This window comes from Cyprinodon tularosa, unplaced genomic scaffold, assembly GCF_016077235.1.
Source record: "Cyprinodon tularosa strain WSP-4 unplaced genomic scaffold, ASM1607723v1 ctg934, whole genome shotgun sequence".
Taxonomy (NCBI): Eukaryota; Metazoa; Chordata; class Actinopteri; order Cyprinodontiformes; family Cyprinodontidae; genus Cyprinodon; species Cyprinodon tularosa.
Genome location: NW_024039712.1, coordinates 137,462 through 209,270, shown reverse-complemented (window position 1 = coordinate 209,270; position 71,809 = coordinate 137,462). Strand labels below are relative to the sequence as shown.

Below are 71,809 nucleotides of genomic sequence, written 5' to 3'. Positions count from 1 at the left end.
TTCCCATAAACACACTCCTAAACCTTGTGGACAGCCTTCCCAGAAGAGTTGAAGCTGTTCTAGCTGCAAAGGGTGGACCGACGTCATATTGAACCCTATGGATTAGGAACGGGATGTCACTTAAGCTCATATGTGAGTCAAGGCAGGTGAGCAAATACTTTTGGCAATATAGTGTATTTTACAATCTTGGTATAGTTTCTGCTCTAAGTGGGTCGCTCTGTCAGCTAAACGCATGTTTTACTAAATTACTTGATTATTTCAACAATCATATTAATCTGATTGTTTCATCCCTCCTGATTGATGCTGTCTGAACCCTAAATGATCCATCTCCTCTACTATGGTAGTTAATGTGGTGATTTATTGGCAGCAATGAGCTAAAGCTGATCTTTTACAAAAATGTTTTTCTTCTAATAATCTAACTGTAAAGTAAAGATCTTAGCAGTGAACTGAGCTACCGGCTGCCGGTAGTGAAAAGGTAAGATCCTCACACTCTGATCTTAGCAGCAGGAAATGAATGTTTTCTGTTCTTCCTCTTTAACCTCCAGAATCGGTAAACCCTGGTGGAGTGGCGTAATAATGCTGTGTCTCATCCTGACCCTTCGCTGTCTCTTGTCATTCTGTCCCTCATCCAGTCCAGCCGTTGGTTGAGGCCTTATTCTAGCGCCTTCCTCCTCCAGCCACTATGTCGGGCTTCAATCTGCTGCATCTAATAACCAAGAGTCCGCCCGTATCTCTGCGGTCCTGCAGTCTCCCCTCAGGTCCACTGACGGCGTGCTGTGTGCTTGTCTGGCTCTGCCTGCATTAACACATTAACATGTTGCTGTGCTGTGCTTTTCTAATCTGAACTAATCCTTTTCTAGCTCAGACTTAGTGAAAACGACCAGGAAAGGCTCATAGTTAGATTAGTTTCTCAGTCTATTAACAGGCAGTCATTCAACTGATTTAAAATGGAAGTAATTGAATAATCTGAAGGGATTATGGATCATTGGTTGTAAAGGCATTGACACTAGAGAACTTCCTGATTACAGTTTGTCGTTGGGAGAAGATCAATCTTCACTTTTAAGCATCCAGGATTCACTTTGATGATGTAATAATGAGCATCCTCATCAACCTGTGGATCACTTCTGCTTCCTGAACCTTCATCAGGACCAGAGCTGGTCCTGATGAAGCTCACATAGATTCTGTTCAGAAGAAGGCCCCTCAGAGGAGGTTCTGGAAACCATGACCTTCTAGAGGATGCATTGGTGTTATCCCCACACTGCTTCTGTTTGCTCCTCCATCTCTAACCAGGGTTCCATCCACCTTCCCTCCATTCAGGACCTCTAAAGTCCAGGAAAATGGCCGCCAACATCTCTGCAGACCCTAAGCCAGGAGTGCCCAAAGTCGGACCTCGAGGGCCGAATCCTGCAGGGTTTTATCCCTGTGCTGAATCAGGAAACATCTAAACCCTGTAGGACTGACTCTGGACATGCCTGCCTTGAACTAATTTAAAACAAGCTGTCACTGTGCCTCTCTGTATTAAATATATATTTTATCAAGGTGTTTTCTTCCTGTTATGTTGAAATACTAATGGTTTGCATCCAATTATTTAATTAAACGGTCTTAGTTTTGGGGAATATATAAGATTATGCTCTAATTTGTAGTTACTAATCTGTCGTTGCCATTTTTTACTTTGACAAACCGGATCTTCTTGACGTTCCTTGACGTATGTGGACAGTGATGTGCGGAGAAGTAGCAGGATGCAGCTCCAGGGGGGTACGGTCTTTTGGGACCCGGCTACAGGGCAGTACGGTCTTGTAGGATGCGGCTCCAGGGCGGTACGGTGTCTCGGGACGCAGCTCAAGGGCGGTACCATCTCTTGGGACATGGCTCCAGGGCGGTACAGTCTCTCGAGATGCGGCCCCATGACGGTGCCGTCTCTCGGGACACGGCTCCAGGGCGGTACGGTCTCTCGGGAAACTACTTCCGGGGCTGTACTGTCTCTCAGGACGAGGCTCTTGAAACAACTGCGGATAGAAACACTGCTTTGGGATTATTCTCTATGCAGAGCCAACTTTTGTAGTAGAAGGACGAGTCCTTGTTCAGCTGCAGCATGAACGCCGTCTAGTAAACTGGAGCTGGAAAGCAGCGGTCTCTGATCTCTGAACCTAATCCTGCATCATAACAGAACCGCATTGGGAATAAAAACAGCTATTAGCTGGAGGTTTTCCTTATGCTTTGGATGCGGAGTACAGTTAGCTTTGCTCACATTGATGGTCCTCGTGAACCTCCCAGTTCTTCTTTTTATCTTTGTTCTAAAGGTTTAGGACGGGTTTACTTCCTGGCTTTGCTGCAGCTTGCATGCTATCAGCGACTGCCTCCAACTCTGGGATTTTCTTCAGTGTTTTAAATGTCTAGAATAATCTGCCTTTTAGACAAGTTTCATATCAAGCAGGAAGTATTATTTATAAAGTTCCTGGACTTTAACGCACAAAGGAGACTAAAAACAGCCAGATCCTTTAAGAACGGCAGTCTTGGTGTTAATCTGACCTAAAATCCAACTGGAATACATCAGAGTCTGAAAACATTTAGTGTGGATCATTGGCAGAGTTCAGATGGATCAAAGCAGAGGTTGGGCTGGTCAGAGGACAGGACACAGTTTCAATGCACTACAGACTTACTGACTGTTTCTGTGCCAGAGACGACATCCAATCACATTTTTTTCTCTGCCTTCGTTTGTAGGAGCTTGCAGGACTAAGAAGACATGGCCAGTGAGTTACTCCAAGGAGGAACTGACGAAACGCCTCACCCCAAAGCAGTACCATGTCACCCAGGAGAGAGGCACCGAGAGGTCAGTTTGTCTATCAGCTGAAGAACAGATAAAGCAGATGTTCTTCCAGAACCTTCCTCCATGTCCATAACTGACGGTGTTTCCCTCACAGCGCCTTCACTGGGGAGTTCACCGACCATAAAGCCGAGGGGACGTATCACTGCGTGGTCTGTGGGGCCCCTCTCTTCAGGTGGGTGGAATATGGGTCCGTCTGCTCGCCTACAGGTGGTCCAGGCGTTACCCAGACCCAGAGTTTCAATAAGTTCATGTTTTATTCAAAGAGATGACGTTGCCATGGTAACGACAGCAGCGCCCAGAGAAAAGAAAAACCCTGACGGCAGCTTTCTCTGTTCTTTCACAGCTCGCAGTCTAAATTTGACTCAGGATCAGGTGAGCAGAACTTCTCCCAGCGTTCTGAGCCGTACCTCCATCTATTCTGCTAATGCTAATACTAGCGGCTTTGGTATTCAGGAGTTTTTTTGGACTCAACGCAGTATGCTGGCTCGTTAGCTCGTTACACTTAGCAATGGCTCTGTTGATGTTCAGGTTGGCCATCCTTCTTCGATCTCCTGAAGGACGAGTCCATCGCTCTGTCTGATGACTTCTCCTACGGCCTGCACAGAGTAGAGACCACCTGCAGTCAGGTAAGCTACTAACTTCTTCCTTTGGTAAAGTCGTCTTAAACTTCCAGTTGATGGAAGCATCTTAGGTCATATTTAATTCCTTACAGATTGTAATTATCTTTACAGAAAGCTGCATTTCTGAGGGGAAGTTAATTAAATGTTAAAGCGTTAATATCACAGAGGTGACACTCTGTCTAGTTTAAGGTGGTTCGGTGTGTCGCAGTCAGGTGGTGATGGACAGGAAGTGACAAGAAAAAGAATTTATGTAGTCTGACAGAATCTGTGTAAAATAAGTTATTAAACATCATTTAATGTTGTAAAAAAAGTGCTAGCATGGATCCCTGTGGTACTCCATGGTAACTATGGTAACCAGGAAGCATCCGTCCGGGCTCATGTCAGCCAGAAAGCAGCTCTGACTGGTTCTGACCCGTCGCTCAGTACCAGTGAATCCTTCTGTTTCAGTGCGGCGCCCATCTGGGTCACCTGTTCGACGACGGCCCCAAACCTACGGGAAAGCGCTACTGCATTAACTCCGCCTCTTTGGCGTTCCAGCCCAAAGAGACGTCAGAGGGAGCCTCAGGAGGCGCTGAGCCGGCCGCGAAGCAAGAACTTTAGAAGAACCCAGGAGCTGTGGCTGCGGGAAGCGAAGAAAGAAAGATGCTGCTTTTATTTTTGTTGTGCAGAGAGAGCGTGGCTAGCAGCGGTAAAGTTAGCACACCCAGCTAAAGGGCCATGGTTCCATTCCCAGGATCCTTTAGTGATTTTTAAACAGGAAGCATTGGATGCCGTCAGCAATCATCTTTAGGACAGGTTAAGGCGCTGAAGGTTTTTGTTGCCATGGCAACCACCTGCCACAGCTATATGTAGCTTTTTTCTTATTTAGCCTAGGAGGAGGATTTGCATGTTTGATTTCTATTCTATAAGCAGACTGAATTCAGTCTTTGTTTTCCTCTGGTTTCACTGAAAGGATGATGATGATGATGATGATGATGATGATGATGATGATGATGATGATGATGATGATGATGGTCACTGAGAAGTGAGGACATCTATGCAACTGTTTGTTTTCTGACTGTTTCCTCCATCTTTCAGGTCAAACATATCCAGTTGTTTGGTTTTGATTTGCTTCTACTTTATATCTGCAGTGTGTCTGAAAACCATGTTGAATAAAAAGTATTTAAAAGGAGGCTGATGTTTTTATTTCTAAGCGAAGCTTTGATTATTTATTTTTCCTGGTCATGACCAACAGGTTTGTTCTGATCTATCATTTTCAGGGGGACTTAAAACTTTTAAAATAAAGATAAATTCATAATTTTGTCACAGACTGGCTGGTTCATAGCATCAGTGATTACCATACTAACTTTATTTATAAAGCACTTTATACACAGACAGGACAGGACCAAAGTGCTGTACACAATCATAAAATACATGCAATTATAAAATAGAAAGGATCGAGTATAAAATACATAGTATGCAAACAGAATAAAACAAACCTCTCAAATTGTGCCAAAAGCCAAAGAAAAAATATGAGTCTTAACAAGGAACTTTAAAATAGCAAGAGAGGAGGCCTGTCTTCTGCTCAGAGGCAGATCGTTCCACAGCTTAGGAGCTGCCACAGAAAAAGCACGGTCCCCTCTGAGTTTCAGAAGAACAAATCAGCTGACCTGAGGGAACGGGAGGGTGTGTGAGAATGTAACGGCTCAGACAGATTAACTTTAACTTAGAATAAAAAAAAACAGGCCCATCTCATTGCATAGTCATTATGAAGTCAATAAATCATGTAATATAACATATACAAATCCATCACAATAAAAAGAATGTGTTAATGGCGCAGAATAATACAGATGAGCCAAAGGTGCTAAATTGATGATGTACATGTAATATACATGAATTGATTACATTTTTATGGTATGTAATCTACATATGATTTCAAGATTTTAAGACTGAATTACTAGTACATGTCTGTTAATGCTGTAGCATTTTTCTATTTGCAAATTATGCATAAATGTTGCCATATCATTTATACTCTGCCTTTAAATCTGATAGATTTACATAAAGCTAAATTAATGAACCAATTTAATAACTCTACAGTTATTAAATAGGTAAAATTCAGGCAACATCAACTTCATATTTTGCTTTTTGCTCATAGTTACAGCAAGAATCTGATCATTTTGAAAAAACAAGTATATATGCACACACAGACACACACAGTCCAGTGATTGAATAACTTTATTAAAATAACTTCTACGTGTGTAAATTCACATTCAAATAAACATATATTTGCATTTAAAAAAAGGAACACACAGTGAATTACTTTCTATTTCCTCTATTTTCTAACGTCAGACCCAATGTCAATGTTTAACTCAGTCAATGTCTTCCAGTCTGAGATAGCCAGACTAATGTTAGTCTCCAGACTATACTATAGGATGTATCGGCTATAGATGGATTTATTGCTTAGTTCATCCACTGACTGGGAAATGACCTGTTGAACATCTTCCTGCAGCCAGAAAACTGCTGGTTTATGCAGCAAAATGCTGCACAGGGAGGCACGTCTCTGTGGGAGTGGGGAGTACCAAGATGGCGGCTGGTGGCTTTACTGTTTCCTGGTAATCAGCAATCCAGTGAATAAATACAGATCAGTAGTTTCACAGAGCAGCTCAGTCCTTTATTAACAGAGGAACATGAGTAGAAGATGGCTTCCATCATTTCATGGGAATAATAATAAACCCAAATATGCTCAGAGGAGATAAATAACAACAGAAGAATTAAAAGTCAAATGCAAAACAAAGAAAGGTCAGTTAAGCATTTAGCTTTAGACTGATTATCAGTTTTCCATCTTCCCTCTGTGCAGATGAGGGTAGAGAACCTGCAGGTTTGACTCCAGCAGCAGTTCAAATTAAAGTAGTGCTGAATATTTAATGGCTCCTAAAACCTGTTAATGTTTAAAATAATAACATCAAACAGGAAGTTCTGGTATTTCATCCCATAAACTAAAATAAATACAAATAAATGTGATTCATATAGGGAAGCTGGTCAGGATGACCATTCTGTAATGAGTGCAAACAGCAGCGGGGGTTTTGGCGCCCTCCTGTGGACAGCTCAGCTCCCCACGTGATCGATCACGTGGAGGAAGCAGCAGGCATCGTGTCGATAGCTGTCAGCCCGGTGAAGTCCTCCATCAGAGCGGATTGTTGTGCTGTGGGAGATCCGGGATGTCCAGCATGAGTGGCAGGAACCCTGGAGCGGTCCTCGGTGAGCCTCAGCACATCACAGCAGACTGAGGCACGAGCGGTTAATGACCTGCAGGCGCGTGAGGAGGGAGGAGCTTAGCACTGCTATTAATTCTCATTACTTTAAAAACACTTTCTGACGCAAGTTTGGTTTTATTTGGGTTTTATTCCAGCTCGGTATAATGACGTCATTATGAGAAAGAGGATAATAGAAGCAGGCAGAGCATGGCGGAGTGTCAGAGCCGCTCAAAGACAAGATTAAACATTTAATTTAGATTAAAGTAGATTATTAACCAGAATAAACGCGCATGTCTACGAGTAAAAACCACTGATCTGTGTTTATTCCCTGGATCTATGACTGTCCTTCGGTAGAACGGGGTGGAATGAAGCCACCGGCCGCCATATTAGTACTCCCATTCTGACTCCCGGCCAGCTACAGCAGCAACCATGATGTTCACAATTTTAGAGAGATTTAATACTTTTAAATTCTATTTAGTTTATTTCTATAGCTCCAATTCACATCTTGACATCTCAAGGCACTTTACAGTTCACCTCATTGACTCTTCAGCAATCCCTCACATTAAGCATGCTTGCAGCGACAGTGGAGAGGAAAAACTCCCTTTTAACAGGAAGAAACCTCCAGCAGAACCAGGCTCAGTGTGAGCGGCCATCTGCTGAGGCCGACTGGGGTTCAAGGAGACAGAAGCAGAGACACAAAAAGCAGCTGTAAAAGGCGGCCCCGTCCAGGAAACACACAGCCAGGCAGACGAGCTCCGAGCCAGCTCCCATGTCAGAGGATGAGGAGAGCACATCCAGTTAATCACAGTCAGAGAAACAGGACCACACTGGAAAACAGGCCAAGCTCCAGCATCTAGAAACAAAGGTGTTGTTAAAATAAAGATATTTCTTCACCTCGACACACACTAAAAAAAGAAACACACAATGAATGGCTTTCTATTTCCTCTACTTTCTATTTTCTAATGGTAGACCCAATGTCTAACTCAGTCAATGTTTTCCAGTCGGTCTGAGATAGCCAGACTAATGTTAGTCTACAGACTATACTATAGGATCCATCGGCTATAGATGGATTTAATGGTTAGTTCATCCACTGACTGGGAAATGACCTGTGGATCATCTTCCTGCAGACAGAAAACTGCTGGTTTATGCAGCCAAATGCTGCACAGGGAGGCATTTTGCTGCACGTCTCTGTGGGAGTGGGGAGTACCAAGATGGCGGCTGGTGGCTTCCAGTGATTAAATAGAGATCAGTGGTAAAAACACACAAAATAATCCATACAAATATGAGTAGAAAAGTAGCTAATTTGCAAGATTTTAATATTTGCATTTACAGAACAATGTGAGATTATAATGCATGTTATACTGCGTAAAGCACATGCATCATTAATTGGGAGCTTTAGAGATGGAATGAGGCGGTACAATTGCCTTATGGACGTTTTTAAAATAAAAATGAATGATACAATAAATTTGTATGTTTATAATCTCACAAATTTGGCTGTTTTTCATCGCAAATCTGTTTGTTTATTCTGGTCAATATGCAAATTTAAACCAAAAAATTCAATTTTTTTGGTTTTGTCTCTGAATGGTTCTGATACGTGTCATACAGATAATGTAGTTTGGGAGATCAGAGTCATTTATCGGATTAAAAACCGTCTATGTCTGTGTTGGAATCAGACCTGGAATCCTTATCCAAGGTGAGAGTTAATACCCAGGCTGTCCTGAAGAGGGCGCAGCACATCCAGGGCCTGAAGCTTCCTAAGAAGCAGTGGCAGGTGAGCTCCTCCATAATCAATGTGCTCCATGCATGTTGCTGATGTTCACAGCGGTTTCCCTGTTTCCCTGCAGGCGGCTTGGCTGCTGAAGGCCGTTTCATGCATCGATTTGACCACGCTGGCTGGAGACGATACGCCATCAAATGTTCACCGACTCTGCATGAAAGCCATCCAGCCGGTCCGATACGACCTTCTGAAGAAACTGGATATGCACGACAAAGGCGAGGCCTGCTGGAGGCATTCAGTCTCTTAAATTAGAGTTTTATTTCATTAAAGGTTTAGTTCTATTTCTGGGTGGATCATCTAAATCAGTGGTCCTCCTAACTGTCAATCATTCTGGTGATATGTTTACTTTAAGGCCATCCTACGTCCCCATGTTCACTAACCAATGGTGAGTCTGACATAGTGGAAAAACTGCTAATCTTCTTTGGGAAAGTTAACCTGTATGAGCGATGCAACCAGCAACTTTTAAACAGAGCGTGCACGAGGAGAAATACGTGTTCCCTCCCTGGAACGGGTTCAGGGTTGTGCATGTGCGTTTGTTTTTTTAAGTAGGGCGGGTCAAAAATTCATGAAAATCTTCCACTATACCTTTAATCCAAATTGTTTGCAGAAAGGCAGTGAAAAGTCAGCCCGAAACGGTTAAGAGGGAAAGCAAACAATGACGAGTACTGAAGATATAAAGCAAAGTTTGCTCATCAGTTTGGAAACGACTCACTTTGGTTATTTTACCTGGAAACAGTATTTATCTGTTAGCATAGCAACAGTAATAACATTCCACACATGCTTGTTTGTCTTCATTAGAGGAATTTTGAAATGAGACAGAACTCTAGAAGCTTAAGCAACATTAGCAGCTTTACTAGCTTTAGCAATTTTAGCAACCCTAGCAGCTTTAGCAATGTCAGTAGCTTTAGCGGCTTTAACGTAAGCACCTTTAGCAACGCTAGCAGCATTAGCAACGTTAGTAGCTTTAGCAGCTTCAACATTAGCAACTTCGGCAATGCTAGCAGCTTTAGCAATGTTAGTAGCTTTAGCATCTTTAACGTTAGCACCGTTAGCCATGTTAGCAGCTTTAGCAACGTTAGTAGCTTTAGCATCTTTAACATTAGCACATTTAGCATGCTAGCACCTTTAGCAATGTTAGCAGCTTTAGCAACTTTAGTTGCTTTAACAGCTTTAACATTAGCACCTTTAGCAATGCTAGCAGCTTCAGCAACGTTAGTAGCTTTAGCATCTTTAGCATTAGCACCTTTAGCATGCTAGCGCCTTTTGCAATGTTAGCAGCTTTAGCAACATTAGTTGCTTTAACAGCTTTAACGTTAGCACCTTTACCATGCTAGCACCTTTAGCAATGTTAGCAGCTTTAGCAACTTAAGTTGCTTTAACAGCTTTAACGTTAGCATCATTAGCAACTTTAGCAGCTTTAGCCACCTCAGGAGCTTTAGTAAGTTTAGCATGTTTAGAAACTAGCAGCTTTAGGAGCTTTGGCAACTTTAGCAATGTTAGCAGGTTTAGCAACCCAAAGGAGCTTTAGTAACTTTAGCAGCTTTAGCATCTTTAGCAACTTTAGGAGCTTAAGCAGCTTTAGCATTTTTAGCAGCTTTAGCAATGTTAGCAGCTTTAGCAGCTTAAGCAGCTTTGGCAGCTTTAGCAACATTAGCAACTTTTGCAGCTTATCAACTCTAGGAGCTTTAGCAACTTTAGCAGCTTTAGGAGCTTAACCAGCTTTAGCAATTTAGCATATTTAGCAACATTAGCAACTTTAGCAGCTTTAGCAACATTACCAGCTTTAACCATCCTAGGAGCCTTAGCAACTTTAGCAGCTTTAGGAGCTTAAGCAGCTTTAGCAATTTTAGCATATTTAGCAGCTTTAGCCACCTCAAGAGCTTTAGTAACTTTAGCAGCTTTAGCAACTTTAGGAGCTTAAGCAGCTTTAGAAATTTTAGCAGCTTTAGGAATGTTAGCAGCTTTAACATTAGCACCTTTAGCATGCTAGCACCTTTAGCAATGTTAGCAGCTTTAGCAACGTTAGTCGCTTTAATAGCTTTAACGTTAGCACCTTTAGCAATGCTAGCAGCTTCAGCAACGTTAGTAGCTTTAGTATCTTTAGCATTAGCACCTTTAGCATGCTTGCAGCTTTAGCAATGTTAGCAGCTTTAGGTACATTAGCAGCTTTAGGAACGTTAGCAGCTTTAGGAACGTTAGCAGATTTAGCAGCTTTAAGGTTAGCAGCTTTAGCAACCCTAGGAGCTTTAGCAACTTTAGCAACATGTGCAACTTTTGCAACTTTAGCAGCTGTAGCAGCTTTAGCAATATTAGCAACCTTTGCAGCTTTAGCAACCCTAGGAGCTTTAGCAACTTTAGCAGCTGTAGCAGCTCATCTGGTCGCTGTGTAGCCCAGCAGTATTTTTGTAAGCCATGATGGAGCAGAATAATGGAACTAAGGTCATTTTTAATCAGTTTAATCAAAGAATGCAAAGATGCAGATTCTTAAGAGCGAATTGTCGACACGTTGAAAAGATCAGCAGTAAACCAGGCGGTAAGTGGCAGCCATAGCTTTAATCGTTGGGAGGAACGCTGAGATTCCAGCTGTAAACAGCTTCCCTCATCAGACCTGTAGACTGATTCATCTGTTCATGCCTGAGTTCTGCCTGTAGAGGGTGCCATAAACCAGTTCACCAGCATGACTCTGCCTCTCCATGCCCTGCAGGACTAACAACAGCAGCGGTGTGTGTGTATCCGTCCCGTGTGGCTGACGCCTCTAAATCTCTGAAGGCAGCCAACTCCGGCCTCCCTGTTGCCTCTGGTGAGTCAGCCGGAAGCTTCTCTGCTCGTTCAGGTCAGAGCTTCCTGAAGAACTGTGATTTTCCCATTCTTCCCAGTTGCCACTGGATTCCCAGCTGGCCAGACGCCCCTGGAGACCCGCCTCCAAGAAGTCCGTACCGCTGTGAGAGACGGCGCTACGGAGATCGATATCGTCATCAAAAGGACCCTCGCTCTGACAGGACAGTGGGAAGGTAAACTATTCATTTTTTACATGAATTTATGGTTCTACAGAATAAAGACGTTAAATGGACTGAACAGTTTATCTTTGACTGCATAGAAGACCCCTAAATGACTGCAGAGGCTAAATCTGCCCCATAAAACATAAAAACAGCATCAGTTTGATATTATAGTTAAATGTTCTACATGAAATGCATCCCTGCTGCCACCTGCTGGTCTAGAGGAGAACTGCAGGTTCCAGAGGGGCAGCCCTGCCTTCAGGTTAAGCTAATCTTTTAATAAATAAAGCCTTTAGCAGAACCCACTGGTTTCTCCACCTGAGTTCAGTTCCAAGATCCAAACACCATTAAAAATGTAATCATTATTATTGTCAGGATGGCACTAAAACCAGTTTAGTGTGAGCTGTTGGTTCTGGGTCTTTATGCTGGAAGATCATTGCTGTTGTTTCTTTCCTGTTATCCCTTTCCCAGTGGCTGAAAAACCGGTTTAAACCCGATAACAATCAGCTTTTAGTGTAAAGTAGGGATTAAATCCACCATGATGACTCTGATACTAACAGCAGAATTCAAGGTATGGCTCGCCAAGATGGCGCTGTGCATGGAGCAGACCGTTACGTCAGCTCCCTTATCTCCTTTCCTGCTTTCTGAGCCGACCGCTGCTTCAAACCTTCTCTGACTCTGTGGTGGCATCAGTCCTCCTCTACGCTGTCGTCTGCTGGGCTCCTGGCAGCGCAGAGCGGGACAGAAAGAGGCTGAACAAACTGGTGAGAAAGGCCGTTTCTGTCCTAGGCTGCACTCTGGACTCTGAGAGGAGGCTGCTGTCCAAGCGTCCATCCATCATGGACGCCACCTTCCACCCTCTGCAGCAGACTGGAGAGGAGCTGAGCTGCTCCTTTAGTCAAAGACTTTTACAGCCTGTTTGGAAAAAGGAGCGCTGCTGCAGGTCATTCATCCCTGCTGCAACCAGACTCTACAATGAGACGCTACAACCGCAATAACTGCTGCAATGGAGAATAATTACTATTTAATACCCTGTGAAATAACCTGTTTCTCTATATCTGACACCCTGAGCAATTAATATATATATAAATATCCATCTATATAAACACCCTGGGCAATAACCCTGGATAATAGAAAAATAAACCTGTCCTATGTGGACACACTGTTTATACTGTATATATCCCCTGCACCTTTATCTTCCTTTGGCTCCTCCTCCTTCTTCTGTGACAATTTGAGCTGATGGAACGAGTAAATTTCTACATTGTGAGATCAATAAAGTCAATCAATCTATCAATAAATGGAAAAACAATCAGCCTTAATTAAACTGTGCTTCTTCTCCCTCTGCAGCCATGTACAGCGAGGTTCGCCAGTTCCGACAGGCCTGTGGCGACGCCCACATGAAGACCATTCTGGCTACTGGAGACCTGGGAACCTTCACCAACATCTACAAAGCCAGCATGGTGGCCATGATGGCTGGTCAGTCCAACAACAAACACCTTTTAATGTCACCGAAGGCCGTAACTGCTTCGGTTTTAGAACACAGAAACAAACCAACTGACTTTGATCGTCTGTCATGATGTTCACCAGCTGTAGGCGTGAAAATCTATCCATGCCTTCATCTCCCAATTCTGATCAGAAACATGGAAGCTCGTTTATCCCAGCGGTCAGTTAGAAGGAATTCCTTTAAAGGAAAAGTTCACTCAGCGAGGAATAATCAATGGATCATTATTTATACCTAAAACTAAAACATTTGCAGTTATTCAATAAATTTAGCTTTAATCAGTAAAAAAAACAACTATAATTTTCGCAGTGACGTCACGGTGCGGTAAGCCTAGCGCCATTCTCCCCGCTTTCCAAGCTAAATCAATGGGAACTACTAGACACATCTGCAATCAACAACAATTATTGAAGATTTCCAGAGGACTTCACCATTGAAATTCACCAGAGCTATAGTGAAACTGACAATGCCCACGTGCATGGCAGCTGGATGCTGGAATACATCGGGGGAAAAATAAGTTATTCCACCTTTCTGATTCCTGATCCTCCACGGACGGGTTGGTCGTTGGATCACCAACTTGAAGAGGGAGGATTTGCCATCGAACTTCTGGCCAGAGAAAAAGCCCGTAATATGTAGCCAACATTTGGAAGAAGAATGTTTTCAAGATGACTTGGATAATAGCGCGTTGTGACAAACACCAGATACAGCACTGGGACTTGATCAACAGCCGATACCGCACCGTGACAATGTCACTAACCAGTAGGTGGCAGTAGTGTTCTTTGACAAACATGGATGCCTCCAGTAAAACACATTCACATGGAAATTACTCTGAATTAAAAACACTGATCATTTATTGAACAGGATGGAAGAATTTCAGATTTAAAGAACTTTCAGAAGTTTGAATTCTGAATATGAGCGACTTTTACTTTAAGATAGAAGGAAAAATGATGGAGATAAATCCCAGCAGAGAGATGAAGGTTATTGAAGACATGGCAGGAAAAATGAACTATTTTAAAATATTTGACCCAGAGAGAAAAACAGCACAATAAACCAGTAGCTGATAGAGCTAGCAGCGCTAAAGATTCCCCCACTTATCTAAAGGCAACATTCGTTCATCAGAAGGAAATCCTAAATCAGTTAAAATAAGGATATGGATGCAAACTAAACATCTATGATAGGTGGTTTTATTCACAGAAGCTTTATGATAAAATCTTTAAACTAAATCACCTTCACAGTCACTCCTCTGTTGCTGTATCATAAAAAATCCTCTAAAATACTTACAGGTTTGTTGTTGTTAAAATAAAGGTTTCTAAAAGTTTAGTCAACATAAATTCAGAAGGTGAAGGTGTTAATATTCACACATGAATGTACTGGTGGCGTCACACAGTAATCCGATTACAGAAGCAGACTGTCTGTTAGATCGAGCTCATTATTTTAATGCATTGGTTTTAATCTGCCACTGTTCCTATAAATTCCTCAAATGAAATAATAATTTAAGCTATTAATCTGGGATGTGTGCTATTTTACCGTCTATTCTCTGCTGGCGTCGCTCTAAATGAATAGACCTTTTAGCACCCACATTAGCCATTATCTGGTAATTAACTTTCCCCATAATGAATCTTTAAGAATGTGCCAGTTTGAGAAAAGGATAAAAAAAAAAGATCCAAAGAGAAATTTGTAGAACAACGTCTGTAATGAGCGAGGAAATGTTGAACTTGTTCCAGTTGTCAGCGAGCAGATGAACGGTCACCATCCATTACAACCACAGGAGGACTTTCAGGGTGCGGCCTGCAAAATAGGAGGAGTATTTTTAGCAAGAAAGCCGATAAAACAGAAAGTGAAAGGAGGAGACAGAATGATTGGAATGGAGGATATTTTTATTCATCTTTGATCAGGATGACGGCTTCATGTCTGGCAGAGCTTCTGGTCTGCAGCAGAGTTTCTCTCTGGCTTCCCAAAGAGGCAGCAGGTCCTGCACACCAACCAACTAATCTAATACACGCTGCAAAACATCTAAATCTAAATCGTTTCTTTCTGGAGTTGGGGAGGTAAGTGAGACACTTTGCCAATGGAACAAGACAATTTACATTTAAAGTAAGAAAAAACAACTGAATTGTCTTATTTCAGGTGCAGATTATCTAATTATCTTATTCTAAGAGAATAAATCCTCCTTCCATCGGCACATTATCTTATTTACCTGCTCTATTTTAGAGGAAATACACTAAATGTAAGACCTTTGACTTATTTTTAGATAATGTTTGCAGTGTAAAGCCATGTTTAAAGTATCCAGAGCATCAGATAGAGGCGAGTTTCTAACTCCATTGGTTCTACGTTTTGGAAAAGTGAACCAGCAGCTTGATTTCATCCGTGGAGGATGTGGCGTCTGTGGATCTTCCCAGAATCTCCGCCCTGAAATTCCACCAACAGCAATTTCTGCCTAACATAGAATAGAGAAACGCTTTATTGACCCACAATGGGGAAATCGTGGTGTTATAGCAAAAAAAGTGGAATAAGTGACAGAATTAGAATAATAAACAAATAAAATCCTTTACTGTAGCGTGTTTTAACAATATCAAACTAGAGAATAAATAACCAATATGCAGCTATGGACGTTTTTACAGTAATGAATATTTGAAAATAGCAGCAACATCAGAGATGTGCAGAATGACAGCAGCAGGTTATTTAACTGACTAAGGTAGAAACTGAGCAGAATCAGCATGAATGGAACAACTGATTGAGGTTGTTGGGAACAGTGGTGGTTCTAGAGTCTTCCAGCTGCTGGGAGGAAAGATCTGTGATAACGCTCCCTGGTGCATTTAAGGAGCAGCAGTCTGTCACTGAAGGAGCTCTCCAGTTCAGCACCTGCTGAACCAGCATGGGGGGGGTGAGACATCATCCAACAGAGATATTCATTTAGTTAGGATCCATCTGTTTCCCGCCTCCTGCACTGAGTCCAGAGGGCATCCAATCACAGAGCAGATCTGCGTTGCAGCTGCTTCCTTCCAACCAACGGACCAAAGAAAAGCTTCAAACAGTCAATAAAACAAGAATAAAACATTATGAGAACCATTAAAACTTCTCAGTAAACACCTGCTGCTCAGATGTTCCTACTAGTGAAAGTCCGACCAGCTGTGGAGATGAGGAAGGAGAAGACTTCTTAAAGTTGTCACGTTCCTCCTTTATAGTCCGTATGAGCCAGTGTGAATCAGCTGGAATGCTGTTAAAAGCAGAAACATCAGAATCTGCATCACATGCTCTCTCCATCCCAACAGGTTCAGACTTCATCAAGACTTCTACAGGAAAGGAGGCCGTCAATGCTACTTATCCTGTTGCCATAGTGATGGCCAGAGCTATCCGTGACTACTACTTGCGTACTGGCCACAAGGTAAAGTGTTTGTTTATCTATACAGGTCATTAAGAATCAAAAATCTATGTGTTGATGATTATTCAATTCAGTTCAGTTTATTTCTATAGCCCCAATTCACATCATGTCATCTCAGGTCACTTTCCAGTTCACCAGATCATCCAGTCAAATCAAACAATCAGTTTTCTATCTAAGGAAAACCAGCTGATTGCATCGACTCATTGACTCTTCAGCAATCTCTCACACTAAGCATGCTTGTAGCGACAGTGGAGAGGAAAAACTCCTTTTGAACAGGAAGAAACCTCCAGCAGAACCAGGCTCAGTGTGAGCGGCCATCTGCTGAGGCCGACTGGGGTTCAAGGAGACAGAAGCAGACATAGAAAAAGAAGCATAGATACAAAAGGCAACTGTCAACCAGCTCCACAGGCGGCCCCGTCCAGGAAGCACACAGCCAGGCAGACGAGCTCCGAGCCAGCTCCCATGTCAGAGGATGAAGAGAGCACATCTAGTTAGTCACAGTCAGAGAAACAGGACTACACTGGAAAACAGGCTGATCTCCAGCATCTATAAACAAAGGTGTTGATGGCAGCAGCACAGCTGATATTTCTCTCCAGGATGGAGTCACAGCCAAACAGGAACAGACCAGATGAAGCTACTATGAGAAAAAGCAGAGAGAGCAGAACGTTAGAGATTGAACTAATAGATTCTGCTGAGTGGGAGAATAGAGATAGAATGAAGCAGAATGATGAAAAAGGGGTCCCTATGTCCTCCAGCAGTCTAAGCCTATAGCAGCAGAACTATAGAGATAGCTGAGGATAACCTCCATTCAATACCTATTAATTTATTAACAAAAAATGGTTGATTATGCTGAAAATTAGCTGAAGATATTTGCTTTTGGTGACATCATAGTTACCAAGGAAACAGCAGAAAGAGTCACGTAGAAAGCTTTGGTTCTGTTTAAGGCAGAGTTCCCCTCAAACTCCAGATGTCATTTAGAAGTTGGATTTTAGCCTAAATCTGGTCGTTCCATCAAAGTCAGGATCTAGTCTAGAAATAGTCGTTGAAAATTGGACGGTCTAATTTTAATTATTTTTCCTTAGTTTCTGTTTAAGTTAAAGTTCCTTCCTTTTCCTGGTTTGGCTCCTCAGAGGGGCGCGGCAGGAAGGGCTCCAATGCAACTGGAGCAAACTAAGATGATCAGGGGGGTCGTTTTGGATGAGTTGTGTTGGATTTGATGGGTTTTTGTGATTGACTTAAAATTTGTTGAATTGTATTGATTGTATGTATGTAAATATTATTTTGGTTTTATAGTTGAATGTTTTGGTCTAGGTTTGTATGTGTAATAATTGAGCTTCTTTTTCTTAATAATCTCTTTTCATGGTTCCTTCCTTCATCTCACCTGAACTGAGTTTGGTATAACCTGCTGTTTGTTCTTTTTAGTGTAACAAGATGTTGCTGTTCACAAGCTAGAGTTCAATACAGCCACCAAAAAAATAATTTTTTTCCTGCCTCTCAATATGATATTGGGTCTCCGCCGGTCAAGCTGACAGTCATAAAGGGAATTCATCAAAGGTCATGAGCCAAGATTTAACCAACACTTTTCTCCACTATGAAAGCGTCCAATGATGGAGGAAGCTGGTAGAAACAGGCTGCAAAGTGTCTGGGAATAGATCAGTAGTTCAGCTTCCAGCAGGCAGCAGCCACAGAAGGCTTTGATAGATGTTGGATTGTGATCAACGTCAGACTAAAAACACAGAGATGTTTTACTGCAGGTGGGCTTTAAGCCGGCGGGAGGCATTCGGACGGCGCAGGAATCCTTAGTGTGGCTAAATCTGATCAAAGAAGAACTTGGAGACGATTGGCTTTGCCCTCATCTCTTCCGCCTGGGAGCCAGCAGCCTATTGGCTGACATAGAGAGACAGGTGAGAATGCAGTCATGCAGCTAGCATCGTTATTACCACAGCTAATGTTTGGATACTGATGTCTCTGTCCTGTGCGTGCAGATATACCACTACGTGACGGGGCAGTATGCTGCCTACCATGAGCTGCCCATGGCCTGACGACAGGAAGTCGTGTTTTAGTCGTTGAACAGAACGCCTGAAACGCCACGAAAAGCGGTCGCTGAAACAAAGAGACCAGCATGTTTGTTGGGTTAACCATTGATTTCAGTGTCCGCACCATTCAAATGACTAATGATGAAATAAATCATTTATTTCGACTCTGCTCTGATGATTCTCTCCAGAAATAAAGAAGCTGAATGTTGAATGATGACCAAGTTTTACACACGAAAACAACCAGATCGCATCACCTTTAATAAATAAAGAATCTCCCCCACCTTTAGAGACATTATGAACGTTTTTACAGATAAATATATTTACAATAGTCTTTTTATTTGACCCTTTGAGTCGCTAGTTCAGTATCTATAAACTGGAGCCTATTTCCTAAATTAACTTCAGATGATGACCAACTTTTAAGCATGAAAACAACCAGATCACATCACCTTTCGTAAATCGTGAATCCCCACTTTGTCATTTTCTACACACACAGTGAATACGAAATGAAATTTTGTTTAGGGCAGCTTTCATGGCATTTCCATTTCTAAAGACTGCAGTGATAAAATGCAGTGATAAAACAGCACTTTAAAAAAATTATTTTATTCCAACAGTTCATTAGTGTGATGGCGGTGGGGAAGAAGCTGCTGCAGAACCTGCTGGTCCTGCATTGAATGCTGTGAAGCCTCTTCCAAGAGGGCAGCAGGGAGAACAGTCCATGGTGGGGGGGTGAGGGGTCATTGATGATGTCACGGGCTCGGGACACGCAGCGCTGGAATAAAATGTCTTTAATGGAGGGAAGAGGAGCCCCCATGATCCTCTCTGCTGTTCTCACCTTCTTCCAGTCTGAGGCGCTGCAGCCTCCACACTACACAGTGAGACAGCTGGTCAGAACGCTCTCTATGGTGCTTCTGGAGAAGATGGGGGGGGGGGCTCTCCTCATCCTCCACAGGAAGTCCAAGCGCTTCTGGGCCCTTTTGACCAGTGAGGTGGTGTTTCCAGTCCAGGTGAGGGTGCCTGGGATGAATCTGGTGCTGCTGACCACCTCTATAGCTTTTAGAGACATTATGAAAGTTTTTACTGAAAAATATCTTTACAATAGCCTTTTATTTAACCCTTTATGACTAAAACATTGTTTGATGCAGACTAACGCCTCAGTAGTTCAGTATCTATAAAGTGTTTCCTATTTTCCTAAATTTACTTTGGGTCAGACGTTCCCGCACTTTTTGGAGACCTAGCAAACAAAGAGTAGCCCAACTTAAGGACTGGATTCTGGCATCCCTGATCTGAGCAACCTATCAGGACCCCCTGCAGTGTGCTTATCGCCATGGAGATGGAGTTGATGATATCATCCACCTGCTTCAGCCAACCCACTGTCAGTTAGACAAGGCAGACAGCAGAGGATCATGGTCTTTGATTCCTCCAGAACATTTAACACCATTCAGCCTCAGATGGAGATGAGGACTCAGGTGGAGGCATCAACATTTACCTGGATCAAAGACTACCTGACAGACAGACTGAAGGCTCAGCTGTCTGATCCAGCAGCTCAGGAGCACCACAGGGGACGGTACTCTCTCCATTCCTTTTTCCTCTGTTCACCTCTGACCTCCAGGACCAGACAGAGTCCTGTCATCTGCACAAATACTGGATGACTGCAGTCATTGGGAGCATCAAAGATGGTCTGATTATAGGCAGATATCTGATCCACTTCAGGAGTGAAAAGACTGTTTTAAAGCAGTTTGGAGATCTGGGACACGTCAGCTCTCTGACAAACACAGCAAAGGTTATTTCTGTTGTAGATGAGGGAGTGAATTCATAGATGTTATCCCTTACTGGTAGAACGGAGAATATTTGCTTTGAGGTGAAGGAGCAGGATCCTAGGAGGAGGAACAGGTTCCTGGAAGCTGGTAGGAGAATGTCCTTTCTCCAGGAGTAATTCAGGCGAAGGTGGAGGAGGATGAGGAGGTTCGGCCTGAGCAGGAGTGGATTTAAGAAAAGACAACACATAAAACAGCCCCATTCTACAGATAGAGAAATGTTAATAGAATAGACATCCATTATCTGTTCTAGGTTGTGTCCCTCTCTTCTTGTCCCTTTTCTTCTTGTTTTCCTCTCTATGTTTTGTACTCAGCTGACTTTTCATGCTGTCTCTAAAGGAATGAAAGATTTTTTCCAAGCACTAAGCTCACTTAGCTGATTGCTCCTTCCTGTGTTTCCAAAAAGGCCAAAGTAAATAACCCAGTCCTTCTTTTCACTGTAGACAAGCCATGATCTGCTTCTCTGTTCTCCATTTTTCATTTGGATGAAATAATAGCTGCATGAATCATGACAGCAGACAAGATAGAGGAGAGCAGGAGGCGGGGTTACCAATCTTCTGGCTCTGGAGAGCAGAGTTCGCTGCTTTTAGATGTTGTCTCCAAAGTCTCCAGTAGCAGAAAAAGTCTCTAGATTTGGCGCTAGGAGCTTTTTAGAAATCAAAGTTCTAGAGGGGTCTGAAAAGTGGCTAAATATAGCGACTAAAGCGCTAAGTTAGCAACACTGCTCTTTGCATGGTTTGTTTTCAAATGGTTTGCTGCTGTCTGTTTGGACCTTTCTGAACATGTGCAGCAAATGGACTGATCCAATATGGTGGACACTGAAGGGGGGGCTGAGACACACTTAATATTATCAGCGTTCTGATGGCATTTTAGTGAAAGGATTTTTTATCAAAAACATAATTAATGTGCAGAAATACGGAATAGTTGTATTAACCATACATGGAAACAGAGTTTCATGAGGCCCCCAGGAACTTGGGTCCTTAGGCAGCTGCCTGGTATTATCTAATGGTAAACACTGGTAGGAAAAGATGAGGCGGCCCCCAGAGGGAGCCAGACTCCAGGATCCAGACATGGTCCAGAAGCTGAGAACTGCTTCATGGTGTGGAAACAATCATCTGATCTGAATGATGAACTAAGCAGAGTTCTTGCAGATTTCAGAAGAATTATTCATAAAATAAGGAACATTATGGACAAAGTCAGCATCGTCTTCAGAGGATTGCTAAACAACAGCAGGGAAGCGCTGATGTGTTTCTGCTACAGCTAGAAACACATCAATAACTCTTTAAAAAATAGTGAGGAGTTATTTGAAACATTTGACTTTCCGTTGGGATTATTAGAATATTTTTTAATTCTCCAATTTAAGCCTATTTTGTGTTTGCCGTTGAAAATCTGACAAAATGGCTTTAAATTTGACAGGTAATGTAAAAAATAACCCCTCTTTCTTTTGCATCAAACAATCCAAAATATCAAACATCTACCAGAAAACAATATAGTCTGTTAGCTTTTCCACATCTGCCTTAAAGTCGAGTTCTTCTTCTCCTGCAGGAAGAAAAGATTGATTGGAATCAACAGAGAATCTCAGCTGAAGCTGTAAACTAAAGCTTCTCTGCAGGACGTTGGCTTCAGAAGGTGATGCTGCTGTTCTGGGAATAATCCGACAGAAACCTGATTTTTCTATGTTGTATCAGGCTGAACTATTGCGATGGGTGAGAGATTCAAAGCTTGCCCATGTGCAAACATTCATGAAAGGTCATTTGCAGCAATTTTCTCTGCATGCTTGGATTTGTTAACTGATCCTGACGGCCAAAATGGCCATCTGTTAGATGTTACTTTGCTACATCAAAAGGAGGACTTCTTACACCCAGAAAACAAAAACTAACTCTCTGTGGAATCCACAGCATTCTGTTGTTAGTTTAATGCCGTACATATTAGAAAACGAAAACAACCTCAATGCATTTTTTTAAATACTCATGTACACTCACCGGCCACTTTATTAGGTACACCTGTCCAACTGCTCGTAAACACTTAATTTCTAAGCAGCCAATCACATGGCGGCAACTCAGTGCATTTAGGCATGTAGACATGGTCAAGACAATCTCCTGCAGTTCAAACCGAGCATCAGTATGGGGAAGAAAGGTGATTTGAGTGACTTTGAACGTGGCATGATTGTTGGTGCCAGAAGGGCTGGTCTGAGTATTTCAGAAACTGCTGATCTACTGGGATTTTCACGCACAACCATCTCTAGGGTTTACAGAGAATGGTCCGAAAAAGAAAAAACATCCAGTGAGCGGCAGTTCTGTGGGCGGAAATGCCTTGTTGATGCCAGAAGTCAGAGGAGAATGGCCAGACTGGTTCGAGCTGATAGAAGGGCAACAGTGACTCAAATAACCACCCGTTACAACCAAGGTGGGCAGAAGAGCATCTCTGAACGCACAGTACGTGGAACTTTGAGGCAGATGGGCTACAGCAGCAGAAGACCACACCGGGTGCCACTCCTTTCAGCTAAGAACAGGAAACTGAGGCTACAATTTGCACAAGCTCATCGAAATTGGACAATAGAAGATTGGAAAAACGTTGCCTGGTCTGATGAGTCTCGATTTCTGCTGCGACATTCGGATGGTAGGGTCAGAATTTGGCGTCTACAACATGAAAGCATGGATCCATCCTGCCTTGTATCAACGGTTCAGGCTGGTGGTGGTGGTGTCATGGTGTGGGGAATATTTTCTTGGCACTCTTTGGGCCCCTTGGTACCAATTGAGCATCGTTGCAACGCCACAGCCTACCTGAGTATTGTTGCTGACCATGTCCATCCCTTTATGACCACAATGTACCCAACTTCTGATGGCTACTTTCAGCAGGATAATGCGCCATGTCATAAAGCTGGAATCATCTCAGACTGGTTTCTTGAACATGACAATGAGTTCACTGTACTCAAATGGCCTCCACAGTCACCAGATCTCAATCCAATAGAGCATCTTTGGGATGTGGTGGAACGGGAGATTCGCATCATGGATGTGCAGCCGACAAATCTGCGGCAACTGTGTGATGCCATCATGTCAATATGGACCAAACTCCCTGAGGAATGCTTCCAGCACCTTGTTGAATCTATGCCACCAAGAATTGAGGCAGTTCTGAAGGCAAAAGGGGGTCCAACCCGTTACTAGCATGGGGTACTTAATAAAGTGGCCGGTGAGTGTATAATTTATCAGCAAAAAGGTTCAAGTCTGCATGGCCAAGCAGAGATAGTGGAAAATGTGTCTTTAAGAGGAGAAAGAAGAGGCCCCTAAAGGAGATCTATAATAGAACTAGGTTAACCATCTGAAGCCCTAAGGTCCATTTTCCAAACAATGCAGACCCGCCCTTTATAAGACATCTCTCCGTTTAATCACTTCCTAAAGTGCTAATCTTAGGATCAACTGAAGGATCCTGGAGGATGATGTGGAAATGAGAGATTGGATTATTCTGGGCCAGAGTAATTAAGGTTTCATTAAATTAAATGTTTTTGGGTTTTTTTTAACCAGTTGTAGGTGCTGATATCTGTAAGCAGGATCTTCTGTATCTGTCTGTCTTGCACCAGATCTGGATCAGCCTCTGACTGAAGACACTTGATGTCCAACAGTCTGATGAAGAGGATGCTCACTGCTGTCCATCTTCTTCATCTCCAGAGGTTCTAGAACAGAGCCGACCTTCTTTATCAGCGGGTTAAAGAAGTGCTCGGAAAAAATCTTTCATTCCTTTAGAGACAGCATGAAAAGTCAGCTGAGTACAAAACATAGAGAGGAATACAAGAAGAAAAGGGACAAGAAGAGAGGGACACAACCTAGAACAGATAATGGATGTCTATTCTATTAACATTTCTCTATCTGGAGAATGGGTCTGTTCTATGTGTTGTCTTCTCGGTTCAGAGGGCCCCTGCCTGTCTTTGCCTAGGGCCCCAAATATCCTAAATCCGCCCCTGATCAGCGTTGCCTTGATCACCTGTGATGTGCTACGCTCAACGTTCTAGCTGATCAAGATCTGGAGCCCCCCCCCCCCCCCCCCCCCCCCCCCCCCCTCTAAGTTCTTCTTCCCCTGCATATCAGATGAACTTTAATCCTCCTCCCTTCTCCTTCCTTACTCTCAGGCTATTCTCAGTCTCATTCATCCTCTGCTTTATTCCACCATCACAGTCTGGCCCCCGAGGAAAAACTATTCTAATCCTTTCCCTGAACTATTTATCAGAGCTCAACACAGAAAACAGTTTCTGTATTATGAGACTGTTGATGTTTGGATCTGTTGAATTAAGAGAATCAGTCACACAGCGAGCAGAAGGCAGAGCTCAGCCTATGGCACAGTTTTAGTCTTTAATTAGACCTCCGACTGAACATTTACAAAGGCTATTCAGTAGCATTAACGGGATAAAACAGCTTCTTTGTCCCTAATATAAAGAAATTCAATTAGGCTAATTAGCTAGAGCATTTTGCTCTGTAACACAATTAAAATTTTCTTTTAAGAAGTTAACCTCTGAAATTAGAGCAATACTTTTTTTTTTTTTTCCAAATAGCTTTCTTCTTTTTCTGTTTGAAACAAAAGGTCAAACTACAGCCAGTGAGAAAAGCAGATAAGCACCAATAAGGAAAGATTTAGGTTGGATTTAACCTTTTCAGTGAATTTCTGGATTAACTGTTTCTTTTTGGTATTTCTAGAGCGGGTACCAGAGGTCAAAAGTTGTGGTAAAAGCCATCTTAAAAAAAACCCCATCTTGTGATGTTACTGCTGGTTCAATAAAAAGTTGATTGTTTTGTATAGAGGGAACCTCCACAGTATACCAGGGCTGAAAATAGTATTATACTTGTACCAGCTCACAGCTGGACCAGAGGAAACATCTGCTTTCATCTGAGCCGAGAGGGATCATGAGGTAAAGGCCAATAGAACGCTCTGAGCGTGATGTTTTATACTCCAGTATCGCTTTAATATGTTAAAATCACTTCAAGAAGAAGAAAATCTTGGAGTGGTGTAAAGATTGTTTAAGCATCGCAACCCCCAACCTCTCACAGGGGAACAGAAGACCTCACCTATTCAGCCAGGCCAACAATTCCCTCTAACAACCCCCTTTCAGAGACATAGACAGGTATGGGGCATTGCAGGCTAACAAAGAAGCTAAATGACCCCCATTCCTAAGAGGTGGACCCGTTCATCTGTTTCAATTTCCTTGTTTTCTAAACAGAAACCAGGCTTTGTTGGGCTACTGGATAAAACCTGGAACTCAACGCTATTTCTGACATTTTGAATTGAAAAAATCTTCCTGGATGGAAGAGAAACGTCTTCAAACTCGGAAACAAAGTCCAGGGGATTGTTTTTTAAACTATTTTTGGAATGATTATGACCTGGATGACTGAGAATATTTACCAGCACTGATGGTTTAATGTTTCCTTAAACTCCCTTTGTTGATGGGAGAGATTTTAATCTATTTTCTATTCCCACTTAAACCTGCAAGGGCCAGCGGGTCTCCTAGAGTCATCAGACGAGAGGCTGGGTACACCATGGATGGGTCGCCAGGCTGTCAGACAAAGAGACACACAGAACTAACAACCACCAACACCATGATGCTGAGTTTGAATCCAGCGTCTGCATCCTCCAGAGATTCCTCAGCTGATTGCATCATAGCGCGGCTCCAAGGTCAGTTCGGATTGGACGACTCCTTGTTATGCAGCTGGCAAATGCAGCCTTCTTTTTGCATGTTTGAAGGACAGGTCCGCTGTATCCTCTGTATCCCTGGGTATCACAGGATTCATGTTAGGATTCCAGTTTGTGGGGCTTGTTTATGTTCTTTGGCAGTTTCCCCGTGCACCCACTAGGTGGAGCCATTGTCCTCTGCTGGTCTGGAGGGTGTTCCTGTTCTTCTCACCTCACACCTGCAGCCTATTGGGTCATCAGTCCCTGAGGAGTATTTAAGGAGCAGACTGTCTTCACTTCCTGGCCAGAGTGTTTGCCAGTATTGGTACTCTAGCCGCTCTGAGTTTGCTGAGTGACTTTGAGTCTAAGTGTCTTCAGAGCTCTCCAGTCCTAACCTTATTTTGTTTTTGATTTTCTGGCAGGATTTTCCAGATCCTCTGGATAAGCTGGCCCTTCAAGTCTGGAAGGGAAACACTCGTCACACTGAGAAAAGGAGACGTATCTCCTCATCTGAATGCTGAGCCCTTCAGGAACCAAGACTCAGTCTGCTAAGTTGCTCCTCAGGATTCCCACAGTCTGCCTGTCCGTCCTCCAATGAACCAAACCTTCTACAGACCAAGCCTCCACAAACAGGATCTCAGAAAACCTCCCCAACTACCACAGAGAGTCCAAGAAAACTTATATTCAGACTTTCGGACAGTTTTCCCACAGTCCTTTAACTCACCTCTCTGATCTCCTCCTGGAGCTTCCGTGTCCGGTTCACCAGACCGCTGGAACCTCCCCAAGCTATACAGTTCCTGACAATAAACTGTTAACTCTTTTTCGTTGTCTGTGGAGTGCTTCTGCATGTGGGTCAAACATATTAGACCCATCATGACGGGATGAGCACGGATGCTCCGTGATCAGAGGAAAAAGGGAAATGGCGCTGAACGGTGGTCAATATTGGAAGTGCAGGTTCATATAATCCACGTCTGTGAATATTTCTGTCTGAAATGAATGAAAATAGTTGTTTTAATGGTTATTGAGTCAGATATGTGGCGGTAATGTTTTGTTTATCTAAAGGTTTTATCTGTCCCTGTGTAAATGGGTTTGGCTGTAATTTAAGCTCAGATTCCAATATCTCTGCTATAAATCTGATATCTGAGACCAGCTCCTTGAAAATGTTATTAGCATCCAGATCAGCAGTGCAAAGTTGGGTGTCCATTCTTCGCCTGCATTGTAAGTCAACTATCACGGTTGCTAAGCGACAAAGTGTACGGGCGGTGAAAGCTGTGGAGGGCTGGACCTGTTTGAATCCACAGCCAAACCCTTCTGGTCTCCTTATTCTCACGGACCTGGAAGGATCCAGTCCAGGTAGACCAGGTCCTTGGAGGACGCAGCCTTTAAAATCAAACACCCTGTGTGTCACACTTTCCATTACCCTATCCAGTGACCCATTAATTTCTATGGCCTAACCCTAATCATTACCAGCACACGCCTAAGCCTGGGCTTAACTTAAACTCAGTTCAGGAAATTACTGATCATGTGATCCTCAGCCAGGTTCAGGCTAAGCTTTGATAGCTAAACCCACATCCTCCTCCTCATTCTGAGACATGCTGTGGTAGAGTGACCAGCTGATCCCAAACATGTTCTCACATGCAGCATCTAAGTAACTTCTTTTAAACATGTGCAACTTAATCCTAAAACAAACTTAACTAAGAGATGCATCATTTACAGGGAGCCTTTTCTACCTGTGTCAAACCCCCCTTTATTGTATTCTATGTTTATTTTAAGGGGGCAACACTAGCTATAAGGATAAGGTTAAATACAGTGAGATTGTTATTCACACTGGCGGTAATGACACCTGGTTACTCTGATCAGAGGTCATGAACATCAGTTTATGATTCAGATTGTAAGTTTGCCAAAAATGTCGGCCTCTGTAATTTTCTATAGCCCCCTCCCTGATCTGATGTTTAGCCGCATGTCGTCATTGAAAAGCTGTCTGTGTCTTAAAAAGTATGTTGGCTATTTTTATGATTGGCATAATGAGTTTTTGGAGAAAACCTGATCTGATTGGGAGAGACGGCATCCATCCCACTTTGGATGGTGCAGCTCTTTTTCTAGAAATCTGACTGAATTTATCAGTTCTCCAAATCCCTGACAGATCAGGGTTCAGACCAGGAAGCAGAGTCGTAGTTTAACACACATCTCTGCAGCTTCACTACTGTTACCCATTCATTGTCCAACCATGACAGTGTTGTGTCCATGGCCAACACTAAAACCAATTAAATGAATAAACAATCCTACAGAAGTAAATAATGAGATTCTAGTAATAATTAACATTATCCTAATTGAACAAAACTTTAAAAACAATTAAATGGAATTTAATGAACAAAATATCTCAAAGATTTTATTTGTTAATGATTTGATTTGTGACTTAATATGTGTGTTGGTATGACCGTGGCCTCAGATGCAGGAGTTTGCCCTGCCAATGGGTTGTGTGTTCAAGCTACAATGTAGCTTACCACCATCAGTGTGTGTGTGTGTGCGTAAACAGGTGAATTACTGAATGACTTGGAAAAGCGCTATTTAAGTTCAGACCATTTACCACAACCAGACTGATTCATTTTGTCTCAGGAACCTCGGGTCCGTTTCACGAAGCAGGTTTATTGACAACTCCAAGTTTTCTAAACCTGAAATCAGGGAAACTCTGAGTTTTCAGTTTCACAAAGACAGTTTCCTCATCCTCTGTTTCTGTTGCCATGGTAACATCCTCCCAGAGCTAACCTGGTCAGCAGCGGGTTTTTTTCAGTAAACTCAGAGCGTCCTCTGTCTCTGCTCCCCTTAGAGCCAATCCTGCTGTCTTATTTCCTGATCTAGTACAATTTTTGTTTTAGTTTTGTGCATAAAAACATTTTTAAATAATCATTTACTAGGTCCATCAGACACATTAGGATTTGCATGATCATCTGATGAGGATCCTATTAAAGATTGATCTGCACTTTTTCACAGAGACTTTAATATTTATAGGGAGAGGATTCTCATCTCAGTGACATGAGATTTATGTTTCTTTGGTTTGTTTAATATCAGCGAAATGTGGATCATTTATATTTATTCATTTTTACAGTTCATGAAGAACTAAATAAATCATCATCAATAAATCATTTCAGATTACACTTAAACAGATTAATAAATTCTGTGTGTGTGTGAGGGGGGGGGGGGTCACTTTAGGCTTAGGGTTAATTCAGTGTTAACCACCTACCGATTCTACTACCGCAATCTGAAGCCATTCTATGGGAGTGATAATAAAAACCATTTATTGGTATGATAACAGCCTCTTATTCACTGATGAAGGACAGAATCTAACTGAAGAAGAACCTCATGAGACGACGAGGTTCCATCTATTACAACATTTTTATTCTTCATTCTCACCTGCTGCCAGATTATTTCACCTAAATACATATATTAATCCACTACCATTTAGGAAATAATCCCGTAATGTTATTGTGGTCACTAAAGATTATGGCAGGCCATATTGATATGTATTAGTTTTACTGAACATATATTCCTGATATCTGAAAAAAAAAACTATTTCATTTGTCTAAATGACCATTTCAATATCCAAATTTCCACATCTAGAATAAACATTCTGGATGTCTAGAAATTAATATCAGATCTCTGTATTCCTAATATACAGTTCATTGTTTCAATTATTTTGACTATGTAGAAATGTATTTCAGATATCATAAATACATTTTCAGTCAAGCTGAAAAATGTCAGAATGGCCATCTATAATATGTAAACATTATAGTACGTAAAACTTAATTCTTACCAGTATAATTTATTAAATTTTTTTTGCTTTCTAAAATTCAGTTTTCTGCAAAAATTTAATTTAGAAAATATATTATTATAGTTTAGTCTAGGAGTGTGATTTTGATCAGGAAGATCTTATTTCAGTGATCTAGAAATGGAACAACAGAGAGGAGAGAGCTTTAAATAGATGTAAAAACAGCCTGCCATATTATAGAAACGTACGCATTTATTTGAGGAACAATCTTCTACTTAACCATCTTCCTCTTCTTTGCAGCTGTAGTGCCGTTTCTCTTTCTTTTAAACACATTCTCAATTTTATTTGTTATTTCTGGATTAAAATCTCTAGATCCAGTGGGGTGAAATAGGCGCTTCATGTTGCCTGTTGTCATGGTTGAATCGGGGCGCCAACGATAATGGCTTTTCATACTTGTTATGTACATGTTCAACTCTGAGTGGACCTAGTTAGACTGGATTAAACTAATTCTTAGCAGCCGTTGTGAAACCAAAAACTCAGATTTCCTGACCTTAGGCTAGATCAATTTAGAGTTGAGGATTTGAATCAGAGTTTGTTAAACCTGCTTGGTGAAATGGGCCTCTGGCTGCAGTAAGTGGATTATGTTAGCAAGTATAAGGCAACTCTAGCTATTTAATATTTTACATGCCCAAATATCCTGGGCGAACAGGAGTAAAAACAATCTTTCAGTCTGATTATTAATTCTAAAGGCAGTTAAAAGCTACAATTATTCTGAACATTTAACCCTTAGTTTCCCCCATCTAAAATTACAATTAAAGAGACAAAACAACCTATGATTGTATATTTGTATTGTTCACCAAATCCTTACTCAGAATTTTTAGATCTCTTTCCAGACTTCCAATTTGATTTAATGTTAAATACTAACAATGTCTGTATAATGGGGGTTTTTAACATTCATCCTTTAGGTGAAACTCAAATGCAGCCTTTAATGCTATCTTAGACTCGATTGGCTTTGTTCAAAATGTGAATAGTCCCACACATTCTCATCTTCATACCTTGGACCTTTTACTGTCATATGGCAATGATCTGACCACTTTTTACTAACCTTCAAATTAAATGTAACATTTTCTTTCCCTAAAAGAAGGTTTCGCTTTAACAGATAACTATCAGTATTAATAAAGCAATAGGTTGCATTTGATCCAGTTGACCATAATATTCTTTTAGAAAGACTTGAATATTTTGTTGGAATTAAAGGAACAGCACTAGACTGGTTTAAATCTTATCTATCTGATCGAATTCAGTTTGTTCAAGTTAATGATAGATCTTCAACACGCTCAAAGGTTACCTGTGGAGTACCACAGGGATCAGTGCTAGGACCAATTCTCTTTACTTTATATATGCTCCTAATCGGTAGAATTATTAGACAGCATGGGATTAATTTCCACTGTTATGCTGATGATACCCAGCTGTATATTCTTAACTTTCTCCTTCTGAATGCAGACAAAACAGAAGTTTAGACCAGAGTTTGAAAAAAGAAGCTGATTAGTCAGCTATTTCATTTTGATGGGATTAAATTTATCATAGTTAATGTAAAAAAACAAAACTTTGTGAACTGGTGCTATATAAATAAATAAAATGTAATTAAAGTATGCCAATATAAGTGAAAGTGAAAGCCCTTTGGGAAACTCCTCCAACTCCCATTGTCATTGTGACACAGCACACACAAGTGAACACTGCACACCATGAAATTGCATTTATGCCTCACCCGTGCAAGGGGGCAGCCCTCAATGGCGCCCCAAGGGAGCAGTGTGGCGGGACGGTACCATGCTCAGGGTACCTCAGTCATGGAGGAGGATGGGGGAGAGCGCTGGTTAATTACTCCCCCCACCAACCTGGCGGGTCAGGAGTCGAACCGGTAACCTTTGGGATCCAATTCTGACACCCTAACCGCTCACCCACGACTGCACAACAGAAAACATTTGACCCCTTTGTTGAGTTCTGGACCAAAACACGTTCACCTAGAAGCCATGAACACTTTTTAAGTTAAAAACCTTCCCTTTTCTTAGCAGTCAGGCGCTAAATTGGGTCCATGAAAAGGAAGCAGGTGGAAAAAAATCCCATCTTATTATTATGAATAATAAACTCATCTTTCCTTATAATATCCTTAATAGTTCAGTGTCATTTTTGATCTAATTAGCGTTTTGACAGAATTCTTCCAAAACCGTATTTTATAGCGTTCAAACTTTGAGCTTCTGATGAAAGGAGAAGCGTTTGATGACGGCAGCAGCAGGAGATGGATGAACGATGATATTAGCGCCGGTTCATGTGGTCTGTTCCGTCTTTAAGGTCTGAATGAAGCAGAAAGAGTTAAAGGAGGAAATGAAGGGAGATACTTCAGCTCACAGACAGACGTCCTTTTCTTCTAACTAGAGCAGCTGTGATTCAGAGTTACATGATTTGACCTTTTAGAACCAAGCTTGAGTTTTCAAAGCGTCAGACGGAGGATGCAGGACCGCAGCCACCTCTGGACCAGAACCAGAGCTTTGTTTGGGATCACTCTCAGGACAAATTCTGTTTATTGTTTTCCAGGTACAGAGAGCCGCCATCTTTTAGAGATAAATCATGAAATATACAAACATGTTAATATACACCATTTGTTGCCACATTGTCTCTATGGCCATTCTGTACAGCAGAACGAGTCCGGGTTATGTACACGTCGCATAGCGGACCTGGACAGGAGGCAATAGTGCATTTGGTTCTGTGATTGCATGCTCTCCTGTCTCTGTCACTCGGGCTCTTCCTTCTCGTCGTGATTGGACGCTCAGCGGACCTGTGTGGCGTAGCCCTCCTTCATCAGACCCTCCTCATAGTCGGTCTGGCAGAGAATCATGTTGTTCTTCAGGAAAAATTTGTCTCCAACACAAAACCTGCAAAACAGAAACAGATAATGATCTGCAGAGAATGAAACCATCATGAACGTTCTTCAGGTAGCAGCAGCAGCAATAAGAGAATTCCTCTGGTCTGCAAACAGATCAACTCAACATGCAGGAGGAAACAGTTTGAATCATTTTCCCTCATTTTATGACTAATTATTACTAATGAATGTTTTTTCTCAATCAATCAAAGGACATGATGGAGTCTCCATCCTGATCTGTTATCCAGGTGAACAGCGATTGCTCTGCAGAGTCCATTTCATTAATACATCCCACTAAACCAGGCCAATAACTTTATCAGTTCATGGATTGGCTGGGAGCCTAAAACATGTATTCCATCCACAAATTCCAGGAACAGGATGCAAGATTTCCATAAAAAGGGGGAAAAATTCAGTGATATTTCTAGTTGAACTGTAAAGTGCCTTAAGATGACTTATATAAATAAACTGAACTGAATTGATTCTGCTCATTGGGACAATTAATCGCATTTGCAGTTTAGAAAAATGCAATAATCAAATCGCAGAGGCGCTCAGTGTTTAATCACAATACATTTAACTAGAATAAGACACTAAATTTCTCCCTCCAGCTCTTTAAGTGGCAGTAATACTATTAGAGTGGGTCTACTGTCACACAGAAGGGAACAGAGAGTTGCATCTAGCACCTAGATCTATGTATTATTGTAGAAGTAAGAACTTTTTCATGCAGATGTTACAGTAAAGTTCTTCAGCTCTGGATTCTGGAAAAGCAGGATGGAAAATGGAACCCTGGAGTAAAACTTTGACATGGTTTCACTCATTGCAAAGGAAAATCACACTATGGGTAAAAAATAATCACAATTTAGATTTTTGGCCAAACGGTTTAGCCCTACTGCTCATTTCAATGGATACGCATGAGGAAGAACTTTAAACCTTCCACTCTCCCTTTGTTCTTAGAACGCAGGAAAATCAGGTAAAAACATGGGATTTTTTTAAAGATCCAACCTTCAAAAATAATCTTTTAGAATCCAATCCTCAGAGCTAAACCCTTAAAGTCTGCAGAACAACTAATACGATGATATTAGGATAGAAATGACCTTTATTCTGTATCTGAGGACATTATAATGATCCTATTTAATACATATTAAAACAAACTATTACATAAATGCTAATATTGATCCACATCTAGTCCTGCTGGTGCGCTTTAAACAGTCAAAACCAACAGTAACAAGGACCAGCGTCTGACATTAGCTGTAGGAATTTTTCTATTCAGTTTATTTCTATAGCGCCAATTCACATCATGTCATCTCAGGTCACTTTCCAGTTCACCAGATCATCCAGTCAGATTGATTCAAAGTTTTCTATCTAAGGAAAACCAGCTGATTGCATCGACTCATTGACTCTTCAGCAATCCCTCACACTAAGCATGCTTGTAGCGACAGTGGAGAGGAAAAACTCCCTTTGAACAGGAAGAAACCTCCAGCAGAACCAGGCTCAGTGTGAGCGGCCATCTGCTGAGGCCCACTGGGGTTCAAGGAGAAAACTGCTCTGAGGTGGAGAAAATCTGGGATTTGTTCCAGATTTAATCCAGCTGAGTCGGCGTTTGGATAAACACAGAACTGAACGATGAAGAGGAACTTTTATTTGGACTCTTCCATGAACACTCAGCAGTGTTGTCTTTGCTTTTGCAGCAAACTCAGCAGTGACTTTATGAAGGTTCAGCTGTTTTTGCAGCTGCTCTTTGCTATATTTATACTTCTGGATTTCCTTCATCTTTCAGAGGTGCTGGTTACATGATCATTTCAAGGAGCTGCTGTGCCATGATTACGACATTTTAAATGATACATCAATCTCCCTGTACTGCTAGACTACCAGATATTTAATGCAGAGGATCATCAGCCCAAACAAACAGCATCCGTTCGGTTTGCTGAGCTGATTTGGAGTAAAAATCTCCCTCCATCAGCAGCACTGATGTTTCCCTCCTGCTGTCAGAGCCTAGTTTCCTGGGATACCTCCTACACCCACCTCCACCCTGCAGCTCCTCTGTGCCTTCAGGGGGAATGAGGCTGGATGATAAGGTTGGAGGACAGCTTCATCGATTAGCTGTCCCCAGGGCTGATCCGTGGCTAACAGCTTAGAGGATTCCACTTTATTAACCTGGCTACAAAATATGCTAATCCTGGATATTTGAAACCTAAAAACAGAAGATTTAAGAGAGGAATTCCAGACGGATCTATTCCCAGGGCTTAGGAAACAGACGGATCTATCCTTAGTTTACAGTGTGGAGACGGGAAGAGGAAATATTCTAGTTCTGAATGAGAAAATGAAACCTTAAATTTGGAAACGCTTTTCTTCTCTCATTGAGTTCAGATTTGCTCAGCTCCAATAAAGTCTGTCATGGCTGCCGGCGTTCTGTCAGATGAGCATACACCGTCAGACCAGCATGCGTAAAATGGGTAACAAACAAAAACAAAGAATGTTTACTGAATGAATGTTAGGTGTCAGAACTGTAACTATTAGGGATGCGCGATATAATCGGCCCCTATGGATATCGGCCTTAAAACTGAATATCGGACATCGCCCGATATTTAACCCGATATTTGATCAGCTTCTAAGTTTCTAAAGTCTAAAAAAACATACTACTATTTGTTCCTCAAAAACTTCTTTTTTACAGACTTAAAAACTTCTAAAGACGAGGGAAAAAATATTGATACATTAAAATATCCCAATATCTTCATATGCTGATATATTGCCATTTAAAAACACCATATCAATCTCTTTTACTAATGAAATATTGCTATATGTCATCGTTATGCTACGAAATCCCCCGAAAATTCACCAAATGTTGCCATATTTTTATATGTTGATATATTGACGCGGTATCGATCTATTTTACTAACAAAATCTCACAAGAATTTGCAAAATATCACGAGAGTTTGTAACAGAACGATGAAATTTCACGAGATTTTGAAAGTAAAATAGATCGATACCGCGTTTTTAAAAATCTATTTGATATCAGCATATGAAAATATATTTGAGTATATTATTTTTCAAAGTGTCAGAAATGGATAACAAAACTGCTATTTTCAATGACTACTTATTTTTGTCCAGCTTTAACATCGGTATCGATATCGGTTATCGGCTACATGAGTTTTAAAATATCGGCATATCGGATATCGGCCAAAATCCCAATATCGTGCATCCCTAGTAACTATACAGTCATATGTTTACATCCCTGTTTTTCATCACAATGTTTTCATCAGTGCTGCTTACCTTATCATGGCTGCACTTTAAAAAAGGAAATAGTCTAGATGCTGTTCTTAACTACATTTTTTTTTTGGTCTACACTTGTGTGTACAAAATGACAAAATAGAATCTGTCTAAGTCCAAGTCTATGTACATAGTGTCTGCAGGTGGTGCAGTGGTTAATGACCCATGTATGGAGGCCTTAGTCCTCGCCATGGCCGACCCGGGTTCGAATCCGACCTGTGGTCTTTCAGCTGCATGTCTCTCCCTCTCAATCATTCCACCTTCATACAAAACTCAAAGGATAAATGTAAAGTTGAGGTCCTGCACATCCATATTGACAATAGGTGTGCTGATCTGACAGAACACTGGTTAAACTGGCTTTACTGTTTGTTTCCTCTGCAAAGCATAAAAAATTGCTTTATCTAACTATAAAGATTTTATTTCTTCCAGCTCATGAGGCGATGCTAAACCTTCTTTAAGGAATCCCTAAATTAAACCCAAAGCAAATATTTCATTGCATTCTGTTTATTTCTAGATAAAGATCCAGATGAATATTTCTCTCATTGTTCTCGTTTCTGTCTATTTAAATATGATATTTCTGTTTCCTTGTTTTGCCAATAAAACATTTTTCTACATTCTAATTAGCATATTCATTCAGTTTAGGTCTTGGTTGCCATAGCATTATAATTATGGAGGTTCTCTCTGTATTTTTATATCAAAACCTATGAATATAAATCCACTTTGACCCCTGAGCAGAAAAATAGAGAGAAGAATGTTTTTGTTCTTTGTTTTTTTGAGTAATGCAGATTTTATTGATCTGTGTTTAATGCAGAATCAGATCAGGAAGTGTTTGCTTTGGGATGGAAACCTTGGATGTCTAAAACTATTTTTTTATTGGACATTTTGTTAGCTTGTCTGTCTGCTAGATTAACCAATAGGATGAGCTGAACTTTTCTGAGACATTGTTGTATAAAGTAGAGCTTTAATTCATAAAAAAAAAAAAGTTTATTTGAATTCTATAAATCAAAGTTTTTTGTCCAACAGCAATGATGATCTGCACGGCAGCACTCTATACCCAGCTACTGTAGCATCTAGGATAGAGCTGTCAGTCTGGGAAAGAATCTGGTTCTTATTCCAAAAGTTCACTTTTGTTTTGCAACATAAAACTGACTAAAACTTTTTTGAGTTTTAGTCCCTAAAATTGACTAAAACTATTAATATTTTTCATCCTGAAGACTAAGTATAAGAAACAACACTGTTTATGATGATGCTAAGCTAATGAGCTGATTAGTGCGCAGTGTAGTTCATCTGTCGCTGTCAGCCTATCAAACCGCAGAGCATCACAGACGCACTAAATGCTGCGTTCACTGGACGTTCATGTCAGGCTCAGTGGAACTGATGGACAGACTGTATGACTACTCATACCGCTGGAAGAAAGATGATCTATATAACAAATATAACAAATGAAAATTATTTGCTGTTTTTTTAATGGTTTTATTTATGGTCAATCTATCAGATAAAAGTATTTTGCACTTTTTTGAATGAAATACTAAATTACAAATATATTTAATGAAACTGGATTACCTTTCACTGTAACTTTGTTTTTCATTTAACACAATGGGTCTTCAATGTTTTCCTGGCCAAGGGCCCCAAAGTGATAGTCACTCTATTACAGATGGAGTAATGTAACTAAAGTAATCCCTCCCTGGGATTATCAAAGTATTTCTGATTCCTGGTTGATGGGACAGGTGTTGTGAATGAAACGGTGTCCAGCTTGAAAGAGCTCCTGTGTGTCACTGAATGTGTGCATTGATGACTGAAAGACATCTTCTGCCTCCATTGATCTGTTCACTACAGCGTGATGAATTCATGTTAACGTGGATTTAAAGACATTTCAATTAGTGGAAAAATTGCAAAAAAAAATGTCTACTCAGCCTAAAGTTTTGCGACCCCCATGCAGTACCTCTGTAGACCCTCTAGGGGTCGCATACCCCCTGTTGAAGACCTTTAACATAATGCTTTAGAGACATAATATGTTCCTTAAAACATACATGAGAGGAAATAATTTCGTCTTCCAGTCCACTTGGGCGATGGATCAAAAAGTTCATTTTGGAGCCGGCCTGTTGGTCCTCAGAAGGTTGGTAAATATTCCCCTAATGTTCCTAAGCAGGTAACATAAACAAGCACACACACACACGTAGCAAAAAGTCCTCAGTTTGCAACAGGCGGTCCTCAGTGTGACGCTAAAATAGGACAAATGATGGTGAATTAACAGAGATATTTAAACAAACTTAAGGCGACTTTTTAGTGTTTTGCTTTCTTTCAAATTTAGTTTTTTATCTCTTGTTCAAAAACTTGTGTTTAAATAACCAGCCTGCCTTTTTATTGCTTCATGAAACAGAAGTTAAACCACATGGGGATAATACAATAAATGTTCCAGACTAGTATGTTTTTAAAAAGTTCCTTTTTCATATTGTGGCTGATGCTTACTGTTGATTATTGATGGAAAACTACAGTCAGATTCCTTATTTTTGCTGATACGCCGGCTCCCCATTAAACCCGACTGATTTAAACGCTTCTACTCACCACAATCCTCCATAAACACATAAAACTGTAGAGACTTTCATACTTTTAGATCAAACTTACAGAGAACTTTAACTTCCTAAGCTAAAACTCCAGGAACTGGTGCATTCCCAGTAAAAGCACCAGGTCCTGCAGCAAAAGATGATCAATCAGCTGGCTGCGTTCGGCAGCTGCAAAGCCGTTTGATTCGGCAAACCCTCCATAGAATCAAAGCGGTGGAGAAGCATGGCTCCTGCAGCACGGCTCAGCAAAGAGAACAGAGGAGTGTGGGAAGGTAAATTGGTCCCTGGATCTCCAAGCAAAGCGGCAACAGATCAAGGCGTCTTTTCCTTCGTTCTGCTTTAAGCGGCGGCCAAGAACGTGATAAACGCTACGAGCTGCAATCAAAGCCCCAGATGGCAGCAACACATCATCATTTCTAGAGGAGCGTTCAGGCCGCCCATGCTAACATTCCCCTCCATGCATAGAGTGTTGATTATTAGAGTGTTTTTCTGCAAACATGTTTGAAATCTCCCTGTATTATATTGTATTTACATTTTCTACCGTTTATTGACCATTACTCTGTATTTTTTGCAAAATTTAATCATCCTTACTAAAATTAAACTAGTAGTGAGCCTTTAACCAGCTGGTTATCCTCCTGCAGCAGTTTGTGATGCAGATATTTCTGATTTATGCTCAATATTGAAGCGTGGTCTGTGCTGTTATTCCAAGACACAACGCAAAGAGACAATCATGAACTAGCTGTGCGTCTAGATACGGCCGAGGCGGTGAGGAAGTGGGGGCAGTCTGCCGACAACGGAGGGACATGAGGGCCAAAACGAGCGGGGATCCAGGTGGACAAAGGGTCCCAGCGTTCTCACACACCTCGCTCTGCTAGCCGCTCCATCTTCAGCAGTCCTTTTCCACCATGGCGGTCATACAAAGAAAACTAGCCGGTAAGGAACCAAACAGGAAATGCGCATGGTGTAGAGCGGATGGAGAATTGACCAATCAGAGGCCTCCTGTCTGCGGCACTGACTGCGTTCACCGTGACACACACGCAGACGACCTGTTTTCTTCACATTCATTAACATACAGTAATAACCTGAACAGCATGAACCTTCCTGTTTAGAGCGTTGATATCAGAACCTTTCTACTATTCTAGGATGGCGTTCAACTCTCTGTCAGAATAAAAGGCCTTTTCACTTCCTAACATGGAGGCAAAGTGATCCTTCAGTTAGAGAGAGCATTTTATTACAGATATTTCCAATCAAAGCAGTGAGAACCCATCGACATGTCTATTCCCAGTCACTGTCCTCCTCCATAAAACCACACAGACAGCGGTTCAAATCAAAATAGCTTCAGACACGTCTTTCATTTTAAGGATCACTAAATATTACCATACATTTCTTTGTACATTTTGTAAAGACGATAAACATTTGATTTGAAATCAATCAACTAATTAAATATATTAACCAATGGCTCCTCCCCTCTTTAACAGTATTCATCAGAAACACCACAGATCCAGTGGTGGGGGTGGGTTTGGTGGGGTAACGGCTGATGTTGGGGGGGTGGGTGGGTGGATTTAGAAGCAGTAGCATCCCATCATCTTACCTTTGATTGCAGAGCTGGCATGCAAAGCAGTCCAGATGATAGACGTTCTCTTTGGCCCTCATCACCATCTCAAAGGCTGGAATCAGCTTGCTGCAGGCTGCACAGTTTCCCGTTACGCCAAACAGCCTGAGCAACACACAGATTATATCATTTAATCCCTAATATGACATTAAACATTAAAAGGAGCCATTTTTATTTCAAACCAATCAGGGAGCCTCTAAAAATGATCCTGAAGCATCCAGTTCTTTAAATGATGGATAGAAATGCTGCTGAGGGATCGATTGACATTAAAGGAAATGACTTGTTTATTGATCCTGGTCAATGGGAACTACGGAAGCTGATCTGGACCAAAAAACATGGAGCTGAACTCCTGTTTAATGAGGCTAAAGCTGAGCTCTGTTTCCACACAGATCATGTATGTGGTCCCGTTTGCAAAGACAAGCAGTCAAAAACTGGTTATTGAGCCTGTTTTAACAGAACGATAACAAAGTTACCTTTTCCAACTATGTCATTCATTCATTTATTAAAAATAAAAGTTCCAAACTAAATATTTAGTTTGAAGCTTAATATTTATTTAACAAATGTAGTATTTAGCTAACATCTAGCTAGTTAAATGTTTAGCTAGATAGGTGCTAGCCATATTGTCAATTAAATATTTTGTTTATTTATTTAACAAACTAAATTAAATATTTATTTAACAAACTAAGCATTTAGCTAACATCTAGCTAGTTAAATATTTAGCTAGATAGGTGCTAGCCATATTGTCAATAAAATATTTTGTTTATTTATTTAACAAACTAAATTAAATATTTATTTAACAAACTAAGCATTTAGCTAACATCTAGCTAGTTGAATGTTTAGATAGGTGCTAGCCATATTGTCAAATAAATATTTTGTTTATTTAACAAACTAAATTAAATCTTTATTTAACAAACTAAGAATTTAGCTAGCAGCTAGCTAAACATCTATTTAAAAAAGTATTTAGCTAGCAGCTAGCTAGTTAAATATTTAGCTAGATAGGTGCTACCTATATTGTCAATTAAATATTTCGTTTATTTATTTAACAAACTAAGTATTTAGTTTTTAAAGTAAATCTTTAGCTTGCTGACAGTTTTTTTTAACTGTGACAACCTAAATATTTAGTTTTGAATTCTGATTTTTATAAATGAATGATAGTGAAAAAATGACTTGGAAAAAATAACTGCCTTATTTTTCTTTTTTTTTAAAAAGCTAAATAACCATGAATATGGCTCCAAACCACATAATCATGTTTACCTCCATCGAAGAAGACATTTAACAAATAAAGTATAAAGGAGAATAATGTAGCTAATTTAATAAGAGATGTGCTTCTTTAATTAGAAAGATTTTTCATCGTTTGTCTCCTAAAAGCAGCATTTATTTCTTTTTCTCCAAACCATGAGCGAGCTGCAGCATGGATCCAAGAAGAAGATGGAAGACTGAGGAAAAAGACTTCCCTGTTAGTCTGCTGCTGCTCCAGGGACAATACAGCATTTATTAAGTATTCATGTCTGTTACTAAACAGCAACCTAGACCCAGCAGCCAAGGGCAGAAATAAGCCATAACTAAATCTGAGAGCAAAATAAGCCATTAGGCAAAGTTCTGGAGGCACTTCACTTCACAGCCCCCTGCTGAAATGAGAAAAGTGTACGGCCCTCTGAGGCTGCAGAGAACACAATCTGATAGATGATCTCAGGGAGCCAGATATTCAGGGGTGGTTATTAACCTTCAGAGAGGATGTAACCCACAGGCAGAAAACAGGATGGATTTTACCTCATTGTAAAACACCTCAAAGAGAAAACGGCAAACATGGAGGCCGGTGGGGGGGAAAGGCATCTGAATGCATTATGATGCCTTCACTGAAAACATGTATTATTGAATAACTCCAAACCTGGCCAAATATAGTAACACCTTAATCCTGCACTTTCACATGTTCAACTTTATTCAATTATGTTTATTTTATAGCATCATTATCATCTTAGGCCACTTTACAGAGACAATTCAACCAGATCATCCAGTCAGATTGGTTCAAAATTCTATTCAGTTTATTTCTATGGCGCCAATTCACAACACGTCATCTCAAGGCACTTTACAGTTCAACCAGATCATCGAGTCAGATTTAATAAAAGTTTTCTAAGGGAAACCAGCTGATTGCATCGACTTGTTGACTTTTTAGCAATCCCTCACACTAAGCATGCATGTAGCGACAGTGGAGAGGAAAAGCTCCCTTTGAACAGGAAGAAACTAGTGTTGCGGCGATGCCATTTTTTGGTCTCGATACCAATACCTGGCTAAGCAGTATTCGCCAATACAGACACCATACCGATACCATCAGTTTGAAATTGATGTGTATATATGAAGAACTGCATACTACTTGGATGTAAAATAATTGCCATCATTTCTTTTTCAAGCTGCTGCCTACCTTTGTGAAGCAGGAAAAAGACTAATACAAAGTGAATCCAGTAGAACTTTTTATTGATTTTTATAGTTGAATAAACTTTTGGCTCTCAATATGGTATCAGTGCCCTATTTGTTGGTACTCGCCGATACTGATACCACTATTTTAGTGCTGCATTGGGGCCCCGCTAGATACTAGTATCGGTGCAACACTAGAAGAAACCTCCAGCAGAACCACGCTCAGTGTGAGCGGCCATCTGCATTCTCTCCAGGATGGAGTCACAGCCAAACAGGAACAGACCAGATGAAGCTACTATGAGAAAAAGCAGAGAGAGCAGAACGTTAGAGATTGAACTAACAGATTCTGCAGAGTGGGAGAATAGAGATAGAATGAAGCAGAATGATGAAAAAGGGGTCCCTATGTCCTCCAGCAGTCTAAGCCTATAGCAGCAGAACTATAGAGATAGCTCAGGATGATCTGAATTTTTTCATAAAAAAAAAATAAAAATAAATAAGTAAAAAATCTGTCATATGTGGACAGACTGTATATACTGTATATATATATATATATATATATAATCTGTGAAATCAATCAATTAATCAATCAACCACTTAACCAAGGTCTAATTGTGGAAAAAGATCCCCATAAACATACAACTTGATCTTGTGCTGCGTTCACACGGTTTCATTTTCTGTTTCAAAGTGTCCGTTTTACATGCAAAGTCTATGGGGAACGGCATCAAGAGGACCAACAGCGCATCTGAGCGTTCTAGCATCAGAGTGAGTGTCACACTGAGTGTCAACCAATCAGAGAAGCTGATCCAGGAGGTTTTTGGTTGAGACAGACACTACCTGGCAGCTGTCTTCGCTTCTGCAGACATTCTTCAGATGAAAAAGAAAGAAATATCAAAGAGTTTAACTCCAGAGGTTAAATAAAGCAGGTAGAATGGATTGTTATGTAGAAGGAACAGAGAGCAGCTCTGATCATTATTGCTGCACTACAACATTTTTATGAACTATAGAGAAACAGGTTATAAATACCCAGATTAACTAGAAATGTTAAAACCTGCTGATGAAAAATATTAGATTATATATTCTGGTTCTTGTAGTTTTTACCTCAAACTTAAAAACGTTTTATTCCCTTCCAACCGCTACGAATGGCAGCAGGAAATCCCCCACAGGCTGCCTGCAGCAGAGAGCTTTCAGCAGGGATTCCCAGCGCTGCCTCCCGGCGGGATGCTGGAGGTCTGCAGCTCCCAACAAGGACTGCAGATTATAGTGGGATTATAATCCTGATGAACCAGGCTTTTATCTAGCAATGTGTGCGGGCTTACATTGTACGTTCTTTACTACAAATATTAGAAATTGTACACCGTTTTTGGGATGTACAGCTTTGGTACAGCATAATTTCCCTCTGGAATATCTAATGTCCCTACAGAAAACTTCTCCTGTGGAAACAAGCTGTGCTGTTTGAAAGCAGGTTAGGATGAAACTTTGAAAAGTTTACGAAAACTACAGGATTATTGGAGAGAGTTTTTGTGACAATGAAGTTTCAGATTAGTTTCAGTTGGATCCTTAACAGAGTAGACGGACAGAAATAAAAGCTGTCCTGGCTGCATTTTCTCCTCTGATTGTTTGAAGACTGATTCAGTCATTGTTGTTCAACTTCTTGTTTATTTAATAATCAAGTTTCATCCTTAGGACAAAGTTTAAAGGAAAAGTTTGGTCAGCGAGGAATAATCAATGGATCATTATTTATACCTAAAACTAATATGCTCTCGGTAATTTAATGAATTTAGCGTTAATCAGAAAAAATATTAAAACAATAATTTTCTTTACAATCACCAAATATAGTAACCCCTCCCTCCTGCCATCTTCCAGCAGTGACGTCACGGTGCGGTAAGCCTAGCGTCATTCTCCCCGCTTTACAAGCTAAATCAATGGGAACTACTAGACACATCTGCAATCAACAACAATTATTGAAGATTTCCAGAGGACTTCACTATTGAAATTCACCAGAGCTATAGTGAAACTGACAATGCCCACGTGCATGGCAGCTGGATGCTGGAATACATCGGGGAAAAGTGAAAAAAAGAGTTATTTCCCCTTTCTGATTCCTGATCCTCCACGGACGGGTTGGTCGTTGGATCGCCATCTTGAAGAGGGAGGATTTGCCATCGAACTTCTGGCCAGAGAAAAAACCCGTAATATGTAGCCAACATTTGGAAGAAGAATGTTTTCAAGATGACTTGGATAATAGCGCGTTGTGACAAACACCAGATACAGCACTGGGACTTGATCAACAGCCGATACCGCACCGTGACGTCACTAACCAGTAGGTGGCAGTAGTGTTCTTTGACAAACATGGATGCCTCCAGTAAAGCACATTCACATGAAAATTACTCTGAATTAAAAACACTGATCATTTATTGAACAGGATGGAATAATTTCATATTTAAAGAACTTTCAGAAGTTTGAATTCTGAATATGAGCGACTTTTCCTTTAAGTTCTACTCTTTGATTATCTGAATTAATCTATATATTGAACCTAAATATCATCTCATGTCTTCCTTATGACATTTCCACCTCTAGTCCATCACACATACTCCCCATAATCAGGTTAGCTGCATTCCACCTCTGAATGCAGGAAATAATGTTTCAGAGTCTAAATTTCAATATTCTCTAGCTTGAGCGTCAAAGTAACCGGACCAGCGTTTGACCCAAATTATTTTGACGCTTTTAAACACCTGCAGTGTGAACGCAGCATTAATCATTAACATTAAATGACAAAAGACGTAAGTGAAACATCTTGTTTTCTTATTTTGAAATGAATCTTTCTGGATTCTGACAGCAGAAAGTAGAAGCTCTGTTGGAGGCCTTTTTATTTCTCCTCGGCCCTAATCTCTTGGATGCATTCATCAGCTTCTGCATTAGAGTTTGTTTCCTCACAAACCATTGATCATCGTCCTATTACTAGGCAAATGACAGTTAATTACCCAGTACATTAACCACCAGGACCCAGGGACCGACTCCCTGTGCCATCAGTCAACATGATGAATGTGGCAAGTTCAGTAATGCATGACCAGCCTCTCGTCTGCCTGGAATACAGAGAACGACCCCCGATTCACACTTTAAAGCATCAAGGGAAAATCTATGGCAATTTGCATAATTACAGACTCTGGGTTAATAACAGTCAAATGATTTGTTACATCTCTGGTCGGCGTTTTAATGGAATGGTCGCGTTATTAACCAATGCTGGTGTTCTACATAGAAAGGAGGTGGCAACCAGAAGATTTAGATTCAGTCTCATCTATACAAAGGTGCAGAAGAAAAGATATGACCAATATTGCAAAACAATTTCATTTGGGAATGTGAATGGATGTTCTGCAGAATGCTAGGGGAGGTTAGGAAGGGAGGAGGCGGCTTGTAGACGGTAGCTGTAATTAATTCATCTCCACCGTTCAAGTGATTCCATGATTAAACAACTCAAGGGCCAAAATTATTTCAATTACCACAGGCATAACCTGGGAATTGTCACTGGGATAAGATTTTCCTCCTTGAGTGCCCTCGCTTATGTGCCTGCCAGTTCCATTTGCTCTCATTCAATTCAATTCAATTCAATTTCAATTCAGTTTATTTATATAGCGCCAAATTCACAACACATGTCATCTCAAGGCACTTTACAGTTCAACCAGATCATACAGTCAAATTGATACAAAGTTTTCTATCTAAGGAAAACCAGTTGATTGCATTGACTCAAATACAATCCCTCATACTAAGCATGCTTGTAGCGACAGTGGAGAGGAAAAACTCCCTTTTAACAGGAAGAAACCTCCAGCAGAACCAGGCTCAGTGTGAGCGGCCATCTGCTGAGGCCGACTGGGGTTCAAGGAGACAGAAGCAGAGATACAAAAAGCAGCTGTAAAAGGCGGCCCCGTCCAGGAAACACACAGCCAGGCAGACGAGCTCCAAGGCAGCTCCCATGCCAGAGGACGAAGAGAGCACATCCACTCAGTCACGGTCAGAGAAACAGGACCACACTGGAAAACAGGCCGATCTCCAACATCTATTAGCAAGGGTGTTGATAGAAGCAGCACAGCTGATGTTTTTTTCCAGGATGACGTCACAGCCAAACAGGAACAGACGAGGCAAAGCTACTCTGAGGAAAAGCAGAGAGAGCAGAAGGTTAGAGATTGAACTAACAGATTCTGCAGAATAGGAGAACAGAGAGAGAATGAAGCAGAATGATGAAATGGGGGTCCCTATGTCCTCCAAAAGTCTAAGCCTATAGCAGCATAACTATAGAGATAGCTCAGGATAACCTGAGCCACCCTAACTATAAGCTTTATCAAAAAGGAAAGTTTTAAGCCTAGCCTTAAAAGTAGACAGGGTGTCTGCCTCACGGACTAAAACTGGTAGTTGGTTCCACATGAGAGGAGCCTGATAACTAAAAGATCTGCCTCCCATTCTACTTTTAGAAATTCCAGGAACCACTAGTAAACCTGCAGATTGAGAGCAAAGTGCTCTGTTAGGAACATAAGGAACAATCAGATCTCTGATATAAGATGGAGCTTGGCCATTTAAGGCTTTATATGTGAGAAGGAGGATTTTAAATTCTATTCTTGATTTAACAGGAAGCCAATGAAGAGAAGCCAGGATAGGCGAGATATGATCTCTCTTTTTCATTTTCATTAGAACTCTGGCTGCAGCATTTTGGATCAGCTGAAGGCTTTTAACTACAGTTTGTGGACTTCCTGATAGTAAAGAATTACAATAGTCCAGCCTTGAAGTAACAAATGCATGGACTAGTTTCTCAGCATCACCCCTGGACAGGAGATTTCTAATTTTTGCAATGTTCCTCAGATGAAAGAAGGAAATTCTAGAAACCTCTTTGATATGGGATTTAAATGACAGGTCCTGATCAAAAATAACACCAAGATTTTTTACTTTATTATCTGAAATCAGTTTAATCCCATCCAAATGAAGTGACTGGCTAATCAGTTTCTTTTTCAGAGACTCTGGTCCAAAGACTATAACTTCTGTTTTGTCTGCATTCAGAAGGAGAAAGTTAAGAGTCATCCAGGTTTTTATGTCTTCAAGACATGCCTGTAATCTATGTAATGGGTTAGCTTCATCTGGATTATAGACAGATATAGCTGGGTATCATCAGCATAACAGTGGAAATTAATCCCATGCTGTCTAATAATTCTACCAATTGGGAGCATGTATAAAGTAAAGAGAATTGGTCCTAGCACTGATCCCTGTGGTACTCCACAGGTAACCTTTGAGCGTGTTGAAGATCTATCATTAACATGAACAAACTGAATTCGATCAGATAGATAAGATTTAAACCAGTCTAGTGCTGTTCCTTTAATTCCAACAAAATATTCAAGTCTTTCTAAAAGAATATTATGGTCAACTGTATCAAATGCAGCACTGAGATCCAACAGGACGAGCACAGATACAAGTCCATTATCTGAGGCCATGAGAATATCATTAGTGACTTTCACCAGAGCTGTTTCAGTGCTATGATGAGCTCTAAAGCCAGATTGAAACTCTTCAAAAAGTTCATTATGGTGGAAGTGATCGCAAACTTGTTTGGCAACTACTTTCTCAAGAATTTTGGATAAGAAAGGAAGATTGGATATAGGTCTATAATTGACCAAGTCATCTGGGTCAAGAGACGGTTTCTTAAGCAGAGGTTTAATTACAGCAATCTTAAAAGCTTTAGGTACATATCCCTGTAACAGAGATAGATTAATCACATCTAAAATGGAGGAGGAGATCAAAGGGAATACCTCCTTAAATAACCTGGTTGGAACTGGATCTAACATACAAGTTGAAGGCTTAGATGAAGACAATAATTTTGCTAATTCAGAGAGTTCAACTGGATCAAAGCAGTCTAAACCCGGTTCAGATTCCATGACTACCTCAGGTACAATCGCGGATAGAGGAGTGCTTATGATCTTATTCACAGCAACACTGATCCATCCTAACGAGGTACGAGAACTGCAGGCTGTGATAAACGGATTCTAAGACCAATCGCTAAGTCCTGAGGCATCGCTACGCTCATAATTCTGCCCTTCTGGTTCAATTCAATTCAGTTTATTTATATAGCGCCAAATTCACAACACATGTCATCTCAAGGCACTTTACAGTTCAACCAGATCATACAGTCAAATTGATACAAAGTTTTCTATCTAAGGAAAACCAGTTGATTGCATTGACTCATTGACTCAAATACAATCCCCCACACTAAGCATGCTTGTAGCGACAGTGGAGAGGAAAAACTCCCTTTTAACAGGAAGAAACCTCCAGCAGAACCAGGCTCAGTGTGAGCGGCCATCTGCCGAGGCCGACTGGGGTTCTGTTTAGGTTTTCTGTTTGAGTTCTCAGTTATGCTTTATTTTATGTTATTCTGTGTCCAGATTTATTTCTTTATTTTAGAATTTAAGTTTTTACTCTCCCTTGTTAGGTTTTTCTGTTATCTCTTTTCAGCATTTTTTGTATCATTTATTCCTTTTTCTAGTTTTAAATGTGGCCATTTTTATTTCCTTTAACTTCATTTAAGTTCTTTTCCAGTTACAGTTAGATCCCAGGTTACTCTTTGTTGCCCCCTAGTGTCCGTTTTCTTTCCCCTTTGCTCTGTTTTACTTACTCCTGTTCACACCTGCTCCCCATCAGCTGATTTATTCAATTCCCTTCAGTTTATTTCTATAGAACCAATTCACAACACATGTCACCTTAAGGTTCTTTACAGATAATCCTATGAGACTGATTCAAAGTTTTCCGTCTAAGGAAAACCAGCTGATTGCATTGACTCTTCAGCAATCCCTCACACTAAGCATGGTTGTAGCGACAGTGGAGAGGAAAAACTCCCTTTAAACAGGAAGAAACCTCCAGCAGATCCAGGCTCAGTGTGAGCGGCCATCTGCTGAGACCCACTGGGGTTCAAGGAGACAGAAGCAGACATAGAAAAAGAAGCATAGATACAAAAGGCAACTGTCAACCAGCTCCACAGGCGGCCCCGTCCAGGAAACACACAGCCAGGCAGACGACCCAGCTCCCATGTCGTTCGAAGTTGAACAAACAAATACTACAGAGTGGGAAAGTTGCGATAGAATGAAGCAGAAAGATGAAAAGTGGTCCCTTTGTCCTCCAGCACTCTAAGCCTATAGCAGCACAAATGCAGAAAATAGCTCAGGATAACCTGAGTATTTTGGATAAGGTATAAGAAAGGTAGAGCCAATGATTGACACATTCTTTGTTTGTTTCTTTCATATATAAACACTTCATGTGCAGTTCCTCTTTGCTGGATTATCTTTATTTGGTATTTATGTTCCACCCAAGTGTCTCCTTGTTTTCAGCTTCTAAGTTCAAGAAGAACTAATCTGTGCTCTCTGCATTTTGGTAACCTGACAACAGCCAGATGCATGTCTCCCTCCGCCCAGCTCCATTCACATACATCTGGGAACCCGCTCATTGAAAGTGATTTCCCCAACCGAATTTATGGTCTGTCCAATCAGGACGCAGGGCGGGTGTGTCCTGGAGTGGAGAAGCGACCGCGAGATTCCAACAACAATGGCGGCTCGCATTGAGGAAGCAAGCGTTAGCATTGATGCTGCTATTTCTTCTGTGTTGTCCAATCTATCTGATATTGTTTCATTAAAAGAACATCAGAGAACGGCTTTGAAGGCTTTTGTTGGTGGAAACGATGTTTTTGGCCTTCTCCCGACCGAATTTGGCAAGAGCTTGATCTACCAAATGGCTACTCCTCTCACAGCGTCACGGGTTAGCTTCGGTGTGAGTGGTTGAAATAGCACGTCAATAAAGATGACAGACAAGTGGCTTATCCAATCATATGCAAGGAGTTTTGATAAGGCCCAGCCTTCAGTAAAGGCAATTCCTATGGCGGGTTCCCAGATGTATGTGAGTGGAGCTAGGCGGAGCGAGACATGCATCTGGCTGTTGTCAGGTTAGCATTTTGGTCCTCTACAAATCAATCCACCAAACCAGACATTAACATAGCATAGCAAAGTACCACCTTCCAAGATGGGACTTTGACAATCCATTCATCCCATGGGTGTTACTTTAATACAAACACACACATACATATACACAACTTTTATAATGTATAACAACATAAACGTCTTTTAGATCCATAAACTAAATAGAAGTTAAAAGCTCTGGAACTGTTAGACCAAGAGGTGGGAAATATTCTGCAGCTGTAAATAAATGCAAGATAATGACACATGTCTGTTGTCAAGCATTTCTTTGCTACTGCTATTTAAATAAGACTATTGTTTTGTAGAGAAGAAACAAAACAAATATGAGTCATTTTTGAACTGATATCTATTTACCATACTATTGATATTTTCAGAAACTAGAAGGTATTAAATGTATCACACATGTTGTTTGTGCTCCTTATTTGCTTTTCCATCTGGGTATGCAGAAAGGTGAGGATTTTTTAAAATTCGGTGGATGTTAAGAGGTGGCGATTGTGATTTAAATTCGATTTTTCATTGCAGAAACCCGAAGCTTGTAGATGTTTCCCCCCCGGCTTGCGTGCCAAGAGTCCATTGTTGCAGAAGTTTGCCGTAACCTTTGTGCAAAAGTGTTTACTTCTACTTCCATGCATGGATCTGCATGCTGGCTGCAACTATCTCTACCTTTCTGTGAAGACAAACCCCCTTCATGCATTTTACTGCCACCCAACCCCCCATATGTCCAGACGACAGCATTAGCACCCTATTAATCTTAAGCCTGGTCTGTATTTAAAACCAATCCGTGCAGACTGTTGGCCACCTTTATGCTGCTGGGTGTCTTCCTACTGCAAGGCTGCCCCTTTAAATATAAACTGGGCTCCAATCCACTCCTATTTCCTGATCTTGAATTTGTTAAAACCTTTTCAAAGGGAGCTAATCAGTTGTTTAGAGTCATTTTGTTTTATTCTTTAGCCAATATAACATACATGTTGGTATGATAGGGTATTATGTCAGGGTATTTAAGTTAAAACAGGTTGTGTGCCTCACTGGGAACTTGTCCTGTATGTTCCCCATTTCCTGTGACCTGGAAGGAGCATGTTTTACAAAATAAGGACATTTAGTATTGTGTTGGTAATGGTTCAGTTTAGGGTTATTTTTAGGGTAAGGGCAAAGAAAAGACTGAAAATCAAACATGGTCCTCACTACATATAGCAAGTCCAGGGTGTGTGAGTATATTGCTTGAAACTGTATAACTGAAACAAGACAAAAGCAATGTTTGGCAAAGATTGTGGAGCTGAAAGAGGAAGATAGTGCGCTGCAGCTTGGTGTGTGTCACAGCAGGGTTTCTGTTATCATCCTCCCACATGCCTGCAGAATGAAAGTGACAGCCAAATATACGGCGGTCCTGCAGGCCCTGCAATGTTTCCAGCAAAGGATGCAGCCCATTCTCCACACAAACACATCATAGAACACAGGAAGCCAGGAAAAGGCCAACAGCTCTGGACTGGAAGCCTCGTATAAAGAGTCTCAGTTTGAGTCACAGACAGCCAGACCTAAACTAAAGCCTCCAGCTTCAGCTCATGTTTTTATGTGCCACTACCACTAAGACCCGGTTTGACCTTTCAGAACTGCCTTGATTATTTCTAGCTTCAATTTGTCAGAAACATTCCTCTGAGATTTTGGTCAATATCCAAAAGATAACATCAGGTGTTACCTGCAGGTTTGTCTGCTGGACATCAGTGTGAATCCTCCATATGCCTTAGATCCTCAGAGCAAAGCATGAGTCATGGTCTGTAAAGGAAGGACTGACTGCTTTTAAATGACCCCACAGATGGATCAGAACATCAACGTCTTTCACTCCATGAGTTCTGCAGGAATGAATTCCTAAAAAGTAAAAATCAATCGACTGGACTTAGTTTCCAAGTTTGAAGACGTTTCTCTTCCATCCAGGAAGATTTTTTAATCCGAAATGTCAGAAATAGCGTTTAGTTCGAAGCTTTATCCAGCAGCCCAACAAAGCCTTGTTTTAGTTTAGAAAACATGCAAATAGAAACAGATGAATGGGTCCCCCCCTTTGGAATGGGGGTCGTTTGGCTTCTTTGTTAGCCTGCAATGCCCCATACCTGTCTATGTCTCTGAAAGGGGGTCGTTAAAGGGAATTGCTGGCCTGGCTGAATGGGAGAGGTCTTCTGCTCTCCTGTAAAGGGGCTGCGATGGTAGCGGGAAGGAATCAACTCTATCGCTGAATTGTAGGTTTTTGAAAGCTGAAACCTGAGTACCCCCCCCCTTCTGTTTAAGGTTGTCTTTTCTTAGATGGCTTCCTTCACGTCCCTCTCAAACCACCTGTCTGCTTTGTCCAAAATGTGAACATTCTGGTCCTCCAAAGAATGTCCTTTGTCCATCAGGTGTAGACGTACATCTTTCCTCACGGCATTGAACTGCAGACACCACTCCACTCAGATCTGGTCTGGGGGTTTTGGTCTTTAGGATGAACTAGTCTCTGCAGGAATGAATGAAACCAAAAACCCAGCAGAGGAGGAATAAGCACAGCTTCCTCCTCTCACTAGGATCTCATAGAGGGATGGAATCACTAAGGATTTATCACTGCTCCTCTGAAGCTTCCTTCTTATCAATCTGGTGTTTTATTAAGACCTTTTTTGTTTTTTATCAGACAAAAGGGGGAAAAAAGCAAACACCGACTAGTTTATTTTTCAAATATTTGGAACAAAAGCACAAAGTAAAATACAAGTGCTATATATTTTATGTTAAAGAGAAATAAAACGTGTATGTTGTTGTATAGAGAGGAATATTAACAAAGACAAGAAACCAACCCAGTCTAAATATGCTTAAAGCAAATGAAAAAAACAACTGATAGTAGCGGGGGGGTGCTGGCATGCTTGGACTCCCATATGTCATCGATGCTTAAAAGAATTAAGGAGGTCTTTTCCACAAAACTTAAAGCAATTTACACAAACATAAAAAAAATATTACATTTATCCTGACCATCAACAAGCATCTGGTGGCCCCCGCTCTGAAAAACATACTACTGCCCCTGGCCCCGAGGTAGAGAGGGACAGACGGGACCCGGGTAGGACTGACAGTCAGCAGGTTAGAACCAGTCAGGACTATAGATGTGATGCAAAAATGTCCTTTTAAAAAGAAAATATCTCACACCAGCCACATGTTGAAATCTAAAAGATATATCCACACTGCAAAACAAGGAAATCTCAATAAGTTTTTTCTTTTTCATAAAATCTGTGCATTTTTTCTTGAACTGAGGAGGAAAGTGACACACTTTGCCAATAGAGCAAGACCATTTACATTTAAAATGAGAAAAAAGTGCATATTATCTAATTATCCTATTTAAAGGGAAAAAATACTCATTCCAATCTCAAATAATCTTATTTATCTGCTCAAATTAAAGCTAAATGCGCTTAGGAACTTAAATACACATTTAAGAAATGTTTACGTATTTCTAGATTGTTTTTGCAGTGCGGCTCATTATAAAGAGCATCGTTACACCGCTGCACTGATGCTGCCGCTATCTTTAGGATCATTGTTTTCTAGAATTGCACTGCTAAAGGTGGACGAGCTCTGTCAGCTAGATCTGATATTCTTTTCTTTTTAAATACTTCAGTTCTGTTATTTTAAATCACAGCTTATTAACATCTGAAATAATCCTTCTGTGAATCTCAGCGGCGTTGAAACGGAGGTGCAGAGCAGGAGCAAAGAGAGAAGAGGAAAGACTGGATGATCTGGTTGAGTTGAATCTGTAAAAAGACCTGAGATGACCTGATGTGAATTGGCACCATAGAAATAAACTGAATAGAATTCTGATTAGAATCAGAGCAAAAATCATACCTTTTCCATCTATCTGCCTGGGCTATTTCTACGTTTAAATCTAGGCCTTTTTTTTGTATCATAGTCTTTAATTTGTTCCAACATACACCTCTGTTCCTCACAATTTTATCAGAATACTGAAACACATTTTTCTCCCGGGTTTCAGATTAAAAATTAGTTCTACTTAAGACCCAAACCTAATCTGTAAAGCGTCATAAACGGGGAGAGAAAAGGTCTAAGTAGGCCATTAATATATGCATAGAAATGACCTCCAGGACGTGTGTGTGAGAAATGGTTGAACAATCTTTAATCTGCACTTGAATTTGATTAAAAGAAAAACTTAAACCAGAACATTTGGTTTATAGTGAGGACAGTTTTTCTTTATAAATACGTGTAAGCAGCTATTTCTGTCCTTTTCATATCAGATGTGATCCAAAAATCCAACTTAATGACTCCCTGTACTTAGTGAAGACTTAAGAAAATGGTCAAGTGAGGTTTGTGAATCTTTAAGGATGAGCAGGTTCGCTTCATAAATCTAAAACACTTCTTTAAGACTCATTACCACAGAGACTGCTTAGTGTTAAACACCGGCTGCCAAGAATAAATGATAAACGATATCAAGCCTATTAATAAGGCCAGAGATGAGTTTGATTAAAAAGCGGAAATGTTTTCATTAAACTACTTTCTATGGTTAGGACATTAAAGCAATCATCTGGCAGATCAACTCCCACCAAATGAAGCCGTCCTGGTATCCATGGAGACAGATTCATGGAGCAGCCATTCTTAACTTTAGGACCTGGTTCAATTTGGGTTCCGAGATGATTTCTGGGGGTCGCCGAACCATTTTGGAAAAATAAAATGTGCATAAGAAGGACAGCGAGCTGTTTGTCTCACTCAGGCTTTTTATCACTAAAATCCAGATGCTTTTGGCTTCATCAGACCAACAACGAACCCTCAGCTAAGGTCACCGCGTACGACCCGTCATCAGAGCTGCAGGATACCCTGCTCCATCTCATCCAGCATTACAGACCGTTCTCTCTGCGCTGGAAGCACTCTGGCTGTCAGTAGCAACAGAGAACGCAGCAGTATCAAAAGCTGCAACTAATCCGCTGTTTCTGTTCGTATATTCAATTCTATTCAGTTTATTTCTATAGAACCAATTCACATCATGTAGCGATGATTGCTGTTTCAGAAGCTAGCCTTTAGATCAGTGGTTCCCAAAGTGTGGGGCGCGCCCCCTAGGGGGGCGCAATGCCATTGCAGGGGGGGCGCGGGAAGCGGTATGGATGAATGAAAAAAAAAAAAAAAAAAAAAACAGCGCTTGCTTGACTGAGCATAATGGACAGTTGTGATACTGCAACCCAGATTTGAGAAGATCTGCAGCAACAAGCAGGCTCACTACAGCCACTGAAAAGATGGGAGGATGAAAGTACAAAGAAAAAACTCTCAGGGAGCTGTTCAATGTTTTCACTCCATTTTGCACAGGGGGGGGGGGGGGGGGGGTGGTCGGGGGGGCGTGGAAATTTAATTGTAATCCAAAGGGGGGCCCAGAACAAAATCTTTGGGAACCACTGCTTTAGATGCTGCTTTGTTTTTCAAAAAATCTAACTAAATGATAAAAAGACTAATTCCTGAAATGATCATCGCTCGTCTGATCGTGTTGATTGATCAGGGTGGACAGCAGTGCATGTTGAATTGGGGGTTAGGGAAACCACTGGTCTACAGACGCATGTGGAGATAAGTTTAATCAGATCAGCAAGAATAGTGTGCATCCACACAATGTTAATTAAGGAGCTTATTGTAATAAATTCATTGAATGATTGAGTTACTTCAATTCATTGAGGCGAATTATCTGCCGCTGCCCTTGGTTTATATTCCCCACACACGCTGTTCCAGGCGAGTAGCTCCCACTGATGATAGTCTGGAAACAAAGTATGGTTATCAGCAGAGGTGGAGATCACCAAGTTATCTCCAAAGCCTTTTTCCCACTCAAAATAGCGGCTTAATGTGTGTTTTTCAAACATGGTCGACCTGCGAACAATCAGCATCTGGCTTCCTTCCCACTGGCATTAAAAGCTGGTCTAACCCCTCGCTGGCAGCTGGGTGGCTTCCATCCCCCCACCGCTGTGTGACATCATCACGCTCGGTTAGCATTGATGATGTTATGAAACATCTAGGGGGTTTTTCCTCTCCACTGTCGCTACAAGAATGCTTAGTGTGAGGGATTGCTGAAGAGTCAATGAGTCAATGTAATCAACTGGTTTTCCTTAAATAGATTACTTTCTGACTGGATGATCTGGTGAACTGGAAAGTGACCTGAGATGACGTGATGTGAATTGGAGCTATAGAAATAAACTGAATAGAATGAAACAGATATAGTTAATTTTTTTCAAAAGATATTTTCTGAGAATGTTATTTTGAAGCAGTTTCATTGGCTTGGCATAATAATGTAAAAAGTTTCATACGGATTCTGTTATTGGCTATCTTGCCAGTTTTTCTGAGCATATTTTATTGTACAGGTCGATATTAGAATTATATTGACTGAAATTAAGATATTTATCGTGATTGTTCTGGATGCATCATTCAGGCCTAGAATGTGTTGTAAAATTGTTAAGTTTTATTAAAATGCCTTAAAATGTCACCAAGGACATTTAGTGGTTAACAAATTATAGGACACGGTCTATTAGAGGCTCCTGTGATAAAATAAACCGCTTATAGCCAAAGGTTATTTTGTTTCTTGGTCTCATTTTGATTAACAGGCAGATTCATCCTAAACCCTCAAACTTAAGAATTTCATTGAAATGTGGGGAAAGAAAAAATATATAACATAATTTAAGACCAAAAGCCCAATTTCGTACAGAAGCTAACAAAAAGATTTTACAAAACTGCAAGAATTTTCTGTCCAAAACATTGCATTCTGCAATAACATTGTAAAAAAAAACTGCGGTTTTGTTTTCTTTTAAAGGAGGTTAACAATGGATTGCATACATCTTCTGTTATTCAGTTTATTTTATTTTCAGTTTATTTATATAATGCCAACACACGTCATCATGTTATTCAAGAACACATTGAGAGTGGTCGTCTGATTGTATTTTTGAAACTCCAGAAACATTCAAAGGCAGGGCTCTTTAATGCCTGCTCTTAAAACGTTCCAGGGCCTTGAACTTTCAAGGACTTTAAGGACCTGTGGAAACCCTAGAGGAATTGCTTGATGGGTTGGAAAAGAGCGTAAGTTCATTCCTATCTGCATAAAGAACAGGGCTTTATTGTCTGACAAACTTCAGAAAGTTTTAACAGTAAACTCAGCAGCCTGAACAAGAATTGATGAATGATGGTAAACAGCTGCATCATCAGCAGAACATGCAAACTGGCTCCTGACACTAGTTTGTCTTAACAAAAAACCTTTTCCCCTATTTAATGTTGGACCACAAAGTAAATATCGTTTTATGAACAAACCCAATTTTGAAACTGTATATATAATCCCATTAGGTGTTATTTAATTAAATTGAGGTGCATTTCAGTGTAATCCAGCCATTTTGGATTTCAACTCTTTCATGTAAAGCAGCGGTCTTCAACGTTTTCCAGGCCAAGGACCCCAAACTGATGGCGAGATGGAGCAGGGACCCCCTAATTTTATATATTGTATGAAATAGTGTTCTATCAAACTGGTCCTATAGTTACTCTATTACAGATGGAGTAATGTAACTAAAGTAATCCCTCCCTGAGATTATTAAAGTATTTCTGATTCCTGGTTGATGGGACAGGTGTTGTGAATGAAACGGTGCCCAGCTTGAAAGAGCTCCTGTGTGTCTCTGCATTGATGCCTGAAAGACATCTTCTGCCTCCATTTATCTGTTTACTACAGTCTGTTGAATTCATGTTAATGTGGATTTAAAGACATTTCCATTAGTGGAAAAAATTGCAGGGGGAATATAAAAAAAAGGTTTAGGTTGCAGCTATCCTATACCTGTTTCACCTCTTTTCTCTGGTTCATTTGTCATTTATGTTGAAGACTATCTAAAAATATAAGTCATGTTTTTAGATATTTTATGCATCAAATCTTGATATTCTTTCTCTGACTTTTTGAAGAAATAAAAAAATCTAGAGTCTATGTTTCTGTTCTTACTATTAAAATTATTGAAACAACAATAACAAAACATTTTTTATATAATCTTCTAATTTCCACTCTTTTGTCAGATATTTGACTTATTTTTACTCAGAAACGCAGATCTGCAAAGACATCTTCTGCCTCCATTTATCTGTTTAGTACAGTGTGTTGAATTCATGTTAATGTGGATTTAAAGACATTTCAATTAGTGGCAGCATGGAATACTGTATATAAAAAGAAGTCTAATCAACCAAAACTTTCGCGACCCCCATGCAGTACCTCTGCGGACCCCTAGGGGTCCCAGACCCCCTCTCGAAGACCTCTGATGTAAAGTATTAAACAAGATGTTATTCTGTAAAAAAAAGAAAGATTTTAAAGAGCTGCACGTTTTAAAATGTTGATTTTTCTGTTTGATGTATAAAAAAAATAAAAAATAGCAAACACCAAAAAATCTGGCTGCTGTTTATTCCCAGAAAGTCAGCATGTTTCAGATGCAGAACAGCTTTCATTTTAAAGACCACGTAGCAGAAGTTTAAGCATTAATCAAATATGACATTCACTAAAGATGACTTTTATTGGAGGAATACTGAAAGAGCAAATTGTGCTATGAGCTGGACTTTGAGGAGCAGGGGATTCTCTTTAGGGCTGTAATTCATGGAAGCCTGAGCATAATTCTAATCAAGTGGTCATCTACTGGCTCTCTTCAGTGATGGAGGGCCTAATTAGCTGCATCAAAGACGGACTGAGAGGAAGATGTTGGTGTTTGTGAAGGATGAAAGAAGAAAGAGGTATAAAGTGGCGAGGTTGACAGGCCTGAGTGCCGCTTTCTCCTTCAAGTCCCCTAAAAGCTGAAGTAGGAGAGGCTTTTATTTATGCAAAGTGCTCTATTGTAAAGCAAGCTGTAGAGACGGGATTCAGTTCAGGTCCAACATTAACCCAAACATTCCAGGAGAAATCTGTTCTTCTGGGATTAAAAGAACTTCAAACGGTTTATTTATTCAAGATAGAAGACATGTTTTATTATTTAATGTGTCCAAGTTCAAAGAAACAATCTAAAGAATTTTTTTTTTTTTTTTTACATATGTGGAGGGCACCCAGGGGGGATTTACCATTAGGCAGTACTAGGCAGGTTCCTAGGGCCCCAACTTCCCGGGGGCCCCATTAAAACTCTGTTTCCATGTATGTTTAATACAACTATTCCTTATTTGTGCACAATTATTATGTTTTTGATAAAAATCTTTTGGCTAAAATGCCATCAGAATGCTGATAATATTAAGTGTGTCTCAGCCCCCCCCTTCAGTGTCCCCCATATTGGATCAGTCCATTTGCTGCACATGTTCAGAAAGGTCCAAACAGACAGCAGCAAACCATTTGAAAACAAACCATGCAAAGAGCAGTGTTGCTAACTTAGCGCTTTAGTCGCTATATTTAGCCACTTTTCAGACCCCTCTAGCACTTTGATTTCTAAAAAGCTCCTAGCGCCAAATCTAGAGACTTTTTTCTGCTACTGGAGACTTTGGAGACAACATCTAAAAGCAGCGAACTCTGCTCTCCAGAGCGAGTAGATTGGTAACCCCGCCTCCTGCTCTCCTCTATCTTGTCTGCTGTCATGATTCATGCAGCTATTATTTCATCCAAATGAAAAATGGAGAACAGAGAAGCAGATCATGGCTTGTCTACAGTGAAAAGAAGGACTGGGTTATTTACTTTGGCCTTTTTGGAAACACAGGAAGGAGCAATCAGCTAAGTGAGCTTAGTGCTTGGAAACAATCTTTCATTCCTTTAGAGACAGCATGAAAAGTCAGCTGAGTACAAAACATAGAGAGGAAAACAAGAAGAAAAGGGACAAGAAGAGAGGGACACAACCTAGAACAGATAATGGATGTCTATTCTATTAACATTTCTCTATCTGTAGAATGGGGCTGTTTAATGTGTTGTCTTCTCCATTCAGAGGGGCCCCTGCCTGTCTTTACCTAGGGCCCCACATTTCCTAAATCCGCCCCTGAGAGCAGCTTCCAGAGTTTAGCCGTGGAATCAGAAGAACCATTTCCATGGTAGAACATCTGATGTTCTTCAGTCAGCAGCTCAGTCCTGCAGCTGATAACAAACATCAAACTCTTCCAAACTCCAGCTGGACTGTGGGCTGAGGAGCTTCTCATGCTGTCAGGAGTTTGTCCTCTCACAGACGACTAGCTCTGTAGGTCATTTACAGATGGACCCAAACACAGTTCATTCTACATCCTGGTCACCACCAGACTGTGTAAAGTAACTTCTATAGAATTTAGTTCTAGCAAGGCTTCCAGATATTTCATTCTCCTCTAAAGGATGAACCGTGACACCTTCTGCAACGCAGAAAGTTCTACCAAGGTGGATGTAGTTTATCAGATGAACTGAACTGATATGAATCTACAACTTATCAGAAGTCAGTAAATTTTTTAAGCCTAGTTTAGACAGTTTAGACAGAAGGCCTGTAAACCAGGCTTATCCCTCCACTCAGGTACGAATCACTTCAGATCTAACATCCATCATAGTCAACAGATGTGTTTCCGTCAACTTTCTTAAATGCACATTTTGAAGGATCTCATCAGAAACAGCAGAACTTATTCCATTTGGTAGGAAAGTTTCTACCCTCTGTGGTCAGACAGGTCTTTTTCCCACTGAAATGGATCAAACCTTATTTTAGTGGAACATTTCCCGCTGGTTCATTATTTGATGTGAAGAAATGCTGGACAGACTTTTTCATCTAGAAAGAAGCTTCACTGGAAAAAAATCTAAATCTAGAGAAGTCCTTTTTTCTTAAAATAAGTGCATTTGTTCTTAAATTGAGAAGGTATAACAGACATTTTGCCTATGGAACAAGACAATTTACATTTAAATAAGGAAACACAATTGAATTTTTCTTATTTCAAGTGCATATTACCTAATTATCTTATTTTAAGAGTAAAAATACTCATTCCATTGGAAAATCATCTCATTAACCTGCTCAAATTAAGGGTAAATGCACTTAATTTAAGAAGTTTGTACTTATTTCTAGATGGTTTTTCCAGTGTTCTCTCTTAGCTGGCTCAGATCATTCAGCTTTAGGTCAACAGACGTCGGGGAGAATAGATAAATCCCGTCAGTCCTGAACCTTTGAAATCGCCATCAGAATCGCCAACCTTTCAAACCATCAGATTCTATAAAAGTCTGTGGATTTTTATTCTTTATTACAGCTTTTTTCTGTTGGAGCTTCTGTGATGAAGGAAGATAAATATTGGGTTGATTCACTGATGTTTACATGCAATTAAAAAAAGGAGCATAATCCTTAAAAAAAGAAGCAGTTGAAATGAAATGAAAGTCTCAGAGTGAGCTTTTTAATTTAGTTTAAACCAACTTTTATGTAGTTTTGGCTTCAAGATCAAATGTAGGAGCTCTCAGAATAATATGTAGACTATAGAGACTCTAAAACAGGCCTTTAGCTGACAGAGTGACGCACTTAGAGCAGGAATTATGTGGAAAAAGATAAAAAGTATAAACAGTTTAATTCTCTTTTTTCAATCTGCTCTATCCAGAACCTGTCGGGTAGAAAAGTTTTACTTTATGTTTTGTAAAAAGTCTCCTTTAAAAAACCTTTTTCTATCTGATTATTAATCGATTAAAAGAATCAACAGATGAATCAATTTGCTAAATTATTATTAGTTGCAGCTGTGATCTATTTCCTTAGCTTTTTCTTCTCTACCTAAAAGTGTGAATCGGACCGCCGTCCTCCATCATTATCAGTTTGATGTTCTGCAAACTACATGAGAATAAATAGATTATATCACCACTGTTGGAAAGGGAAGATCTACTGATTGAACAATCTTAATTTAATAAATGATGCTCAGTGGAACATCAATCAGCCTCCAACACATTCAACTTTTAATTATGTTTAGATCTGCTATAAAAGTAGAAATGTTGATGTCGCACAAACGCGTCTTACTGTGGACAGGAAATGTTTTAGCATAACGCTCTGCTTGTGTTTCCCTTCTTTGTTGTTTTTTTGTTGTTGTTTCTCAGCTGCTAGCTGGATGGCATCAGTCAGGGCTGCAGACCCCTGAAGAATTCAATTAACCCTCGTTACGTCGGGTTTGGTGAATTTTTGGAGGAAAAGAATGAATCTCCATCTCATTTAGTTTGGCAGAAGATGCTGCAAATCAACTGATTGCAAAACAGCATCTCTTCCCATTCTTAATAATTCCAAACAGTGGAAGCCTTTAGTAGACCTGCAGACACCAAGTTTCAGTCTGTGGAAAAGTTCAACTTAAATATTGTTATAAGTCGGCAAAGATGAGCAGACAATCAATTCAATGAATGTATCCAACTCAAAATGCACTAGTTTTTCCTTAAGCTATATTTTACTTTATCTTTAGTCCCTGAACAGCTGAGTTTGGAGTCCAAGGATCAACCAATTCAGTTCACTTTGTTTCTCTAGCATCAGTTCCCAACACGTATCCCCTAAAGGCCCATTATTCACACAATCTAATCATAAATTCAGATTGAAAGGAAAACCAGCTAGTTAACCAATCCCTCACACCAAGCATGCATCCAGCGATAGTGGAGAGGAAAAACTTCCTTTAACAGGACCCAGGCTCAGTGGTTCCTGTTAAAACTGAGGCTAACTTCCTATGATTGGGATAAAAGAATGCGTGGTGTCTGGGGCATTCAGTGGAAACGGGGCTATTGCACATAATAGAATATGTTCCTGATGAACAATATACTCAAATCTCAATTTAAATCCTCAAATCCAACAAAACATTCTATCTTAAAATGATTAACTGTATATATTAGAGCTTTTCAATCCATACAAAAAAACACTAGAAGAATAAATCCAGCTTGCATCACTTGGACAATATCACCCAAAACAAGAGATTATATACGGTAGATGAACGATCCAAGACCATGAAGTATTTCACAGGAAGGATCAATAAACTAATTTAATGTAACTCTGTTAAGTAGATTTAAGAATTTGTGTTTATTTATGACACAATTGGTAAAATGAAAAACATGCCATGTGAAAACCACCTGAGGAAACCCTAAGAAGTTCACTTTAAAGAAAAGTAATGGAGGGAAAACAGAAAGCTTCACTTTTTGCTGCTTTCAGGAGGATCCTGTTCATTTCTGATGCTACAGTTTTAACTTTAACATTTATATAAATAAAAGAAATCACCATCAGAACAAGCTGCTGAATCATAAATCCTGGGAATAATTGATTAATTTCTGTTGCATCGTTCATGAGTTTCCCTATCCAGGCCAACCGGACTAAATTACAGTAATTCAGTCTAGCAAATAATCGCTGACTTTGGTCAGAGATGGGTGGACCAATCACAGAGAGGGAGGCGGGACTTTGCAGGGTCCCTACCTGATCCGTCCAGAAGCTCGGTCCGTCCTGCGTAAGCGCGATCAGAATAATAAGAGCCCAAAAACGATGTAATAACGGTACTGAGAATATTTATTTATATACTTAAAACATTAAAGAATGCTGAACTACATCGTTTAGAAATTATTGAAGACTTTCCTGGAAGAAATGGATCCGTTTTCCGTTCTCTCCATTGAACTGCATCAGAGCAGTCACAGTAACGCTCCAAAGGCTGTTTAAGTGTTTTTTTATGTTTCCATTTTTTTTGTTTTTAGAAAATTTAATATTTACGCAAATAAAAAAAAAGAAAAAGACAAAAAATAAAAAAGTAAGGAAAAACAAAATAATGCCTACCAGGAAGTTATTCTGTTCACACAGACGCAGGATGGATTGGGTTTCCGGGACGGATCGGGTAGAGACATGAAGTACAATTACCCATAATGCACCTGAGCTTTTCTGCTAGCATAACAACAAGCTGCGACTCGACTCGAGGAATGGTGCAGTGAAAATTAAAGTCGTAATAGAGAGCAGCACTTTCAGGAAAAACATCAAAAGTTTCCTTTACAGTTTATCTTTTTTCACAGAATTAGAGAAACAGAGCGCGTTGCTACACCTGCGCTTATCTGATTGGTCCTAACCTGATGAGGCGGAACCATCAAGTCCCACCATTAAAATCCAGCTCCTAACCAGACGGAAGCGCCGCATAGAGGCAGGTTAGAGATTCTCATGTTTTGCAATAGGAAACCTGCACAAACACGTCCAATTAAGACTGCTGACAATAAAGATGATCAACAAGCATTTTGTAGAATTTTCAGAAAATTCTTGGATTTTTCTTAACCATTACTATTATTCACATAGAAAAGAGAATTATTCCTGGAAAAATAAATACAATCAAGGAACTTCTTAATAAAAGAAAGAAATTACCAATTTTATTTTCAAAAATCTAGAAAGATCAATCAGACAAAAGCTGCCTCTCTCGTCTCAACAGACGACTCATTTAGGGAAATCTCAAATTTACTGTTCTTTACTGAGAAAATAAAAACAAACCAAATGTGAATGGGGAAGCAGAATCTCTGCAGCGCAGAGAGTAGCTGAGCTGCCAGGTCTGTCTTACCGTAGGTAGTCTCTCCGGCACAGGATGAGGTTGGCTTTGGTGTACAGCGTGGAGCCCACCTCACCCAGCCTGCAGTCACAGCACGCACATTTCAGGCAGTCTTCATGCCAGTATTTATCAAGAGCCTTCAGCAGGTAGCGGTCCTTGATCTTCCGGCTGCAGCCGGCACAGCCTTTTGGCTTCGTGTCCGGCTGGACGGTGAGCATTTGTATACCTGGAAGGAAAGACGGAGCCGTTAAACACTGAAGCAGTGGCGCGCTCCCAAACCCCTATATATGGTTATTTACCTACTACACACACAGGCACACCAAAAACTGAAGCTAAATTAGAGAATAAAGCTGAAGGGACGGTCAGAGGTTTGAGGTTTTATTTATCAAAGTTACAACAATATTTGAAACAACGTTCTTAAACAAAAAAAAACAAAGAATTTGCTTATGAAAGCTAATAGTCTACAGCTAAAATATATTTCTTCTAACAATGTTAGATTTATGCTTCCTTGCATCTGAAAAAAAGTAAATAAATGGGCATTTCATCCAGGGTTGGGCAATTAATTCATTTCGCAATATAATCACGATTTAACAAAGAAGCAGTTTTGAAATTGCAGAAGCTTCCAATTTTAATCGCTCTAAGCCGGACACTACATGTCTCCCTCCAGCCCTATAGGTGGCAGTAATTTAGTGCTACTACCTGATATTTTTTAAATCTTTTTATTTTTTATTTCTTATTGTTATTTTTTTTTTGTTTTTCATTGTGTGCAATACATGTATACTTGCACCTTAATCCTTGTTTATCTTGATATACTGTATATATATAAATATATATATATATATAGTTTATTCTTCTTAATGCACCTTTCCCTCCCTGTTTGCACCTTCTTTAACTTCTATGCCAATATGTGACGAGTGAATTTCTCCGCTGTGAGATCCATAAAGCTCATCTAATGTAAGGTTTGTCGCCACACAGACAGGTGGCAGCAGGTTACAGTAAAATCCTGCAACAAAGGACTCTGTGCAAGTCTGAGGAGAAACATCTACTAGCTTAGGGTTCATGCAAAGGAAAAATAAAATAGCAATCGGTTGAAAAATAATTGCAATTACAATTTCTTTACTGAATAATTCAGTCTGAATTTCAACTAATGTCTTTAGAGAAAAAAATATAATTTGTTTTTAAAGAAAATGGAGATGCATTAAATGTTCCGTGGAAACAGTGGAGTTATTCTGCTCTCTCTGTGTGGAACAGGAGACTATAGGGCAACCTTCACGCTGCTCGCCCTGATGCTCAATCCTGATTTTTAGATAAATGCGACCTGGCCGTTCAGACGCAGGTCGCATTAGAAGAGATCAGATTCTCATCGGATTCAGCACCACAGAGCCAAGTGGCCTGGGTCGCATCAGAAAACATGGGATCTGTGTTGATCAGACCGTCATGAAAAGATCAGATCCAGGTCATAGATGGGCACAAAAATCAATAAAAATAATTGGATTGGGTTTAAAAACAAACATTGCATGTCCGAATGATGATGCTCTTATTAAAGAATGATCGGCACATTTTTATAACTGGGAATTAAATATTAATAGGGAGAGGATTCTGCTGGGATGCTGCAGTGTGAACACAGCCTAAAAGTCTGTTTAATGGATCCCATTTCTTTGTGTTTCTCTAAGATGTTGATGCTGCCGTTCCCTGCTTCTGTCCTTCCTACTTTCCTAATGTTTTGAACAGGCTGCTGTGTTTAGGAGCCGCATCAGAAGAGAAACGGAGGAGAGCGTCTTCCTCATCTGGACTGAAACAGCAGCGCATGGAGCGGGTTGGACCCTCCAACATAAGATCATCCCAAAGCAACTGTCTGCAGGACCGTTTAGACCAGCAGGCAAACACACAAAGCTACGGTTCTGGCCTTTTGAATGGTGTGTGTGTGTAAAGGGGCGGGGTCCCAGGCAGTGCTGTGCATTGTTTGGCCTGGGCTCACTGGGGAGAGCCTTTGTTGGCCCTGTGGGTGAGAGGAGGCGTCTCACAATAAGGCTTTAAATTAGTATTCTCCTTTCATTCCCTGAGGAGCACCACAGCCTCACTTCCCTTTGTGCCCCATTCACCACACCCCCACCTACACCCCCACCACTTTCTTCTTTCAAATAAAGCAGGTTAGTGTGGCTAACTTTTAATTAAACCAACACTGGACTGTTAAAGTTTTAGTGAATGTAATTAAGACCTTTTACTTTAATTTGTTTTGGGTTTTTTTAATGATGACTCTGCAGCACGTGGTTGATTTAAATTTCCCACCAGGGGCCCCGTGGCCCCTGGTTATGATGGATGTGAATGCAGTTATCACTACAAGACACATCTGACTCCTAACATCACACCCACTGCATCTGATCAGGCAGGAAAACATGACAAAATATCACATTTAGCAACAAAAAGAATAAAAAAATGGAGAAAAACATGACGTTTTTTTTTTCCTGCCAATTAAAACGTGTTTAATGCAGGGGGAAAAAATGTGCAAAATGAAAGATTTGAGCTCATTTGTTCCTGTGCTTATTTGTTAATTGGCTGGATTTTGGCCTGCCTGATCAGTCCACCTCATTAGCACTACAAAGTCCTGCAAGTCATTAGCAAAGCAAAGCACCCCCCCTCCTGCAGGCTGAGAGTTGGAGGCGATGAAAGGATTTTCCTCTTTGACTGAAGGGAAGTTTGCAATAAAATCCTGACTCTCAGTAAAGTGATGGAGCAGCTGCAGCTGCAGCTGGATGCGCAGCTGCAGCTGCATGCAAACATGTTGACATTTCCCCATCAGTGTGCAGGCAGCCACTTCCATCCTAAATCCACATTTTAAAAAGCAAACAGGCAGCGGAGCTGCCAGGAAACACCGTGGAAATGGAGGCTCCGTGGCCGTGGGGCGGAAGGATGGCAGAGAAGCAGGTCGCGGCACCTTCCACGGAGAAAAACAGGGAATTCCTCAGAAAATCAAACAGCTTCTTACCGAAACTTTGCTCCCTTTTCTGCATTTGCTGAGCCGCCGAAGCACCATCCGACCTAAAGCCGCAGAGTCCGGTCCGCAGAGCGGGCTTTGTTAGCGCGGAGATGGGGAGCGGAGCTGCCACGGGTCCGCTGCTGATCACCGCTGGCCACGGCGCGTGGGAGCAGGTCTGCTGCCGCGAGGAGCTGGCCTCAAATGACAGGATGACAAAGAAACGCCCCCCCCACCGCGATGCGCAGAGCCTCTGATCCTGCCGCGCGCCGCGAGGACCAGCCTCCCATCAGCTGCTCTTCATTCAATGTTGGATCAGTTAGAAACGTTCATGACGCAAACTGTCCTAACAAAGCGCTAAAAGGTTCAACTGCGAAAAATAAACGATCACTGCTGGAAATAATGAGATTTCCTTTCAATTCAGTTCATTTCTATAGCGCCAATTCACAATACATGCGTCATCCCGGAGCTCAGACGGACGCAATTCAAACACAACTTAAATCAGTAACAAAATAAATAAAAATGCCTCCAGTTTCTGCTTTTCTGACTTCTTTATTCTTCCACATTTACCAGAATCTGCAAAAAAAATATATAATAAAATAAAATCTGCTTATCACTCCTTTTATCTTCAGAATACAGGTGCTGGTCATAAAATTAGAATATCATGAAAAAGTAGATTGATTTCAGTAATTCCATTTAAAAAGTGAAACTTGTATATTATATTCATACATTACATACAAACTCATATATTTCAGATGTTTATTTTGTTTAATTTTGATGATTACAAATGACAACAAATGAAAATCTCAAATTCATCATATCAGAAAATTAGAATATTACTGAAGACCAATAAAAACAAAGGATTTATAGAAATGTAGGCCAACTGAAAAGTATGAACATAAAAAGTATGAGCATGTACAGCACTCAGTATTTAGTTGGGCCTCCTTTGGCCTGTATTACTGCAGCAATGCGGCGTGGCATGGAGTCGATCAGTCTGTGGCACTGCTCAGGTGTTATGATAGCCCAGGTTGCTCTAATAGTGGCTTTTAGCTCTTCTGAATTGTTGGGTCTGGTGTATTGCATCTTCTTCTTCACAATACCCCATAGATTTTCTATGGGGTTAAGGTCAGGAGAGTTTGCTGGCCAATTAAGAACAGGGATACCATGGTCCTTCAACCAGGTACTGGTAGCTTTGGCACTGTGTGCAGGTGCCAAGTCCTGTTGGAAAATGAAATCTGCATCTCCAAAAAGTTGGTCAGCTGCAGGAAGCATGAAGTGCTCTAAAACTTCCTGGTATGTGGCTGCGTTGACCCTGGACCTCAGAAAACACAATGGACCAACACCAGCAGATGACATGGCACCCCAAACCATCACTGACTGTGGAAACTTTACACTGGACTTCAAGCAACGTGGATGAAGTGCCTCTCTTCTTTTCCTCCAGACTCTGGGACCTTGATTTCCAAAGGAAATGCAAAATTTACTTTCATCAGAGAACATGACTTTGGACCACTCACCAGCAGTCCAGTCCTGTTTCTCTTTAGCCCAGGCAAGACGCTTCTGACGCTGTCTGTGGTTCAAGAGTGGCTTGACACAAGGAATGCGACAGCAGAAACCCATGTCTTTCATACGTCTGTGTGTGGTGGTTCTTGAAGCACTCACTCCAGCTGCAGTCCACTCTTTGTGAATCTCCCCCACATTTTTGAATGGGTTTTGTTTCACAATCCTCTCCAGGGTGCGGTTATCTCTCTTGCTTGTACACTTTTTTCGACCACATCTTTTCCTTCCCTTCGCCTCTCTATTAATGTGCTTGGACACTGAGATCTGTGAACAGCCAGCCTCTTTAGCGATGACCTTTTGTGTCTTGCCCTCCTTGTGCAAGGTGTCGATGGTCGTCTTTTGGACAACTGTCAAGTCAGCAGTCTTCCCCATGATTGTGTAGCCTATAGAACTAGACTGAAAGACCATTTAAAGGCTTTTGCAGGTGGTTTGAGTTAATTAGCTGATTAGAGTGTGGCACCAGGGGCCATCAATTTTGAACCTTTTCACAATATTCTAATTTTCTGATATGATGAATTTGAGATTTTCATTTGTTGTCATTTGTAATCATCAAAATTAAACAAAATAAACATCTGAAATATATGAGTTTGTATGTAATGTATGAATATAATATACAAGTTTCACTTTTTAAATGGAATTACTGAAATCAATCTACTTTTTCATGATATTCTAATTTTATGACCAGCACCCGTAACTATAGATCTATTCACTCAGATTAGTTTCCCAATCACTGGTTCACTGTTCTTGTTTTAGAAGAGCTTCTCAAAGGCTAAAGGAAAAGTCCAGTATCATTATAATCATTATGACTTGGATAATAGCGCGTTGTGACAAACACCAGATACAGCACTGGGACTTGATCAACAGCCGATACCGCACCGTGACGTCACTAACCAGTAGGTGGCAGTAGTGTTCTTTGACAAACATGGATGCCTCCAGTAAAGCACATTAAATGGAAAATTACTCTGAATTAAAAACACTGATCATTTATTGAACAAGATGGAATCATTTCAGATTTAAAGGACTTTCAGAAGTTTGGATTCTGAATTTAAGCAGACTTTTCCTTTAATTCCTGAATAAATAAATTGTATCTCTTGTGTGTTTTCTAAACTCAATCCTTTTCAGCATAGATTTATGGCTACATGATCACACTTCAAATAAATGATGATACCCAACTTGTCATGATTGCTCCTTTTTCATTATTCATTTAGAAGATTTGCTTCGTTTTTCATCCATTTCAGCCCAATTTTGACCATAAAGCTGCGGCTGAGGCTCTCAGTCACTTCCTGACGTGTGTTTGCACACCCATGGTGCTCTAATTCCCAATAAATGCAGGTTGTTCTTTAACGCTCCAGCCCAGAGAAGGAGGAGGAGGAGGAGACGGCAGGAGGAGGAGGAGACAAGTCAATAGCTGGCATGCAGCTTGAGCCTAAACTGCGGCGGTAATAAGATGGGCCATAAAACGCTCTGCGTGCTGTGATGAGTGATGAGATGCATTAAAGCTGACAGGGTATTACCTGCCAGTAATTAGGTTTTGTCATGGATTGAATTATTTTAAGACTGCCTATCTCTGTAATCATGCAATTTGCTGAAGTGTGTGTGCATGGGGGAGAGAGAGCGCTCCCACACCTCTCCCATTTCCCCTCTACCTTCAATTAGCCAAGTCATCCTCTCTGTGAATGGAAGCTGGAGGCAGCAGCATCCTAGAGGGAGAGGGGAGGCCTGTGAAGGCTCCTCTCTGTTCTAACCTTGCATTAGTTTTAGAGGAAGCCAGTCTAGAAGAGGCCGTGTTTGGTTGCATGTTAACAGACACATGCATGTCAGAGTAATCCAGGAGGTGTCCTGGCTCCTACCTTGAACTGGGATGCAGCCTGGGATGTTAAAGGATGCAGATGTTCCTAACCTGTAAACAAACTGTCCACGAGGAAACTCTCTCAAGCTGAGCTCATTCCTGATCTTCTAGAGAAACCTTAGCAAGCGAGTTATTGCTGGAAAATCATCCAAGCTGCCTGGAAGTCGCTCCTATCCATATCAGCGCCCCCCTCTCCCTCTATTTACGCCGTATCTCTATCTCTTTCCTTCTCTGACAGGAAAAGTGGTCCAACGTTGAGCCTCCCCTTCTATTTAAGCCCCTCTACCAGGTCCCCAGTCGGCAGCACACTTCAGCTCATCCTAGAAGCTGACAAGCACCGTTAGGGAAGGCAGCGCATGTTGCTCTAATGGACCTCATTAAGCACTACTTACAGATGTTCTCTTAACATAATTGATCTGCAGTGAGTTGAGAGGACGGCAACCTATTCCCCAGCCCCCAATTATGGCCCGGTAATTAGATCCCCAACCTCCTGTTCTCCACATTCACCCTTCTAACATTCCGAAATATCAAAGTATCTCTTTTTCTCAAAGCGACCTCCCCCTCCCTCCCCCATTTCACCTCCATGACTCCTCCCTCCCTTCCTTCTCCCACCCACACGATACTATTGACAATCAGATGTGCTAACCTTTGTAGTGCAGCCAGACTTG

General features: G+C 40.8%; 3 protein-coding genes across 4 annotated transcripts; 2 read left to right on the top strand and 1 right to left on the bottom strand.

Moving 5' to 3' along the window:
- The first annotated feature begins 603 nt into the window (after positions 1-603).
- On the top strand, positions 604-4,618 carry msrb3 (methionine sulfoxide reductase B3). Its single transcript, XM_038274855.1, has 6 exons — positions 604-758; positions 2,722-2,830; positions 2,922-2,999; positions 3,171-3,199; positions 3,356-3,453; positions 3,895-4,618. The coding sequence occupies exons 1-6, from the start codon at positions 683-685 to the stop codon at positions 4,045-4,047; spliced, it is 543 nt and encodes a 180-aa protein (XP_038130783.1). The 5' UTR covers positions 604-682; the 3' UTR covers positions 4,048-4,618.
- Positions 4,619-6,525: 1,907 nt separating this feature from the next.
- Positions 6,526-18,538, top strand: dera (deoxyribose-phosphate aldolase (putative)). The gene is made up of 9 exons (XM_038274852.1): positions 6,526-6,684; positions 8,354-8,451; positions 8,525-8,672; positions 11,162-11,257; positions 11,334-11,468; positions 12,801-12,929; positions 16,224-16,336; positions 18,088-18,237; positions 18,319-18,538. The coding sequence occupies exons 1-9, from the start codon at positions 6,645-6,647 to the stop codon at positions 18,373-18,375; spliced, it is 966 nt and encodes a 321-aa protein (XP_038130780.1). The 5' UTR covers positions 6,526-6,644; the 3' UTR covers positions 18,376-18,538.
- A 13,619-nt stretch (positions 18,539-32,157) lies between these two features.
- On the bottom strand, positions 32,158-71,385 carry lmo3 (LIM domain only 3). 2 transcript variants are annotated; one of them, XM_038274850.1, is made up of 4 exons: positions 71,143-71,385; positions 64,774-64,987; positions 39,938-40,063; positions 32,158-32,531 (listed from the first exon to the last, which is right to left on the bottom strand). In XM_038274850.1, exons 2-4 carry the CDS (start codon positions 64,977-64,979, stop codon positions 32,426-32,428), a joined length of 438 nt encoding a protein of 145 aa, XP_038130778.1. In that variant the 5' UTR covers positions 64,980-64,987; positions 71,143-71,385; the 3' UTR covers positions 32,158-32,425. The 2 variants fall into 2 exon arrangements, with proteins under 2 accessions (XP_038130778.1, XP_038130776.1); XM_038274848.1 differs by lacking the exon at positions 71,143-71,385 and adding an exon at positions 67,748-68,080.
- Between the last annotated feature and the right edge of the window lie 424 nt (positions 71,386-71,809).

Excerpts from the sequence above, each read along its gene's own strand:
- msrb3 (XM_038274855.1), top strand. The coding sequence starts at position 683 with ATGTCGGGCTTCAATCTGCTGCATCTAATAACCAAGAGTCCGCCCGTA. Across the intron at positions 3,200-3,355 it reads TAAATTTGACTCAGGATCAG|GTTGGCCATCCTTCTTCGAT; the intron begins GTGAGCAGAACT and ends GTTGATGTTCAG. Across the intron at positions 3,454-3,894 it reads TAGAGACCACCTGCAGTCAG|TGCGGCGCCCATCTGGGTCA; the intron begins GTAAGCTACTAA and ends CTTCTGTTTCAG.
- lmo3 (XM_038274848.1), bottom strand. The coding sequence starts at position 67,772 with ATGCAGAAAAGGGAGCAAAGTTTCG. Across the intron at positions 40,064-64,773 it reads TGCCGGAGAGACTACCTACG|GCTGTTTGGCGTAACGGGAA; the intron begins GTAAGACAGACC and ends TGTGTTGCTCAG. Across the intron at positions 32,532-39,937 it reads TGCCAGCTCTGCAATCAAAG|GTTTTGTGTTGGAGACAAAT; the intron begins GTAAGATGATGG and ends TCTGTTTTGCAG.
- dera (XM_038274852.1), top strand. The coding sequence starts at position 6,645 with ATGTCCAGCATGAGTGGCAGGAACCCTGGAGCGGTCCTCG. Across the intron at positions 12,930-16,223 it reads CATGGTGGCCATGATGGCTG|GTTCAGACTTCATCAAGACT; the intron begins GTCAGTCCAACA and ends CCATCCCAACAG. Across the intron at positions 16,337-18,087 it reads ACTTGCGTACTGGCCACAAG|GTGGGCTTTAAGCCGGCGGG; the intron begins GTAAAGTGTTTG and ends GTTTTACTGCAG.